This window comes from Lactuca saligna, chromosome 7, assembly GCF_052625555.1.
Source record: "Lactuca saligna cultivar CGN05327 chromosome 7, ASM5262555v1, whole genome shotgun sequence".
Classification (NCBI taxonomy): Eukaryota; Viridiplantae; Streptophyta; class Magnoliopsida; order Asterales; family Asteraceae; genus Lactuca; species Lactuca saligna.
Genome location: NC_136423.1, coordinates 174401413 through 174473501, shown reverse-complemented (window position 1 = coordinate 174473501; position 72089 = coordinate 174401413). Strand labels below are relative to the sequence as shown.

At 39.0% G+C, this 72089-nt stretch overlaps 1 long non-coding RNA gene across 1 annotated transcript; it reads left to right on the top strand.

Moving 5' to 3' along the window:
* The first annotated feature begins 70678 nt into the window (after positions 1-70678).
* On the top strand, positions 70679-71875 carry LOC145005756 (uncharacterized). The gene is made up of 2 exons (XR_013662671.1): positions 70679-71171; positions 71463-71875. It is a non-coding gene; the product is annotated as an uncharacterized LOC145005756 (long non-coding RNA).
* Positions 71876-72089: the final 214 nt, after the last annotated feature.

The following is a 72089-nucleotide window of genomic DNA, read 5'->3' as shown; positions in this document are numbered from 1 at the left end:
ATTTTTTGGCGAACGCCCTGAGCGGCAAGTCGGCTGGATCTTTTGCTCCAGCGGCATGTATGATCATATCAGTGGATTTTACACTTGTGAGTTTGATCAGGGAAGCTCAGGCCGACATTGTACGATAGGAGAACTAGAAGTTGGAGAGGATTAGGGGTGAGATCACCAGATTTGTGTATGATAGTCAGGGATTGTTGACCCGTTGTGGTCGGGTATGAGTTCCGATGTTTGGTGGGGTCAGGTAGATTGTACTGGAGGAGGCCCATAAGTCTTGCTTCTTGTGACATCCCCAATTTCACGGCCAGAAAAGACCGGTTTTGTTTATACTTTATTTCAAAATCAGAGTAACCTTTTAATAAATGAATTGCGGAATTTGTCCCAAAATAATAATATGATAAAGATTTATCAAAAGCGTTTCCTTAGAAATGTATTTCATTAAAAGACTTGGGATGTCATGTTCGATACAGTACATAAGTATAAACAGTACATTATAAGCCTTACTATAGTTATTTACAACTAATGGCCTATAATCCGAAAGTCCCTCATTATCATCATAATTATGCTCTGAGTCCACTACCTGTAAAACAGAAAGCTGAGTGGGTCAGGCTTGGGAGCCTGGTGAGCATATAGGGTTTTCAACCCACAAATAATAATAAATTTATTAATTTCATCGATCAACAATAAATTTATTAATTTCATCAACCAACAATAACCCTGATTACCCATTCTCGTTATCCTCACTTTACGTCCCTAAACACCTATACAAGGGACCTAGTCTAAGGATTTTATCATCAGGATGGACACTACTGCTAAGGGGGTTCCTCAACAATAAATGTCCTAAATGCAACCATGAGGGGGATGGAGTACACCGGTGAACACATCGTTCACAACACCTACAGGTTGCGAGCCTGCCAGCGTTCCACTGGACGGTCTAGAAGAGTCTGTGGTCGTCATCTATACTCCGCTAGATGACTGGAAGAACTACAACATCGAGGCCTCTCATCATTTTACCACACATCAACTATTTCGTCCACCCATGTTTTACCCAACATATTTATAGATAAAATACATATACAGTTTATAACTTGTATAAAGCATTGTATTCAATAATCATCTCAAATAAACAATCAATATCATTACACATAACACGTATTTTATAGAAAATACTTCATATCTATGTGTAAGATGAAAGTGACCATACACTCACTTGATTTGATGATAATCGAACAACAATTCGTTCCTTAAAATGATCGTTTCTGATAAAACCGGGAGTTTTATTGAGAAACTGGACTCAGCGAGATTGGAGCTTCAAAACCGAAAAGACAAAATTTTCCAGGTTTTAGGGCACTTCGAGACGTATTCCGGGCTTTAAAAATGATACCGGGGCTTCGGGGGAAGTCAAAATAGTCAAAATATAAGTTTAGGGGTGAAAAATGTCAAATTTCTAAAAGTAGTCGGGAGATCTCGCACCTCCCCTATTTATAGGGTGCGAGGCCGAGGGCTTCGTGGTTGAGAATGCTCCACGTAGTAGCTACGAGGTTCGGACACGGAAGGAAGATGTGGCAGCGAGGGAACGAGCTGCATGGCAGCAGCGAGGCGAGACACAGAGGCGGCTACGAGGCTCGGAAAGGCCACCGATGCGAGGCGCGTCTCTCTTCTATTGGACATCAGCTTCGGCCTGTCAGAAGCTGACATGAAGAAGGCACGCGTCGGTCTCGGATCTGGCCACGACTCGGTGACGCAGCAGCTTCGTGCGAGGTGACGTGGTCGACAACTGTTCATGCGAATTTTTTTGAATTTTGAGCCCCGAACTTCTAAAATCCATAACTTTCGCATACGAGCTCCGTTTTTGACGTTCTTTATATTCACGTGTAGCTAAAATCGTGGTCTACAACTTTCGTTTAGACTTCGTCAGCTAATTTTGAATTTAATTATAATATTATTATTTTTAACACACCAGGACAGGAAAATCCGTTAAAAATTCATAACTTCTTCATCCGACGTCCGTTTTCGTCAGTCTTTTTACCATTGTACTACTATTGACGAGACCTTCGATTCTCGTTTAGGTTGTGTCAGCTAAATATCGCTCGATCTTAAATTCGAGTATTTAGCTGTCTACTGTGTTAAATTCGGTTTAATAAATACTATGACTTTCGTTTAGATTGTTATGGCTAAAAAGCACTTTATCGCAATATTTACTTTTTACGCTTCCCGGTGCCATGCCGGTTTCATTGCGAAACTTCGATAGGTCATAACTTCTTCGTTATAACTCGGATTTCGGTGTTCTTTATATCTCCGGAATCCTTGTTTCGGCCACTACAACTTTCTTAAAAGATATCGGCTTTTTCTAATATTTATTTTAAATGCTTATTTTCATTATTAATTAATTAAATCATAATAATTAAGCAAATAAGCATATAATTTACATAATATTCACATAATTCCTCTTTATTACTTCAAAATGAGTTACAAAGGTTGACCTAGACTATTACAACATTATTAATGCTTTTAGCCCAGAAACACGGGCGTTACAATTCTCTCCCCCTTAGGATGATTCCGTTCCCGGAATCACACATCAACAAACAAATACGGGTAGCGACTCATCATGTCACTCTCCGTTTCCCAGGTGAGATTTGGCCCATTCGTATGTTTCCATTGCACAAGCACTAAATCGACCATCTTGCGTCGTAACTTTTTAGTCTTACGGTCAATGATTGCCTCTGGTTCTTTGATTAACCTCTTGCTTTCATCCAGCCTTAACTCAGATATTGGAATTATGTCGGGAACATCTCCCGTGAACTTCCTTAAATAACACACATGGAAAGTGTTATGAATACCATCTAGTTCTTCTGGTAGTTCTAGCTTGTATGCTTGATTCCCAATCCTCTGAAGAAATTTAAATGGTCCAATAAACCTTGGACTCAACTTTCCCCTTTTAACAAATCTTATAAGTCCCTTCCATGGCGAGACTTTAAGCAAAACCGAATCACCAACTTCAAATGTTATCGGTTTTCTTTTCTTGTCAGCATAGCTCTTTTGACGATCCTGAGCTGCTAACATCCTTTCTATAATTACTTTCAACTTTTCAGCAGTTGATGGACTATCTCAGGTCCCATAAACTGCTTTTCTCCAACTTCAAGCCAACAAGATGGCGTACGACACTTCTGTCCATACAAAGCATGATGAGGTGCCATCTTTATGCTCGAGTGGAAACTATTGTTGCAGGAAAATTCTACTAAAGGTAAATGTTCATCCCAGTTACCTTGGAATTCCAGGGTACATGCTCTCAGCATATCTTCAAGTGTTTGTATTGTTCTTTCGCTCTGACCATTAGTTTGTGGATGGTAAGTTGTACTTAAACACAACTTGGTACCTATTTCCTCTTGTAGACTTTTCCAAAATCGTGACGTGAAGCGACTATCATGATCTGATACAACTGTTAGAGGAACACCGTGAAGTCTCACAATTTCCTTCACGTAAGCATTCACAAGCTTATCCATAGACCATTTTTCATTGGCTGCTATGAAGTGTGCACTCTTGGTGAAACGATCCACGACCACCCAAATCATGTCGTGACCGCTCTTCGTTCTGGGTAGTTTAGTCAGAAAATCCGTTGTGATGTCTTCCCATTTACCCATGGGTACAGGTAAAGTATCTAAACTCCCATATGGTTTCTGATGCTGTGCCTTGACTCTTGCACATGTCACACACTCGGCCACATACTTAGCAACATCGAGCTTCATCGTTGGCCACCAGTAATAGGCTTTTAAATCCCTATACATTTCCGTACTGCCGGGATGAATCGAGTACATGGTCTTGTGAGCTTCTTCCATCAGAACATCTCTTACTCCTCCCGTCTTAGGTACCCAAATCCTATCTTGGAATACCTTCAACCCTTGGTTGTTTGTACCGAATACTAATGTTTTTCCCAAACATTCTTCTTTTTGGTCATTCTTCTCTAAAGGTTCTTCCTGAGCTTTCTTTATACTCTCCACAATTGTTGAGACAACCTCAATTCTCAACGCTCTTGGCCTTTTCTTTTCAAGGTTGAGTTTCCGACTGAGAGCATCAGCAACAACATTTGCTTTACCAGGGTGATAAAGTATCTCACAGTCGTAGTCCTTGAGTAATTCCATCCAACGTCGTTGCCTCATATTCAATTCCTTCTGATTAAAGAGATACTGGAGACTCTTATGATTAGTGATAATTTTTCACTTTGTGCCATAAAGGTAATGTCTCCATATTTTTAGAGCGAAAACTACCGCTGCCAACTCCAAATCATGAGTAGGGTAGTTATTTTCATGCTCCTTCAGTTGTCTTGATGCATATGCTATCACTTTATCTCGCTGGGTCAGAACACAACCTAACCCAACTCCAGATGCATCATTATAGACTACGAAGTCTTCAACTCCTTCAGTTAAAGAAAGAATTGGTTCTTCACATAATTTCTTCTTCAACTTCTTAAAGGCTTCCTTATGCTTTTCACTCCAAGTATAAGTAGCTCCTTTGTGGGTTAAGGCTGTTAATGGAGCGGCTATCGAAGAAAAGCCTTGGATAAACCTTTGGTAATATCCAGCTAATCCTAAAATGCTTCGGATTTCCGTAGGACTTTTTGGATGTTCGTGTTGGATTAATGTCTAAGTCCATAACTATAATTGGTAAGACTTGACCCGACCCGGCATGGTCCATTTGGGTTGCATGGCATCATGCACTTGGATAGACTATAATGAGAGAAATAAGACACTTACGGTTATTAATATATTATAAGTTCTAGTATATTAATAATAAGAATAATGAGATTATTTAATTAGTATTGATCAAGAATTAATCTAGAATTAATTAAGTGATCAAAAGAAGACTAATTAAATATATGGGTTGATTGTGTAAATCATTCATTCTTATATATGTGGGCTTGTGATCCAAGATTCCTTATGTTGGACTAAGTCCATGGGGTGACCCATGGATACTCCATGGAGGTTAAAATCCATGGAGCATAAGGAATGGGTAAAGTCATGAGTTACATGGTGTAACCCTAATAGCCACCATATAAAAGAAACCCATGGCTCAAGAAATCGTGACTAACACTATGTGTGTGTATGAGGGCTAGACGATTTCATGAAGTGTTCTAATTTCTCTCAAGTTATTCCAAGTGTATTTGGTGTTGTGTGAACCATTTGAGGTGTCACACTTGGGGCACTAAGCACTCAAGCTTCATGAAGACAAGCACCATTAAAGAGGTATGTATTCTATCTTGTTATATTGATATTTTGTATGCTAGATTAGGATAATACCTTGGATGTTCATATTTGCATGTATAATAGAGAAAACATAGATCCAAGGTATTTAGGGTTTCATGTACACTTAGGAGTGTTAGAATGCTCATAACCCAACAGTGCTATCAGAGCCTAGGCTGGTTTTCTTGTTATACCTGCAATAGAAGCTGAAAAATCGAGTTTTGATGCTGTCAGCCCAGCTGACTCGCCGAGTCCATGAAGGGACTCGACGAGTCCAAGGCAAAATGCATCCAACTCGCCGAGTTGAGTTCATGCACTCGACGAGTTGGACCCCAGACAACATATCTTCGAGGTTTTTGGCTAGAAATGGACTAGGAACATTACCCTTAGTTGTTTTGAACTTATAAACTTGTTTTTAAATGTGGTAATGTTCATGCTAATCCATTTTTAAGATAATTGTCAATAGATTCATGTTTTGTATTAGTTTAAAGGTTAGACTAATTACATGAAAAAGTTTGATTTGAATTATCTTGTTCTTATGAGTTGCTTAGATTAATAGAAAAGTTGAGTGAAAAAGTTGTTTTCAATCCAAATTAATCTAAGAGTTGAGTATAAAATGTGTTTGTGTAACTTATCCTTAAGTTACATGAAGAGTCACATTAAAGACTCATAAAACTCATAAAGTTGGCAAAGGTTACAAAAAAGATGAAGAGTCTTGTCCTTAAGTTATGGAGGTTCAAGAGTCACTTCATTAATAAATAAATAAATAAAATATGTAACCTTAATTAATTCCATAAGTTATAAAATAAAGAAAAGATTAATTCTTTATTAGTTTAAAGTCTTCCATAATTTGTCCACAAGTTATGGAACTTGAAGAGTTTTTGGATTAAAACTACTTTAAATACATAAGTTATGGAATTAATTAGTTTTGAATAGTTTCAAAACTTGCCCTCAAGTTTTGGAATTTGTAAAGTTTTCTCTTATGAATACTTTAATTCCAAGTTAGCCCTTAGAATTTTAAAAGTTAAAATTCAATCCTTATACTTTATAATATTATAAGTTAATAATATTTATATGTATAAGAGTAAAGTCGGTCTTACCGCTAGTACGCCTCATTCACGAAGCCGGTCTATAAGGTGGGTATAAGGTTGTTGCCTATAAAATGGCAACTTAATGGGTGTCTACTCTCACCCACCGCTTGCTTGACTGGTGGAGGGTCGTTAGCCGAACGGGTTTGACATGACTATAATTCTCCCTTCATTAAAAGTATTAATGATAAATACTAAGTAACTAAACTCTTAATAATTCCCAATCTTAGTTACTTAGGAAAATGTGAATAAGGTGCTAATCCATGAAATTACACTTTGCACTTTGTTTAAGTCGGTTAGTGGAGCGTGTGTGGTTAACCGGCACACTAACTCGTATTTAACAAGGTAGGCAAAGGGTAACTTAATGTTTATCATAGTATCGATGGAGCGTGTGTGGTTAACCGGCACATCGATTGAGGGGTAAAACACTTAAGGGTACCAAGTAATTTGCATGGTTACTTCACACCTTGTTTTGTGATCCTCGGCATCCCAGTCACAAAACCTGAAGGGCACACTCGAGATTGAAACATGCCATTGAACAGTTCAATGAATCTCAAAAGATCTAGGAGTTTCAAAACCAATTAAAACCTAATAATATATTTCGTTTATCTTGGTGGAAATTGGTGAATCGTCATTCACCTACCTTCAAATTGTTTTATAGCTTGGATTACGGCATACCTCTTCTAAGTTATAAAATAGTTTGTTGGGTCCTAGCCTTAATATTTCATATTGGGTGTCATATTAAGGACTTTAAGATCAACTATCTTGAATATCTCCCATAACATGTCTGGATTAGACATTTATGATCTTCCCAAATCTCTTGAAACAAGCTTTCCTAAATGAAGATGATGTCCCATGGATATCATACTTCTTTCACCTCCTCCAAATTATTCTCCCTACCCCACAAGTTCTTTAAAAGTTTAAAGTCACTCGAACCCTATTGGAAAGACAAGGTCTAGGTGTGATCACATCTTGGAGATGTAGTCACATATTGACAAGCCGGGAGAGTTGGGTGTCAATGTCTTGAGAAAGTTGGTGGTTCAATCACTTTCTAAGTTACATAGTGAGTTCCTTTGGGACACCTATGAAATAGACTATGACAAGACCCTTAATGATCTTATCTATTGTTAAGATCAACTTCCTGAAACTTTATGGACATTGACAATGGTGACACTGGAAATACAGAAAAAGCATTCTCTTCCCAACGGAAAGGGATCGGCCATAGTCAACTCGGTTGAACAAATGGTAAAGAGAAAAGCTAAGTCTGTGATAGTCCCGTGTACCATTATCAAAGGGTCCATATGTTTATATTGCCAAAGGAAGGGTCATTAGTTGCAAAGCTGCCAAGTTTACCTAAGGATGTTAAAGTCAATAAGATTGACTCTACTTCAGGTAAAGTCCACTATCTAACTCTGTTAAGTTTCTATTCTGAGATTCCTGATACATGATGTGACTGGGTCACATGGTAATGTTTTAAGAATCAAAGAAAAAGTAAAGGAACTTAAAGAAAGAATATGTTGAATCTGATCGCATAGATGGATTTCTATCGCGTAGTTTGAAAAATCGGATTCTTGAGCTAATTCTTAGGAGTTATGAGATATTGCTAAGGAATAGATAACAACAAGTTTTTCATATGGGTTGTAAGGATAAGTTTTTCCGCATAGTTTTAAAATAAAAGAAAAATTTTGATTTTATTTATTTTAAAAATATCCTTACAATTGCATTTGAGGAAAAATTGTTGCTTATATGATTCCATTAATAGCAAGAGTGGAAATATGAAATTGATTCCTTCATTTGTGGTAATGTCTAAATTTACCAAATAAGGAAAGATTCTCATCACCCAAGTCTCAATTGGACCGGAACTTGGAATCATGCGAGTTGTATAGCATGATGAATGAGAACTTTCAAGTATTGGAAAAATTAAGACTAATTACTTATTCACATGGATGTGTGAGTCAAGTAATGGACTAAGGGATCGAGTACATAGTCATGTGCACTGATTAAGTCCACCACAAAGGATATAAGGATATTCGTCATATTTTACTAGAGTTTAGTAAATATGATTATACTTACAAGCTTAAGTGTAACTCTGAGACATTGGAAAAGGTTCCAATGCATAACAGAGTGGATAAGAAGAATCAAATTAGGCAGAAGGATAAAAGTTTCTCAAATCTGAAAAGATGGGAGAGTACTTTAGTATCAGCTTTGTGATTATCTTAATGATTAAGAAACCATATCAAAATTTGTTCTCTAAGGAAGTCTTAGTTCATTTTTATGACTAAGAATAAGGGATCTTGAATTGTTGAAATGGTTAAATCAAGAAGACGAGTCATACTTCGTTTCAATACAAGTCTTAGAGTCATACTCCAAGATTGTAATATGAGTGACATGTCTTAAAGAAGGTTTAAAACACTTGACAAATGTAGGAGTAAAATTTTTCTACTCTTGTACATTTGAAATTGGTAAGTTGTGATGTTTTGGATAAAACAAAGACCAACTTAGGCCAATTGTGTGAAGTGTTTGTCTTGATTAGAATCCACACTATCTCTTGGATGTTTGACAAGGAAGTCTTATAGGTCAAGAGGACAGTGGGAGTCTTAAAGGTCTTGAAAGTCTCAAGAACTAATCAAGAGTAAAACCTAAAGTTCTTCACTAGCACACGACTTAAGGTTTATAACCTATCGTGTTGACATATTCTGTGCCCATTCCAGTTAGAGTTGGCTTTGCATATGAGTTCTTAGAGTTCTCAATGTGTTGCACAACAACTTGGAAGCAATGGTAGGCCCTTGAGCTACCAGGTGGCAAGAAATTAAGATTGAGTTCACTCCTTATGAGTTTGGATTTGTCATTATCCTTGTCTTGTGACTATGGTTTTGACAATTCACATGGATAAGAACTCATACACCATTAAATCTAAGTGTCATAGAGTTTCTCTCCGATTCATGAAAAAGATGGTGAGGAAACACTTTGACTAAGTAGATTTTAGCTAGATAGCAATTGTAATATTTGCATTCTCAAAGTCGTTAGTGGAGCGTGTGTGGTTTACCGGCACACTAACTTGGACTTGTGAGAAGTGGCAAAGGTCAAAACGATCAAGACTATGATTACGGCATCCCTTTTCATAGTTCTTAAAATTGTTTTGACACACCCATGAGCTATCTAAGGGAAGGTGTATGTTTTTGATAAATTCTTATCAAAACAATCTAGTATCAGAAATCTGAACTTTTGTAAGAAAGTCAATAAAGTATTGATTTCTAGAAGTCCAGCTGTTTTTTTGAGTACATGTCAAAGCTAGTGGGAGCATAAGTGTTATGCTAATAAATCATCATGTTAGTGGGAGCATGATAGGATCGATTACATGTGCTATATTCATCCTTTCTAAAAATTTCCAAATGCCTGGGGCATTAAGAATGGAAAAGGTTTAGAACTGGATATGACTAAAAGGATTAAACAATTGTCGAGGACAATCTAAGGTTTACCAAAGATTGGTTACTCAAGGACAGTTGGAAGTATAGTGATAATTCTGGAAGGACCATATTGACATAATCTGTAAGGAGGCAACTCTTGTTCAGAAGTGATAGTCGAAATGGAATCTGGAAATGTTTCAAAGTTAGAATTTTCAATCTGTGTAAGATTAAGGAAACTTAATGCAAGAAGGATGGTTCCAAGGAGTTGATCTCCTTTGGAATGCTCTGTAATGATTGTTGTTAAGTCTTTTTTGACTTTGTGCATAATCATTACAAGAGGATCGATGCATATAAGTTTAGAATCTAACAGATTTCAGTAAATGACATGAATTTGGAATTCTTGCATTTGCAATAAGGATTTGGGAGTGTGAAAAGAGAATCATTGAAGTTATGTTCATTTGATCTAGTTCACAAAATAAAGATCATAGTCAAACATATTATGCATACTTGGTGTATGGCATGACTATTGTTTAGAAAACATAGTGTGCATGCTTGGAGCATGGGACAACTATTGTTTTAAATTCAAGAATAATGTTGATAGCTGAAACAATATACAATGAATAATGTGTAATCATATGGTGATAAATAAAAGGAGTTTTATTTATATTCATAAGTTCTGAGACCATATTGGATTCAAATTATTATTGTGTTTCACTTTGCATGTTTTGACTTCCTGAATAAACTAGGTTATTCTTCCGGAATGACTAAGTTATTCAAACCATCCATAGTCGGCCATATGTTGGAAGTAGATATGAATTAAGACTGTCATGGGTTGGCTTGTAGAGGTCTAAGTTGTTGGACAAATGGCTACAACACTCATGAGTGCTCATAAGTTCTGAGTATTGGATTCAACCCGCGCTCATTGGAATTACTTCATGGATTTTATCACGAGTGATCATGAGACGATAATATCTTATATTCTTCAAACCTAGAGATATGAGTTGTTACTATGAGTTGGTTGTACATTGATTGCACGAAACTGCATTTGGTAACTCGGTGCTATAAAACATGTCTTTGTGTATGATTCAACAAGTAGTAGAACAAGCCATATGAGTCGAAGTTTATCCATTCCTTTTACCTTCGGGATAAAAGCGATATCTGTGGGCCCCTCGATGATTTGATGATGACAAATGGAAGTGCTCGGCCGGGCCAGGACTAATTTGATTTGTTCAATTAGTCAGTCGTCATAAATCGGAAATCGGGAAACAACTAATGGACAGAGAGAATGATTATAATCCATGTCTCAGTCCATATGATATCTAGAATGGAGGAATATATGATCCCTTATCTAATGGACAAGTCATTGACCAGATCAGAGTTCATCTACAAGGTCAGAGTTCGACAGAAGCTTTTGAGAGCTACGATTGCTAGTTGGTTCCTGAAGTCATACGCAATAATAGTTTTAGACTTATCCAAGTGGGAGACTGTTGGATTAATGTCTAAGTCAATAACTATAATTGGTAAGACTTGACCCGACCCGGCATGGTCCATTTGGGTTGCATGGCATCATGCACTTGGATAGACTATAATGAGAGAAATAAGACACTTACGGTTATTAATATATTATAAGTTCTAGTATATTAATAATAAGAATAATGAGATTATTTAATTAGTATTGATCAAGAATTAATCTAGAATTAATTAAGTGATCAAAAGAAGACTAATTAAATATATGGGTTGATTGTGTAAATCATTCATTCTTATATATGTGGGCTTGTGATCCAAGATTCCTTATGTTGGACTAAGTCCATGGGGTGACCCATGGATACTCCATGGAGGTTAAAATCCATGGAGCATAAGGAATGGGTAAAGTCATGAGTTACATGGTGTAACCCTAATAGCCACCATATAAAAGAAACCCATGGCTCAAGAAATCGTGACTAACACTATGTGTGTGTATGAGGGCTAGACGATTTCATGAAGTGTTCTAATTTCTCTCAAGTTATTCCAAGTGTATTTGGTGTTGTGTGAACCATTTGAGGTGTCACACTTGGGGCACTAAGCACTCAAGCTTCATGAAGACAAGCACCATTAAAGAGGTATGTATTCTATCTTGTTATATTGATATTTTGTATGCTAGATTAGGATAATACCTTGGATGTTCATATTTGCATGTATAATAGAGAAAACATAGATCCAAGGTATTTAGGGTTGCATGTACACTTAGGAGTGTTAGAATGCTCATAACCCAACAGTTCCCACTTCATTACAACTTCAATCTTTGCTGGATCAACCATTATTCCTTCTTGGTTAACCACATGACCCAAGAATTGGACTTCTTGAATCCAAAATTCACATTTGGAGAACTTTGCATACAACTTCTCCTTTTTCAGGACTTTTAGCACTTCACGTAGATGCTTTTCATGCTCCTGCTTGCTTTTCGAATAAATCAAGATGTCGTCTATGAATACTATCACAGATTTATCTAGAAATGGTTTACAAACCCTATTCATCAAATCCATGAAAGCTGCTGGGGAATTGGTTAGTCCGAACGAAATAACCAAAAATTCATAGTGGCCATATCTCATTCTGAATGCAATCTTCTCGATATCTTGATCTCTCACTTTCAGCTTATGATATCCTGACCTAAGATCATTTTTTGAGAAGTAGCTCGAACTTTGTAACTGGTCGAATAGGTCATCGATCCTTGGCAATGGGTACTTGTTCTTTATCGTTACTTTGTTCAGCTCTTTGTAATCAATACACATTCTCATACTTCCGTCCTTCTTCTTCACGAATAACACCGGAGCTCCCCAGAGCGATGAACGAGGTCGAATGAAACCTTTGTCCAATAATTCCTGAAGTTGTGTCATGAGCTCGTTCATCTCCGTCGGTGCTAATCAGTAAGGTGCCTTTGCTATCGGTGTTGTTCCTGGTAACAAGTCTATACGAAACTCCACTTGCCTATCAGGTGATAATCCCGGAAGATCTTCAGGAAAGACATCCGGATAATCACATACAACCGGTATATTCTGCACCTCTTTCTTCTCCTTCTTAGCATCGATTACGAATGCCAAGTAAGACACATATTCTTTGGACAAACATTTCCTAGCTTTCATCAGGGAGATGATTCCAGAATCCACTCTAAGTTTGTCCCCGTACACCATAAATGATTCTCTTCCGGGTGGGTTCACCCTTACTATCTTCTTCTTGCAAAGAATCTCAGCATCACTGGTGCTAAGCCAATCCATACCCAAAACGATGTCGAAACCGTTTAAATCTATGGGTAATCGCTCTTCGTGGAATTCGTTTCCGTTTAGGTCAATGACGATGTTCCTAATACGATTACTAACAGGTACGAATTTTCCACTAGCAACTTCTACAATCAGGGCATTATCAAGTTTTTCTACAGGTAATGCTAATTTCCCACCAAATTTGTGTGACACAAAGGAGTAGTTGGCTCCGAAATCAAATAGTATATTTGCAGGCAAACCATTTACAAGAAAGGTACCTGAAGCGATGTATGCTGCCTCCTTTGCAGCCTCAAGCATCATCTGGAAGGCTCTCGCCTTCGGCTTTAGTGGTATGTTGGGTCTTCCTGCCTCCTTCTTCTTTGGGCAATCCTTTGAAATATGCCCCTCCTCGTTACACTCATAACAGACCTTCTTAGTGAATGTACATTCGTTGGCATAGTGCCCAGGCTTTCCACATTTGAAACAAGTGACCCCTCCATCACACTTCCCAGAGTGCTTCTTCTTACACTTTTCACACCACTTCGCTTTTGATCCTCCTCCTATCGAACCAAACTTTGAGAATCTACTCTTCTTGTTGGACTTCGAGGATCCATCGAACTTCCGTTTCTCACCAACCTCAGCCCTTTCTAGACCTCTTTCCTTTTGTTGGGTCTCCACATTCTTAGCTGCTCGAATGGCTAATTTCAGAGTAGTTGCCATCTTGACTGTTGGGCCAAAGTCAACCGGCAGTCCATTTGCGAACTTCTTAATTTTGGAAAATTCGGTTGGCACTAGGTATGGAAACAACTTCATCTTTTCCGTGAATGCAACAACATAGTCATCGATGCTCATTTTCCCCCTTTTCAAATTTTGGAACTCATTGTTCAGATCAATCAGATCTATCTATGAACAGTACTATGCCTTCAGTTGTTCCAAGAACTCATCCCGCGACATTTTCAGAGCTTCTCCTCGCAGAATTGTATATGCCAATAGCTTCCACCAGCTCAAGACTCCAGTTTTCAATTGTCTCACAGCAAAGACAGTTTGTTGCTTCTCGCTGCAGTCGCAACTTTCAAACACCATTTCCATCTCGGAGATCCAGTCCATGATCTCAACAGGCTTTGGGCTTCCTGAGAGACTTAGTGGTTTTGCACCTAAGAAATTTTTTTACATCCATCCATCCTTATTGTTTCTCCCTTCTAGGCCATCCCTTTGCTCACCTTGAGTCCCTATTTGACTCACTTGGCGGTTGTAGTTCCCTTCCTCAGATTGCTCGGGAACTGGCTCCATCGGTTCAACATGTATGGTAGATTCGTCCCTATTCTCGTGGAGAATCTGTCTCATTTCTTCTCTTTGTTCAGCTAGCATAACCTTAATTATGGCTTGAACTCCATCCATGTGACTGGCTCAGGTGCGACTTCTTCAACAACAGGTATTTGCTGAACCACTGGGGGTTGGTTCCTATCCCCATTTGCGTTTACGTTTCTGCCACGGGTCCTTGCCATCTTGATCTATACACCGAATAAGGTGAATTTAGATCTTTATTCACTATAGACTCCAAACCGTTTACATGCTAGTTCTAATATCGTAATCATACGCTTAGAATCCTACACACATAAGGTTTTCCAGATCCGGTCGGCAACAGACCATAGATCCGAACCAAAATATCATGTATAGCAAACACATAACATTTAGCACATAAAAGCATTTTAGGCATCTTTCCTAAAATATACTAGTGCTCACACCTCACAATCATCGCTTAACATTCTAAGTTTAAGTCTAGAAATCCTACAAATTCGTAGTTCGCTTAAACTAATGCTCTGATACCAACTGTGACATCCCCAATTACACGGCCATAAAAGACCGGTTTTGTTTATACTTGATTTCCAAATCAGAGTAACCTTTTAATAAAAGAATTGCGGAATTTGTCCCAAAATAATAATATGATAAAGATTTATCAAAAACGTTTCCTTAGAAATGTATTTCATTAAAAGACTTGGGATGTCATGTTCGATACAGTACATAAGTATAAACAGTACATTATAAGCCTTACTACAGTGATATACAACTAATGGCCTATAATCCGAAAGTCCCTCATCATCATCATAATTATGCTCTGAGTCCACTACCTGTAAAATAGAAAGCTGAGTGGGCTAGGCTTGGGAGTCTGGTGAGCATATAGGGTTTTCAACCCACAAATAATAATAAATTTATTAATTTCATCGATCAACAATAAATTTATTAATTTCATCAACCAACAACAACCCTGATTACCCATTCCCGTTATCCTCACTTTACGTCCCTAAACACCTATACAAGGGACCTAGTCTAAGGATTTTATCATCAGGATGGATACTACTGCTAAGGGGGTTCCTCAACAATAAATGTCCTAAATGCAACCACGAGGGGGATGGAGTACACCGGTGAACACATCGTTCACAACACCTACAGGTTGCGAGCCTGCCAGCGTTCCACTGGACGGTCTAGAAGAGTCCGTGGTCGTCATCTATACTCCGCTAGATGACTGGAAGAACTACAACATCGAGGCCTCTCATCATTTTAACACACATCAACTATTTCGTCTACCCATGTTTTACCCAACATATTTGTAGATAAAATACATATACAATTTATAACTTGTATAAAACATTGTATTCAAAATCATCTCAAATAAACAATCAATATAATTACACATAACACGTATTTTATAGAAAATACTTCATATGTATGTGTAAGATGAAAGTGACTATACACTTACTTGATTTGATGATAATCGGACATCAATTCGTTCCTTAAAATGATCGTTTCTAATAAAACCGGGAGTTTTATTAAGAAACCGGGCTCAGCAAAAGTTGGAGCTTCAAAACCGAAAACATAAAATTTTCCGGGTTTTCGGGCTCTTCGGGACGTATTCTGGGCTTTAAAAATGATACCGAGGCTTCAGGGGGAGTCAAAATAGTCAAAATATAAGTTTAGGGGTGAAAAATGTCAAATTTCTAAAAGTAGTCGGGAGATCTCGCAGCTCCCCTATTTATAGGGCGCGAGGACGAGGGCTTCGTGGCTGAGAATGCTCCACGTAGCAGCTACGAGGTTCGGACACGGAAGGAAGATGTGGCAGCGAGGGAACGAGCTACGTGGCAGCATCGAGGCGAGACACGGAGGCGACTACGAGGCTCGGAAGGGCCACCGATGCGAGGCGCATCCCTCTTCTATTGTACACCGGCTTCGGCCTGTCAGAAGCTGACATGAAGAAGGCACGCGTCGGTCTCGGATCTGGCCACGACTCGGTGACGCAGCAGCTTCGTGCGAGGTGACGTGGTCGACAACTGTTCATGCGAATTTTTTTGAATTTTGAGCCCCGAACTTCTAAAATCCATAACTTTCGCATATGAGCTCCGTTTTTGACGTTCTTTATATTCACGCGTAGCTAAAATCATGGTCTACAACTTTCGTTTAGACTTTGTCAGCTAATTTTGAATTTAATTATAATATTATTATTTTTAACACACCAGGACAGGAAAATCCGTTAAAAATTCATAACTTCTTCATCCGACGTCCGTTTTCGTCAGTCTTTTTACCATTGTACTACTATTGACGAGACCTTCGATTCTTGTTTAGGTTGTGTCGGCTAAATATCGCTCAATCTTAAATTCGAGTATTTAGGTGTCTACTGCTAAACTAAAACTTAGAAAAATCATAACTTCGTCATATGAAGTAAGATTTGGACGTTCTTTTTATCAAAATTCTCGGTTTAACAAATACTATGACTTTTGTTTAGATTGTTAAGGCTAAAAATTACTTTATCGCAATATTTACTTTTTACGCTTCCCGGTGTCGTGCCGGTTTCGTCGCAAAACTTCGATAGGTCATAACTTCTTCATTATAACTCGGATTTCGACGTTCTTTATATCTCCGGAATCCTTGTTTCGGCCACTACAACTTTCTTAAAAGATATCGGCTTTTTCTAATATTTATTTTAAATGCTTATTTTCATTATTAAATAATTAAATCATAATAATTAAGCAAATAAGCATATAATTCACATAATTTTCACATAATTCCTCTTTATTACTTCAAAATGAGTTACAAAGATTGACCTAGACTATTACAACATTATTAATGCTTTTAGCCCAGAAACTCGAGCGTTACACTTCTCTATTCACCCGAGGGCACCAAGATGTACCGGGATCTTAGCTTGAGTTACTAGTGGCTGTGCATGAAGAGAGAGAAAGAGAGAGAGAGAGAGAGAGAGAGAGACAGAGAGAGGGAGATAGAGAGAGATTGCTTGGTACATCAAGAGATGTTTGACCTATAGGATGGTCAAGGCCGAGCGCTAGAGGCCGCATGACAAGCTGCAACCTCTGGAGGTTTCCATGTGGAAATTGGAGTAGATCATGATGGACTTTATTACCAATATGCCGAGGACGGAGAAGGGATAAGACTTTATATGGGTCATCGTGGATAGATTGACCAAGAGCCCCCATTTCCCGGCCATTTAGGAGCATTCACCGGCCGAGAAGTTGACCGATGCATATACTCGCTAGATCGTTTCTCGCCATTAGGTTCTGGTCTTTATTGTCTCAGACCGTAATGTTCGATTCACCTCCCGCTTGTAGCATAAGTTCCATGAGAAACTGGGCACGAGACTGCATTTCAGCACCGCGTATTATCCGCAAACTGATAGCCAGAGTGAGCAGACCATCCAAACCCTCTAGGTATGTTGTGGGCCTACGTTATTGACTTCGGTAGGAGCTGGGACTCATACCTACCCCTTGTAGAGTTCTCCTACAACAACAACTTTCACTCTAGAATTGGTGCTCCACCTTATGAGCTACTGTATGGACGGAGATGTCGTACCCCCAGTCTGTTGAGCTGAGGTTTGACACTGGGTATAGGACATACCAAGGTGGTTCTGTAAACTACAGAGATGATCTAGCAAATCCGGGAGCAATTACATACCGCTCAGAGTCGATAGAAGAGTTATACCAACCGACGCTAATCCGAGTTGGAGTTTCAGGTCGGTGATATGGTGTTCCTAAAGATCTCACCCTGGAAGGGTGTTACTTGCTTGAGGAAGAGGGTAAAGTTGGGTCCTCAATACATTGGGTCGTTTCAAATCATTTCTAGAGTTATCAAGGTGGTGTATAGACTAAATCTCTCGGAGGAGCTTGTTCATATTCATAACACTTATCATGTCTCGCAATTACAAAAGTGCAAATTGGATGAGGATGCAGTGATGTCATTGGATGATATTCAGGTCGATGAGCGTCTGAATTACATGGAGAGGCCAGTGGCCGTTCTGGAGAGGAAGGTGAAGATTCTACATAACAAGGAGATACCTTTGGTAAAGGTATAATGGGTGCATCGGAGGGGATTAGAGTAGACTTGGGAGCCTGAGGCCGAGATACGGGAGAATTATCCAGAGTTGTTCACCGCAACAGACTTCGAGGATGAAGTCCAGTTCAAGTGGGGGAGAATTGTAACATCCCGACTCCCAACTATGAAATTGTCACACCCCAAAACCGGAACGGCGGAAACGTTCGGGGGCAGAGGACGTCATGGACATTATCACAACAATTGTATAATAGTAATCAAAGCAACAACAACCATTTCATTGATAACATGTATTTACATTGTAATTGATTTACATAGGTTTAACATCCAAAAGTAAACAACAAAACTAAGACTTGGTACTATGATACTCCGTCTTCTCGAAACCTGTATGCCTACTTGACTTACTAATTTCCTAAGAATACAAGTAGTTTGAAAGATTATCATCATTAAAGCTGGTGAGTTCATAAGCATTTTTGTTGTAAAATGGGTGCGTACTTTTGTTCTTTGGAAAAATGGAATGTTGCCTTTGAGTCTTAAGAACGAAGTATATTTGTGTTTCTCATGTTTTTAAAAAATGTATCAAAATTCAAAAGACTAGTGAACAAAATATGTTCATTGTGCGATTTATTTTGTGTACATGTTAGTAAAGTTTTTAGATTGCACAGATCCACTATGTATTTACTAAGACACTATTTTCGTAAGTAAATCTCCATACTTGTACTTTTGTATGTGCATAGAACCACTTTTTGTGTGGTTCTTAAGTCTCTAATATTTCTAGAAAATCTATATTTTCTGTAAAGTGTGTTATAGCCTTAATTGAACGAAGGCCAAAATATGTAAGTATAAATACCATTCTTAGTTTACAAATGTGTAGTTTTACTATTATGAAAAACTAGATTGAAGGTGTCCTCACTTTGCCAATGATGACGTTTAACCTGGTGGATTCTGTCTTTTCAAAAATATGGATTGTAGCCTTTAATGTATTAAGACTCCATTTTTGCAAGTAAATTCCCATACATAAAATAGTATACATAGTTTTATATGCGCAAAAAGTCCTTTTTGGTGTGTGTGTATGTGGCTCTTATCTCTCCGTAAACTTTATGTTTTGTTAATACCCCGTGTGAGTTGTTATAACCATGCTAAAAAACCGAGGACCTTGTACTTGACATTCTTTAGGGGTCGGAATGTTATGAAACTTGTCACCCCTGACCTGCCGGTCTAGCTGTTGCAAGCAGCTTAGGTGCGGGTTTGTCAGACCCAATATAGATCTATACACAACTATCACATTCTCCCTACAAGAGATTCAGATTATAACTACAGGACTTTTCTGTGGTACTTAAGTGTACCCTGAAGGAGATGCCTCACAAATTTATTTATTAACAAGTTTACATACTAAGCAACCAAAATCCCTTTTTGTTTGTAAAAGTATGTGTTTTCCTTTTGGTGTAGTTGAATGTGACTAACAAACTATACCTACTATAGTTTAACATGAATGTTTTGTAATGATGTAAAACCTTTATAAATATGGTTTTTATTCCTTAGAGAAATAAAATGGCATAAAAATACTAAGTATACTTGACCCTAGTATTACGTACTTTGCTCGACATGTTACAAAGTGTGAATAACTGTTAAGCTTGTTTTTGATAATTTTACTCTCTATTGTCTCTGTTTTAGAATATTTATAAAAAAATCATCGTAAGTCGAAAACTAAATCCGTAAACTATGAGAGTTTTGAAAAAGATTCTACTATGTTCATAAATTTTCTTATAATTTTTGGAGGTTTCAAACCAGTGTCAAAACGTTCATTTTCACAGACTGGTCTGAATTCGTTGCTGCAGTGATGGGCAGATTTGTAAAAATCGCCATAAATTGTAGAAAAATCTTATGGAGATGTAAAACCTTTATAAATATGGTTTTTATTACTTAGAGAAATAAAATGGCATAAAAATACCAAGTATACTTGACCCTAGTATTACGTACTTTGCTCGACATGTTACAAAGTGTGAATAGCTGTTAAGCTTGTTTTTGACAATTTTACTCTCTATTGTCCCTGTTTTAGAATATTTATAGAAAAATCATCGTAAGTCGAAAACTAAATCCGTAAACTCTGAGAGTTTGGAAAAAGATTCTACTATGTTCATAAATTTTCTTATAATTTTTGGTTGTTTCAAACCAGTGTCAAAACGTTCATTTTCACAGACTGGTCTGAATTCGTTGCTGCAGTGATGGGCAGATTTGTAAAAATCGTAATAAATTGTAGAAAAATCTTATGGAGATATGAAAGTATTCATTTTAAATATATAAACCTGAAATAGTTTTATGTTAAAAATATTTGAAAAATATTAAGTTTAAGTTGGGTAAGACAGTTTGTGAACAGGTCACAACTTTTTTGTTGTAATCTGTCAAGTTAAGTTTTAAATATGCTTTGGCATTTTAACTTGTATCCCCCCTTGAAAAATAAAGAAAATCGGAAAATGTAGGGGTATGAACTCACTTTATGTGATTTCTTGAAGGATGGAAGGTTGAAGATGATGAGTTTCGAGTGCCTGATATTTTCTTATGTTGTATTTTAGAGACATCATGGTCAGGACACACCTAACGCAAGAGAGCAGCGGTGCTAGTGATGAGGAGATTTGTAGGATCATTCACGAGGAGGTGGCTGCGGCCATCAGGGAAGATATACCAGAGATGTTTGGATCTATCAAGACCACGCTGATAGAGACTTTTGATGAGAGATATGCTGCTCTTTCTGATGCTGCAGCCACTGCAGCTGTAGCTGCAGCTAGACCACAAGGTGGTGATGCATTGCTGTTCCGGGAGTTCAGCAACACAAAACCACCAGATTTTGATGGGACACAGGATCCGATTGCGACGATGAGGTGGATTTCGGATATTGATGGGTGTTTCTTCACATGCTCATGTCCAGAGCATTTGAGGGTTCGGTTCACGCTGAACCAGCTTCGCGTGGGTGCGAAGGACTGGTGGAAGTTTATGACGGCGCACTATTCGCCTGCTGAGCTTGCTACAATGACCTGGGAGAGGTTCACCACTATGTTCCGAGAGGAATATGTTCCCCAGGTGGAGAGGGAGCGTTTGGCCCAGGAGTTTTTGAACCTCAAGCAGGGTACTGAGTCTGTTAAAGTGATTGCCCGAATGTTCCAGGAGAGGGTGATGTTCTGCCCAGAGCACGTGTCTTCTGAGCAGGCACGTATGAGCCGATATCTGAGCATTTTAAGGAGGGATATTCGAGAGTTCGCATCATTCTCGTCATACTGGACATTTTCCGAGCTTCAGGAAAATGCTCGGAAGAGGGAGATAGAGTTGGAGACTCAGGCTAGGGAGGAGGCGGAGTCTCAGGGGAAGGACAGGTGACCGACATAGTCTCTGCGGGCAGCTAAGCGGCCAAGCCCTCCAATTTGAGGACAGGGAACCAGAGGGGTCACACTTGCGGCAGGTGTGGAAAGATTCATGATGGGGTGTGCAGAGCAGGGTCTTGCTACAAATGTGGAAAGGAGGGGCATATGGCCAAGGATTTCCCCAAGGGGTTTTCAGTCTGTTTCCACTACAACTAGACTGGACACTGGAAGGCAGAGTGTCCGCAGTTGCGAGGGTCAGCACAGGGAGCATCTCAAGGATCTACCCCTGATACTATCATAGCTACAGAGAGCCGGCCGGTGAAGGTCGAGGCACCGAAGGCACGAGGGAGAGCCTTCCAGTTGACCGCGGAGGAGGTCCGCGCTGCGCCCGATGTTGTGGCTGGTATGTATTCATTTCTCGTGTTTATTTTGATTTTATGGTGATATGCTTATATTATGATATGTGTAGCTATAATTCTTGTATGTTCTGTGCCTGCTTTGGTGTTATTTAACTCGGGTGCGAGTCGGTCATTTGTGTTGTTAGCCTTTAGTCAGCACATCAGTATTTGTCGTGAGGCGTTGAGTCGACCTTTGCAAGTATCCATAGCTGACAAGAGAGAGGTGTGTGCCACTGATGTGATTCCAGGATGTGTACTTGATATTTTCGGAGTAGGGTCTCCAATTGATTTGGTCCCGATTGCTATGGGGGACGTATGTGTTATCGTGGGCATGGATTGGCTGAGCAGGTTCGAAGTGGTTATTGACCGTGAGTGACAACTGGTGACCATACGAGACCCTAGTGGGGGAGTTCCTATGGTGTATGATGAGGGTACGCGTACTGGTTTAGCGTTTTATTCAGCTGCTAGAGCGAGGCAGAGTCTACATCAGGGCTGTAGTGGGCTTGTGGCTTACGTGATGGATACGAGAGTTGATTCAAAGAGACCGAGGTCAATCGATGAGGTACCGATAGTCTACGAGTGCACGGATGTTTTCCCCGAGGATTAACCGGGTGTGCCTCCCGAGAGGCAGGTAGTGTTCCGCATTGATTTGATTCCGGGGGCAGCACCTATCGCTAAGGCGCCCTATCGCCTTGCGTCTCCAGAGATGCAGGAGTTATTCTCGCAGCTTCAGGTGCTGGTGGGGAAGGGGTTTATTCGGCCGAGTAGCTCGCCGTGGGGAGCACCGATCCTTTTTTGTCAAGAAAAAGGATGGTTCACACCGGATGTGCATTAATTACCGGGAGTTGAACAAGCTGACGGTCAAGAACCGTTACCATTTGCCGAGGATCGATGATTTGTTCGATTAGTTGCAGGGAGCGTCTTGGTTCTCCAAGACTGATTTAAGGTCTGCATACCATCAGATGAGGGTGCGTGATGAGGATATTCAGAAGATGGCATTCATGACTCGTTATGGGCATTACGAATTCGTGGTGACGCCTTTCGGGCTCACCAATGCACCAGCAGCATTCATGGATCTCATGAACAGGGTGTGCAGACCGATGTTGGATCATTCGGTGATCGTGTTCATTGATGATATTTTTTGTATATTCAAGGTCCATAGAGCAGCACGAGGAGCATTTGAGGGAGATTCTCGGAGTTCTGATATCGGAAAGGCTGTACGCCAAATTCTCCAAGCATGATTTCTAGTTACGGGAGGTCCAGTTTCTGGGGCACCTCGTCAACCAGAATGGGATATTGATCAATCCGGCCAAGATCGAGGCAGTGATGAACCGGGAAGTACCGAGATCCCCTTTAGAGATTAGTAGTTTCCTAGGGTTGGTCGGATATTATTGGAGATTCATTCGGGATTTCTTCAGGATTGCAGTTCCACTCACCAGGCTGACCCGAAAGGGCGTGATATTCAGTTGGGGCTCGGAGCAGCAGGCCTCATTTGAGACACTTCGCCAGAAGTTGTGCGAAGCCCCAGTGTTGTCCCTTCCGGAAGGAATGGAGGACTTTGTGGTATATTGTGACGCGTCGATATCAGGTCTGGGCGTGGTACTGATGCAGAGAGTACATGTCATAGCTTATGCATCGAGGCAGCTGAAGCCTCATGAGACAAGATATCCTACGCACGATCTAGAGTTGGGGGATGTTGTGTTCACCCTCAAGATCTGGCGTCACTATTTGTATGGGGTTCGGTGTACCATATGCACGGACCACAAGAGCTTGACATATTTGATGGATCAGCCCAACCTGAACATGCGGTAAAGGATTACGTTTGTGAGATTCTGTATCACTCGGGTAAGGCTAACGTTGTAGCCGATGCCCTAAGTCGTAGGGCAGCGAGCGCCTTGATACGAGATGCTTGTTTGAGATTGACAGTGATGACTCCGGTGCTAGACACCATTCGAGGGGCCCATGCTGAGTTCGTGAGACTGGAGAACTGTAAGAGGGAGCGGGTTATCGGACATGTATCGGAGTTCGTCACCCATTGTCAGGGGCTTATGACCTTCTAGGGTCGGTTTTGGATGTCATTTGTGGGCGGGGCATGTACCATTCTGATGGAGGATGCACATCGATCGAGGTTTTCGATCCATCCCGAGGCCACTAAGATGTATTTAGACTTGAAGAGAGAGTATTGGTAGCCCTGTATGAAGAGGGATGTCACATGGTTTGTAGAGAGGTGTTTGACCTGTCGCAGGGTTAAGGCCGAGCACCAACGTCCGCATGGTAAATTGCAGCCTTTGGAGATTCCCGAGTGGAAGTGGGAATAAATTACCATGGACTTTATTACCAAATTTGCAAGGACTGCAAGAGGTGTCGATGCAATTTGGGTGATTGTGGACAGATAGACGAAGAGTGCTCACTTTCTTGCTATCAGTGAGAGCTCTTCTGCTGAGAGGCTCACAGAGTTGTATGTGAGGGAGGTGGTATCACGACATGGAGTACCGATCTCGATCGTCTCAGATCGAGATGTACGTTTCACTTCCAGGTGCTGGAAGAAATTTTATGAGGAGTTGGGGACTAGGCTGCATTTTAGTATTGCATACCACCCACAAACTGACGGACAGAGCGAGCGGACGATTCAGACGCTCGCGGACAGGGTTCAGGCATGTGTATTGGACTTCGGAGGGAGCTGGGACACGTATCTACCCTTGGCTGAGTTTTCCTATAACAACAACCATCATTCGAGCATAGGTATGCCACCTTTTGAGCTGTTGTATGGGAGGAGTTGTCGGACTCCCATCTGCTTGGGAGAAGTAGGGCAGTGAGTGATGGGCAGTATAGAGATAGTGCTCCGGACGACAGAGTGGATACATCAGGTTAGGTAGAGATTGTTGACAGCTCAGAGGCGTTAGAAGAGCTACGCGAATAGGCATCGCTCGGAACTCGAGTTTCAAGTTGGTGACTTCGTTCTCCTGAAGGTATCTCCTTGGAAAGGAGTGATTTGATTTAGGAAGAGGGGAAATTTAGGGCCCTAATATATTGTTCCATTCAGGGTGATCGCAAGAATAGGTAGGGTATCTTACCGGTTGGAGTTACCCGCAAAGTTAGGTCAGATTCATGACACCTTCCATGTATCGAAGTTGAGGAAGTGTGTGGCCGATGAGTCGGTGGTGGTACCGTTAGAGGATATCCAGGTGGATGCGAGTCTGAACTAGGTTGAGATACCGGTTGCAATTATGGATCGGAAAATCAAGGTTTTGAGGAACAAGGAAGTGCCCCTGGTGCAGGTCTAGTGGCAACATCGGAGCGAGAGATGCGTGAGCAGCATCCAGAGTTGTTTGCAGAATGAGACCTCGAGGAAGAAGTATGATTCTAGTGGGGGAGAATTATAACATCCAGATTCCCAGGTATCTTATTTTGTGCATTTATATTGAGTTTTGGAGAGGGACTCGGCGAGTAGGCGCTCAGACTCGCCGAGTAGGATCGCGCATGGTCAAATTGATTTAATGGCGGACTCGGCGAGTCCATGCGTGGACTCGGCGAGTCCACGCTGTTTAATGAAACACTAATTATTCGGGGCCTGAGCCCTATTTAAGGACCTTTTAGCCACAATTTGCGGCTATCAAACCCTTGAGAACCCTAGAGAGAGAGAGAAAGAAAGAGAGAGAGAGAGAGAGAGAGAGAGAGAGAGAGAGAGAGAGAGAGAGAGAGAGAGAAGGCTTGTAGTGCAAGAGGAGGGCTATTTCATCATTCATCCGAGAGAGAGAAGGATTGTAGTGCAAGAGGAGGGCTAGTGAAAGAAGGAACGAGGACAAACAAGGAAGGTTGAGGAGCTCAGATCTATCATCCATTCATCAGAGGAGGCTACTAGAGGTACTAATCTGTGCTCAAACTCATGTATTTGGTGTTCTAGTTGAATCTAGGGTTTCCTTGTGCATTCTTTGGATTGGATTCGATGTATGTGAGGTCCTAAGGTGGAGTTCTTCTTAGATCTGGACCTTAAGAGGTCCAGAGAGTCCCATTTACATAGCTTTTTGCTACTCCATTAGAGATACGGTGCTAGGTTGCCATTTTAGGGGTTATTTCACTCAAAGAAGCTTTTTGGTCATTGCATGAGTGTAAAGGTAAAACCTTTACGTGATTATAGTGGTTGGTCAGGCCAGATCTTTGGACTGGAGGAACAGATCTAATCTCAGGAGGTCATTTGAGTTTGAGCATGGCATGAACTCGCCGAGTCCAAGAACAGACTCGGCGAGTGTAACATACACGTTCTGAAATTTTTGTATTGTTATTATTAAAAGTGAATAAAATTGAGTGTTGAGTTCTAACAGCTAGTTTTTACTAGAAATGAAGAAAAACTATGTTTAGAATCACTCATAAAATATTGGAAGTCTTATGAGATTCCAATTAATAGCCAAATAGTGAAATTTAGCAAAAATATAAAATTTTAAATAAATAAGATTTTATTATTTGATGTTGTAAAGAATCACGTTAAAAACTTGTGGGCGAAAACCTCGTCAAAATCCGAGTTATAACGAAGAAGTTATGACCAACCGAAGATCCGCGACAAAACCGGCACGGCGCCGAATGACATAAAGAGTGAGTTTTTAATAAACTACTTTTTAGCCGTAGTAATCTAAATGAAATTTTTAGTATTCGTTAAACCGAGAAATTCGATAAAAAGAACGCCAAAATCTGACTTCGTATGAGGAAGTCATGATTTTTCGAAGTTTCAACTTAGCAGTAAACAACTAAAAACTCGAATTTTAGATCGAGCGATATTTTACCGATACATCCTAAACGAGAATCGAAGGTCTCGTCAAATGTAGTACAACGGTAAAAAGTTTGACGAAAATGGATGTCGGATGAAGAAGTTATGAATTTTTAACGGATTTTCCTGTCCCAGTCTGTTAAAAATAATAATATTAAAATTAAATTAAAAATTAGCCAACGAAGTCTAAACAAAAGTTGTAGAGCGTAATTTTAGCTACGTGTGCATATAAGGAACGTCAAAAACGCAGCTCGTATGCGAAAGTTATGGATTTTAGAAGTTCGGGGCCCGAAAACCGAGAAAACTCGCATGAACAGTACCGGCCACGTCACCTTCGCACGAAGCAACAGCGTCACCGGAGACGTGGCCAAATCTGAAGTCAGAAAGTGTCACAAGAAAATTCGCCGAGGCCGAGGTCCAGCAGGAAGGGGACACGTCTCGCATCGGTGGCTAGTCCGACGCTAGACACGTCTCGCCTACCCGCCTCGCACTCGGTGCCACGTCCGAGCCTCGCAGCGGCCTCGTGACCTTCGCTCCTCCTGCCAGATGTCCAAAGCTCGCAGATGCACGTCTTCTCCCCTCCTCTCGCTTCATGGCCTTCGCTCCAGCAGCCACATGCTCGCTTCTCAACCACAGGATCCGAGCCTCTCGCCTATAAATAGGAGGCCTGCGAGCCTTCTCGGGTAATTTTGAGAATTTTCCATTTTTGGCCCCTTTTTCCATATTTTCACTATTTTGACTTTTCCAGAAGCCCCGGTATCAATTTTAGCACCTGAAACACGTCCCGAGACCCCCGAGAAGCCCAGAAATTTTATCTTTTCGGTTTTGAAGCCCTACCTTCGCAGAGCCCATTTTTCAATTAAGCTCCCAGTTTTCAACATAGAAAGACATATTTAAAGCCGAAATGCTGTCCAAATTACTATTTTAACCCCCGGTTAACTTAAGGTGAGTTCAATATATAGGAACAATTGTATATTATGTGTTATATGTGCTATGTGCTTCTCAGTGTTGTTATTCTGAGTTATTCTCCCGTGTTATTTTATTCGCTATGTTTATAGCAAATATAATACCTTTGACCATGTGATCAGTGAAAGGACTTAGATTCACATTGGTACTAGTACGTAGCCTCTGGCCATATAGAGCATGTATCCGTAAAAGAATGACTTCTATTCTATGGCATTGGCATAAGGTTTGATATGAATGGTATGTAGCCTCTAACCATGTAGAGCATGACTCCGTAAGAGAATGAACTCTATTCTATGGTATTGACAAATGGTTAGACAGGGCTATAAGCCTGAAATCTACCAAAATGTTAATCAGAAATTATGTCTTCTGTGCCAATTGGGCCAAAGCTTTATTGATGCATATCAAGTATTGAAATCGTTATGTCTCATTGAAAAGTATATCTTTGAATAAAGTCTTTGATTGATATGAACGCTTGTCACATGATTTCACATATGTCTTCTTGTTCCATTCTGCTTCTGTCATATTGGTATATGTAAGGCATAAGATTATATTGTATCTATCTATTGAATTCACTAAGCGTTATCGCTTATTCCTCTTAATATTTAACAATTGCAGGTGATGAGTATTCCAATATAGCTTTATACTGCTGAAAGATTTAGAATAGTTAATAGTATTTCTCTGTATTTTTAATGTTCATGTATGTATATGAATAGTAGACTCCTAGGTGGACATGAAATTGTAATAAAACTTAGTCGGTTTGTATCCAATCCTTTGTAATCACTTTATCAATATAAAATATTGTTTTATAAATATGCATGTAGCATGTTTTGAGGAAGTAACTTAAGAAATCTTTTGAAATAGTATGAAAGTTTGGGTCTTTCATAAATACGAAAGTTGGGGTCTTTCAGCGAGTAGAATACTTTTCCCCCATGAATCACACAGTTGGTGACTCGCTGAGTTGGGGAAGTCACTCGATGAGTGATTAAGGATTTTGAGGACTCGAGTTCATGACTGAACTCGTCGAGTCACAATTGTGCACTCGACGAGTCTGGTCAAAGGGTGGACTGTTGACTTTTGTTGACTTTTAGGGTTTGGTCAACAATTGGACTTGTGAATTGTTTGAAGGGTAAAATGGCCTTTTAGCCTTCATAGAGGACGTGTGAGGATTGAGTCTAGCCTGGAGAGCCGTTATTAATTGAGATGATCGTTTATGTGTTTAGGCAAATGCTAGATCAGTGTTACGCGAGCGAGATATTAACGAGACATCCGAGGTGAGTCTTCTCACTATACTTTACCTTGCGTAGGTAACCAGAGTTATGTGATAGAGTACCTTGTATGCTATCTATGTGATGTGTTGCACTGCATTATTTCTATGTGATTTATGCTGTGAGTATACCAGAGTTAGGACCGAAAGGTCCACAGAGCTGGGACCAGGGGGTCCATAGAGTTAGGGCCGAAGGGTCCACCAGAGCTATAGCCTTAAGTGGGTAATATGTGTTATATGTTTTATTTTGGGGAACTCACTAAGCTTCCTGCTTACATTGTTTGTGTTATGTGTTGAAAGTACTAGTGAGGATCGCGGGAAGGTGCCGACATGATCAGCACACACACACACGGAGCTTATTTATATGTTATGATCTTGGTATTTTGATTATGTGGAATATAAGGAACAATGTGTCTTATAATATTGTGAATTAAATTGTTTTTAAAATGTGATTTTTTTTTGAAATTTTACAGTGTTACAGTTAGTACAATAGTAGTTACTATAATACAACACTACAATACTTTATTATTTTCCCCATTACATTTACATTGTGATCTCCTCACATAAATGGTAATGTAAAAACTATATTTTGTTAATGATAGTGACACTTGGGAAAAATACACTTTTACAAGAAACAAACATACAAAACATTTGATGCCTTGGTAGAAGGCTACTTTTAGTAGAAAATATAGCATTTTCTAGGAGATACAAACATTTATTACAAACTTTCACAAACTCATACATCATACACTTACAAACATTTTAATACAAACAATGATACTAAAATGCTTATGAACTCACTAGCTTTAAAGTTGATAAACTCTTTCAAAATAACTTGTATTCTCAGGTCATCAGCAGACATGTACCGATGCCAGGTTTTTAGAAGATGGAGTACATTCACGACTCATCTCTTATTTTGATTTATGTTTTTGGTGTCTTATAACTATACAGAACACACTTGTATTAGATTATATTATTAATGTAATGGATGATGTTGTTGGTTGTTTACTATTAAGCTTTGTTGTGAAACTGTACATGATGTCCTCGGCCCGGAACATTTCCGTCGTTCAGGTTTTGGGGTGTGATAGAAATACTTACCAATAAGTGAATAAATAACTCAAGAACACATCAAAAGTGTGGCTGGTAGTTGAGAGAAAAAGTGGCTCTCTTGATGGTTAAGAAGTGTGTAAGAGTTTGTTGGTGAAGAAAATGATCAAGGAAATCCCCATGTATTTCTTTATATGCAGGATTGCTGGAGCAAGCGGCGAAGTGAAGGGATGTTTACATTGATATGTGTGATGTGGATAAGGTTGGACCAATGAGAAGGTGACACATAGGTTCAAGTGGACACACTTGACCCACTTGTAGCATAAAATATCCTAAGCTATTTTCTTTAATGGAAAACAATGATTTATAATTAATAAATCCTTGAGATATGAATAAAATATGAGTTTAGGGAGTTTAAATTACTAAAACTATGAATTTGGTAAAAAAATCCTTGTAAAAAACGGGCTTAGCAGGTGAAAGTAGTCGAAAACCGGACAAGAAGGGGAGAACCTGCGAAGGTTCGGGTCTTGGAGTTAAGGATCGAGGGTAGGGGGAAGAAGGAACCAAATGTGGGTCTTGGGTCATTTCAGTTTGAATGAGATTTTGGTCCTACTGACTTCGGTCCTCCAGGAGGTTCGGTTCGAGGAGGCTAAGTTCGGTTCTGGAAGGGACCTTCGGTTTTTAAGCAGTTCGGCGATAAGAAGCTTTGGTCCAAATAAGGTGTTTCGCTTCTTAGGGTTTCGCTTCCAAGAGGCTCGGTTCAATTGAGGTTTCGGTCCTATAAGGTTGTTTTTCAAGTAAACTTCCCATTTTGAGTATTCTTGGCAATGTTAAGGGTCGGGATGACCCGGATGACTATAAAAAGTTGAGAGAGATTTGGAGGAGATTTATTTTTAGTCAACATTATTGTATAGCCTTGCAATGTAAGGTCTGTGAACCCCGTTGACTTTGACTTTAACTTTGACTTGAATTTGACGGTTATCACATTATCCCCCCGTTAGAAGCAATTCCATCCCGAAATTTTCATTTTGAGTGGGAGATCAAGGGTTGGGGAATAGATGTGAAAACTTTTGTTTCATTTGGTCCTCACGTTCCCAAGTAAATTCGGGTCCTCGCTTGGCGTTCTAGCGGACCTTTACAATGGGAATGCAGCTTTGCTTTGTCATTTGACCTCTTGATCCTTGATTTCAATAGGTTCTTCTACGAAGTGGAGGTTCTCATTGATCTCAATTTCGACAAGTGGAATGAGAAGGGTTTCATCGGGCAAGAATTTCTTCAAATTAGACACATGAAAGGTAGGATGAACGTTGTTAAGCTCCTGCGGTAATTGAAGCTTGTATGCTACCGGGCCAATCTTGTCGAGGATTTCAAATGGCCTGATATACCTTGGGTTTAGTTTCTCTCTTTTTCCAAAACATATAAATCCCTTCCAATGTGATACTTTCAGTGGTACCCGATCCCCAACTTCGAATTCCAAGAGCTTCCGTCTCTTATCCACGTAGCTCTTTTGTCGGTCTTGCGAAGCCTTCATTCGTTCTTGAATTTAGAAAATCTTTTCTGTTGTTTCCCTTATGATCTCCGGGTCAGTGAGTACGCTGTTAGGAACTTGCCCTTTTTCTAGTTGAATATCGCCCACCTCAGCCCAACACATGGGTGATCTACACTTATAGCCATAGAGGATTTCGAATGGAGCAACTTTGATGCTAGTGTGATAATGATTATTGTATGAGAATTCGATAAGGGGGGTAAATGAGCATCCCAAGCTTTACCAAATTCTATCACACAAGCTATTAACATGTCCTCTAACGTTTGAATGGTTCTTTCACTCCGCCCGTCAGTCTGTGGGTGGTAGGCTATACTCATGTACAATCTAGTTCCCATAGATTTCTGTAGTAACTGCTAGAACCGTGACGTGAACCGCCTATCATTATCGGAGATAATGGATATCGGTACTCCGCGTAGTCGTACAATTTTCCTTAATGTAAGTCCTTGTCAGTTTCTCCATTTCGTTTGTCTCTTTTACTTGTAGGAGGTGTGCGGTTTCGGTTAATCTATCAATGATTACCTTAATGGTGTCGAGTCCATCCGTACTCCCTCCAGCTACGTCCTAAAGTTGTAGCAGGTTCCTATACTTGGTTCCTATATCATCACTTAGTGTATTCTAGTCGTGTATAGTTAAGATTGGTTAGATTGTTAGTTTTGTGCTTCTTCCCCAAGTCCACAACCAAACGAGGAACATGAGATAAGGTAGAATCACACATCTAAAAATCTGTAGGATCTTAATAATATACCACCCCGATGCATGCCCCAAGTGGTGATAGTTTAACCGTATATCCCACCTTTCACTACCCTCGAGGTTGACTTGCTATACATGTGGTATTCTTGAAAGGTTTGTTGAGGAAAACTACAAAAAGTGTGGTATTCCTCACACGAGTACTCGAAGATTTAAGGCAGGCGATGATTATGGGGTTCGCGTTGGGTTCACAGCTATGAGTGACGATGGCTTTGTTAGTCGGCTAGTTAAGTCGAATATTAAATCCGTAGAACACACAATTGGTATGGTGAGGACCAAGCCAATTGGATTTGAATGATGACGTTGGGATCTTTTATATATTAACTTGATATGGAAAGAGTTCTTGTTAGACGGTAATGCCTCCCTTGTATATGTTCTCGGTGTTTTCAGTTTTTCCTTTTGTTATTAGTACTGTGAACATTTATGTATTGCTTCTTAGTGAGTATTAATAGTACGTGAGTTTTGAGAAGTCGATAATGATGCCCTTTTTAGAATAGAATCCCTATTGGGTGTATTTATTATTACTTAGGGTACACCAGTCATGCATAATTAAGATTTGAAATACCATTGACTGAGCGATGCTGCCCTAATTCCACAACCAGACAAGGAATAGGAAATAAGGCGGAATCACTCACTCTAAGTCTATAAATCTTACTTATAGATGACCTTGAGGTATACGCTATGTCGTACTAGCTCACATGCGAGGCTCCTTATCTTTCATATAGATGATTGGGTTTATTTGGGTGAGGGAATAATTTATGAGTATTTGCCTTAAATTCCGGATTTTTAGAGTAAAATTTGATGTAAAATTATCGTTGTTAGGATACGTACCAAAAAATTTTAGTAGGGTTCCTTGTTGTTTCCCCAGGTCCCGTTGCTAACCATTCCGACACCACCGAGCCATCCCCAATCGACAATCGGAGCTATCTCAAATTCTCTGTTGTACAACCATCCGAACCGATTTTCATATGTAGTCAATAATGGTTGGGGCATGTTTTGTCGAAACCGATATAAAGGATGAATACTCGCCACATCAATTGGATTTTTCTCCTGTGGAACAACCCTTCGATGTTCCATTTCTGCAAACAAAATTAAACCAAAGCAGCAAACACCCCAAGCATTAAAAAATATAATCTATTTGCCCAGAAGTCACGATGTGCCAAAAAATTGATGTGCACGAAATTACCTACTAATTTTAAAATTTATAACTTAACAAACTTCAACTAACTATGCACTTATAGGCAGTGTACCTAGTCAGATTATAGTATAGCTTGGGTAAGTCGGGTGTCGATCACAGGGAACGGTGTTACTAATTAATCTACTTGCTATCAAATTAACCTAATTATTAACAAGTTTAGAAAGGGTTTTATCTGATTTTACAAGATCAGACAAACTTAACTCAAATTCAATCAATTAAGTAAAAACACTCTTGTCTAGTTCGAATCCACTTTGTCCTTATGGCTAGCTAATAATTATGGATTATCAAGTTGGATGTAATTGTACTAGTAATTTAAGTCTAACTTTACCAATAAGTAACTAATTCATGTCAAATTATGTATGGTCACACACAATTAAACACATATCTAATTATGAATATGAACATGCTATGTAAGATTTATTATGCAAATGCAATTATAGTCACAATCCACGTTCTCTAACACAGCTAAGTTTATTTACTCTAATTACTAACTAAGATTGGTCAATCCTAGCTCTAACAATTTAATGTTCACTAAATCATTAGGTAAACAAGTTCATGCAGTTAATGGTCACTAACCTACACAGAACATGAAATCAAGCAACTAGAGAAACAAACACAAGTATGCTAGGTAACTATAAATCCAACACAAGCAATTCTGCAACTAAATAAATCCATAAAAATTAAGCTATTCATAATTTGGAAGTTTCATCTGGCTAAACAAGAGTAGCTAGATTCAGCTGCTCGTAATAGCAACTAACACGCTAACACAAATCAAAGTATAATGAAACATGTTCCTAAGTAACAAATAAGTAAACTAAATTATGGACCTTCACTCTTTTGGTGTTGAAACCTTTTTTCCATAACATTTCTTCTGGTTAAAATTGAAGGGTTTTGAGCATTCTAACACTTCCTAAGTGTACATGCAACCCTAATAACCTTGGATCTATGTTTTTCTAATTATCATGGAAAGTTTAATTCCAAGGTTATATTCCTATCTAGCATACATGGGGAACAATTTTTAACTTGAATGAAAGATAGAATAACTTACCTTGTTGTTGCTTATGTTCCTTGAAACCTTGTGAGCCTAGCACCCCAAGTGGGATGCCTCAAATGCTTCACACAACACCAAATGCTCTTGGAAAGAATTTTGAGAGAATACACACTTCTTGAAATTGGCCTAGCCCTCTTGTTTCATATGTGTAGCCCATTTTGGTGGAGAATAGGATTCTTATATAGTGTTGACACATCTAGGGTTACACCATGTAAACCTTAATGTGTCATGACTCTTCATTTCCATGACCCATGGGTTTGTAACTCCTATGGAGCATCCATGGAGCATCCTATGGGTGGAACCCAACTTGATAATCCATGGAGCCTCTTAGCCCACTATACAAGATATGGATGATTTACATAATCAACCCATATATTTAATTAGTTATCTTTTGATCACTTAATTAATTCTAAATTAATTCTTGATCAAACTAATCAGATAATATTATTAATATATTAGAACTTATAATAATATTAATAATCTCCAAGTGTTATTTCTCTCATTTAGTCTATCCAATTGCATGGTGCCATGCAACCCAAATGGACCATGCCGGGTCGGGTCAAGTACATACCAGAAATAGTTATGGACTTAGACACCTTATCCAACAGTCTCCCACTTGGATAAGTCTAATAACTATTACTGCAAGTATGACTTCAGGAACCGATCGGCAATCGTAGCTCTTTTCAAGGTTTCTCGGAACTGAGAAGATGATGGTACGCCATTTAAGATAAGTGATCATATAATCCTCTGTTCTAGATATTAGTCGGACAAATACATGGAACAATGTCTTACTTATTGTCCAACAGTTTGTTTCCCGATTTCCGATTTGTTTGACAAAGAACTTAATTGAACACATCAACTTAGTTCTGACTGGGCCCGGTACATAGGTCAAAACAAAATCATCGAGGGGCCCAGATATCAGCTTCTAATCCAAGAAGGAACAGATAAACTTTGACTCATATGTTTGTTCTACCGCTCATTGAATTATACACAAAAGCATGTTTTATAACATTGAGTTACCAATGCACTTTCGTACAATCAATGCATAACCAACTTGTAAGTAACAAATCATATCTCTAGGTTTGAAGACTTATATGATATTACCGTCTCATGATCACTCGAGATAGAATTCCATGAAGTGATTCCAGTGAGCGTGGGTTGAGTCCAATGCTCAGAACTTATGAGCACTCATGATTGTTGTAGCCTTGTCCGACACCGTAGACCTCTGCAACCAATCATGACAGTCTTGATTCATACCTACTTCCGACATATGACCGACTGTGGAGGTTTGAATAATATGTTATACCAAACAACATTATTCTGGAAGTCAAAACATGCAAAAGAAATATAGTAAACGATCGACAAGAGATAGCAACACTTTACTCATAAATAAAACACCTTTTATTTATCATCTAATGTCAATTACACTTTACAAATTTCAAGGTTGTCTAACTACTAAATCTAATATCATCTCTTCAGCCCTATGCTCCGAGCATGCTGGAGATGCTTAACCTGAGTCAGTCCCTTCGAGAGGGGATCTGCTGGGTTCTCATCCAATGATACCCTCTTTGCCACGAGGAGTCCTTCTTCTATTCGATGTCTAATAAAATGGTATTTTCTATCGATGTGTCTGGATCTCCCGTGATCCCTTGGTTCCTTGGCTAAGGCAACAGCGCTTTCACTATCACAGAAAATTTCCATTGGCTCTTTAATAGCTGGTACAACTCCAAGGTCTCCGATGAAGTTCTTTAGCCATATAGCCTCCTTTTCCGCCTCGCTTGCTGCAATATACTCTGATTGACAAGTTGAATCAGCTATTGTCTCTTGCTTGGAACTCTTCCAAGAAATTGCTCCTCCGTTTAGGGTAAAGACCTAGCCCGACTGAGAGCGGAAATTTTCCCTATCAGTCTAGAATCTAGCATCACTATACCCTACAACTCTCAAGTCATCACTCCCACCGAGGGTAAGGACCCAGTTCTTAGTCCTCCATAGGTACTTGAGGATATTCTTTACCGCATTCCAGTGTTAGGGATGTCAAAAAGTCTCGTGGGACCCCGATCCTGCGGGAGCCCCGTCCCGTATGGGGGCATTTGTTGAAAAAAATCGGGGACGGGGGCGGGGGCGGGGGCAAGGTTAACCCCCGTTTTAATTTCGGGGGTAGGGGCGGGGGTTGGTAGTCCCGTCCCGAAACTCCCGTGGGGGCCCCGTTAATAAATTATATAAATTGACATATGTTAACTATAAAGTATAATAAATAACAAAATGATTTTCACGTACAAAAATTCAACAAAAAACATGTTTTTAAGTTGTTTGTAATATGTAAAATTATGTTATAAATATCTAGTTGTTATCCAAAAAATAGTTTCTTTTAGCCCAAACAAGAACTTATTTTAGCCCAAATAAGTTAGCCCAATATCAATCGGGGGCGGGGGCGGGGGTGGAAAGGATGGAGATTCCGGGGGCGGGGGCGGGGGTGGGAGAACGAGAAAATTTTGGGGGCGGAGGCGGGGGATGCAATCCCCGTCCTGTTTGCCCTCATTGACATCCCTATCGAGTATGCCTTGCCAGGATTCCCCTGATACATGCTAACCATGCTCAAGGCAAAGGCTACATCAAGTCAAGTACACGTCATAGCATACATGATCGATCCTACAGCCGAAGCATAAGGTATTCGACTCATTTCTGCTATCTCGGCCTTAGTGCTAGGGCTTTGTGTCTTACTCAATCTGGCGTTACTCTGGATGGGTAACTCTCCTTTCTTGGAATCCTGCATGCTGAATCTCTTCAACACCTTATCCAAGTAGGTACTCTGACTAAGTCCAATTAGTCTTTTACTCCGATCTCTCAAGATCCTTATCCCTAGAATATAGGCAGCTTCACCAAGGTCCTTCATAGCGAAACACTTCCCAAGCCAGGAATTGAGTTCCTGCAGGGTTGGGATGTCGTTTCCTATGAGTAGTATGTCATCCACATACAATACCAAAAAGCTAACTATACTCCCACTAGCCTTGACATAAACACAAGATTCATCTTCACTCCTGGAAAAGCCAAATTCCTTGACCTTTTCATCAAAGCAAAGATTCCATCTGCAAGGTGCTTGCTTTAATCCATAAATGGATTTCTCAAGCTTACACACTCTATTAGGGTACTCGTTGCTGACAAAACCTTCTGGCAGACTCATGTAAACATCTTCAGCCAACTTTACATTAAGGAAGGCGGTTTTGAAATCCATTTGCCAAATTTCATAGTCATGAAATGCAGCTATGGCTAATATAACCCTAATAGACTTAATCTTGGCTACTGGAGAAAAAGTCTCATCATAATCCACTCTAGGAATTTGAGAGAAGCCCTTTGCGACCAGTCGAGCCTTATACGTGTGTACATTACCATCCATGTTGGTCTTCTTATTGAAGATACATTTGCACCCTACTGTCTTACGACCTGGTACATTCTCAACCAAGTTCCAAACTTGATTGTCATACATGGATTGTATCTTGCTATCCATAGCCTCTTTCTATTTAGCAGACTCGGGGCCTGCCATGGCTTCCTCGTAGTTGTTAGGGTGATCCAGACCTACTAGTGTCCCATCACTAATAAGTGTCTCACCTTCTGCAGTAATATGGAAACCATAGTAATGCTCAGGTGCACTCCTAACTCTCGTGGAACGCCTCAGAGGTACAGATTCATCAATTTCCTTAACAGGAGTTTCCTCCTCAAGTTGAGGGCTAGTGTTTGAAGTTCCTTCACCACTTGACTCTTGAATTTCTTCAAGATCAATTTGCCTCCCACTGTCTCCTTGGCTTATAAACTCTCATTCTCGAAAGACTCCTCTTCTTGCTACAAAGACCACATTATCACTAGGTCTGTAGAAGAGGTAACCAAAGGATTGCTGTGGGTAGCCGATGAAAATACACCTCTCGCTTCGAGGTTCAAGCTTATCATGAGTCTCACATCTCAAGAAAGCCTCGCAACCCCAAATCTTGATGTGGTCTAGTTTGGGTACTTTACCAGTCCACATCTCGTGAGGAGTTTTGGCACCTTTCTTTGTAGGGACTAGATTAAGGATATGGGTGGCAGTCTCTAAGGCATACCCCAAGAATGAGATTGGTAGCGAAGATCAACTCATCATGGAACGAACCATGTCTAACAAGGTTCAATTACATCTCTCAGCCACACCATTTAACTGTGGTGTCCTGGGAGGTGTCAATTGTGAGACAATCCCACATTCCCTTAGATAGTCAAGGAACTCTCAACTAAGATACTCACCACCATGATCGGATCGAAGCATCTTAATGTTCCTGCCCAAATTGATTCTCGACTTCCTGTTTAAATTCCTTAAACCTTTCAAAAGTCTCTGACTTATGCTTGATTAAGTAGACATATCCATATCTACTGCAATCATCAGTAAAAGTCAAATAATAACAATTAGCATCCCTTGTGGCATGTTTGAATGGTCCACACACATCCGTGTATACAAGGTCCAACAAACCTTCACCCCTCTCACACGAGCCTGTGAAGGGTGACTTTGTCATTTTTCCAAGTAAGCATGATTTGCAACTATCATCTGACTTTAGGTCAAACGACTCCAAGACTCCATCCTTTTGGAGTTGGCCTATGCGTTTCTTGCTTATATGTCCAAGACGACAATGCCATAATGATGCTTTATCCAAGTTATTATTATTAGGATAATCAATACACAAAACATTATTTCCTAAGTTATCTACAACAGATACAGCTTCATACACACCATCACAAGGTAATGCTTTAAAATAAAGAATATTATTAAAGAAAGCATTAATCGAACCAACTTCATTATCAAATGAAAAGGTGAAACCTTGTTTATACAATGCATGAAAGGAAATAATATTTCTTGTCATTTCTAGCAAATAACAACATTTATTCAAATCTAAATTTAACCCACTACTTAGAGACAAAGTATAAACTCCAATCTTGGTGACATGTGTAACTTTCCTATTCCCCATGATTAAGTTTATTCTTCCTTGCTCCACATTTTCACTTCTTCTTAGTCCCTGCAAGTCACAACAAATGTGAATACCACAACCGGTATCAAGGACCCAAGGTTTAGAATGGGGTGAGTTATTAGAAATGATAGTCTAAATACCTGCATGGTTGGGTTTAACTTTCCCATCCTTCACATCTTGCTGGTATTTTGGGCAGTTCCGCTTCCAATGTGATTTTTCATGGCAATAGAAGCATTCGGCTTCTTTTGGGTCAGAAGAAGGAGTGACGAAACCTTTCTTGGTTCCACTTGAAGAAGAGCCATCAAGGGTCCTAACCTTGGTACCCTTCAAAGAACTCTTTCTCTTCTTCCCTCGACTTTTCCCGATTGCCAAAACCGGAGTGGAGTGTTAACAACCAACTTCCCCTTAAGACCTGATTCAGCGGTCTTGAGAAGTCCCTGAAGTTTGCTAAGTGTGACCTCTTCCTTATTCATGTGATATGTCATGCAGAATTGATCGTAGCACGATGGTAATGTTGGATTAATGTCTAAGTCCATAACTATAATTGGTAAGACTTGACCCGACCCAGCATGGTCCATTTGGGTTGCATGGCATCATGCACTTGGATAGACTATAATGAGAGAAATAAGACACTTACGGTTATTAATATATTATAAGTTCTAGTATATTAATAATAAGAATAATGAGATTATTTAATTAGTATTGATCAAGAATTAATCTAGAATTAATTATGTGATCAAAAGAAGACTAATTAAATATATGGGTTGATTGTGTAAATCATTCATTCTTATATATGTGGGCTTGTGATCCAAGATTCCTTATGTTGGACTAAGTCCATGGGGTGACCCATGGATACTCCATGGAGGTTAAAACCCATGGAGCATAAGGAATGGGTAAAGTCATGAGTTACATGGTGTAACCCTAATAGCCACCATATAAAAGAAACCCATGGCTCAAGAAATCGTGACAATAACTAACACTATGTGCATGTATGAGGGCTACACGATTTTATGAAGTGTAGAATCCTCTCAAGTTATTCCAAGTGTATTTGGTGTTGTGTGAACCATTTGAGGTGTCACACTTGAGGCACTAAGCACTCAAGCTTCATGAAGACAAGCACTATCAAAGAGGTATGTATTCTATCTTGTTATATTCATTATTTTGTATGCTAGATTAGGATAATACCTTGGATGTTCATATTTGCATGTATAATAGAGAAAACATAGATCCAAGGTATTTAGGGTTGCATGTACACTTAGGAGTGTTAGAATGCTCATAACCCAACAGTGGTATCAGAGCCTAGGCTTGTTTTCTTGTTATACCTGCAATAGAAGCTGAAAAATCGAGTTTTGGTGCTGTCAGCCCAGCTGACTCGCCGAGTCCATGAAGGGACTCGACGATTCCAAGGCAAAATGCATCCAACTCGCCGAGTTGAGTTCATGCACTCGACGAGTTGGACCCCAGACAGCATATCTTCGAGGTTTTTGGCTAGAAATGGACTAGGAACATTACCCTAAGTTGTTTTGAACTTATAAACTTGTTTTTTAATGTGGTAATGTTCATGCTAATCCATTTTCAAAGATAAATGTCAATAGATTCATGTTTTGTATTAGTTTAAAGGTTAGACTAATTGCATGAAAAAGTTTGATTTGAATTATCTTGTTCTTATGAGTTGCTTAGATTAATTGAAATAGTTGTTTTCAATCCATTTTTAATCTAAGAGTTGAATATAAAATGCGTTTGTGTAACTTATCCTCAAGTTACATGAAAAGTCACATTTAAGTTTCATAAAAACTCATAAAGTTGGCAAAGGTTACAAAAAGATGAAGAGTCTTGTCCTTAAGATATGGAGGTTCAAGAGTCACTTCATTAATAAATAAATAAATAAAATATGTAACCTTAATTAATTCCATAAGTTATAAAAATAAAGAAAAGATTAATTCTTTATTAGTTTAAAGTCTTCCATAATTTGTCCACAAGTTATGGAACTTGAAGAGTTTTTGGATTAAAACTACTTTAAATACATAAGTTATGGAATTAATTAGTTTTGAATAGTTTCAAAACTTGCCCTCAAGTTTTGGAATTTGTAAAGTTTTCTCTTATGAATACTTTAATTCCAAGTTAGCCCTTAGAATTTTAAAAGTTAAAATTCAACCCTTATATTTTATAATATTATAAGTTAATAATATTTATATGTATAAGAGTAAAGTCGGTCTTACCGCTAGTACGCCTCATTCACGAAGCCGGTCTATAAGGTGGGTATAAGGTTGTTGCCTATAAAATGGCAACTTAATGGGTGTTCACTCTCACCCACCGCTCGCTTGACTGGTGGAGGGTCGTTAGCCGAACGGGTTTGACATGACTATAATTCTCCCTTCATTAAAAGTATTAATGATAAATACTAAGTAACTAAACTTTTAATAATACCCAATCTTAGTTACTTAGAAAAATGTGAATAAGGTGCTAATCCACGAAATTACACTTTGCACTTTGTTTGAGTCGGTTAGTGGAGCGCGTGTGGTTAACCGGCACACTAACTCGTATTTAACAAGGTAGGCAAAGGGTAACTTAATGTTTATCATAGTATCGATGGAGCGTGTGTGGTTAACCGGCACATCGATTGAGGGATAAACACTTAAGGGTACCCAGTAATTTGCATGGTTACTTCACACCTTGTTTTGTGATCCTCGGCATCCCAGTCACAAAACCTGAAGGGCACACTCGAGATTGAAACATGCCATTGAACAGTTCAATGAATCTCAAAAGATCTAGGAGTTTCAAAACCAATTAAAACCTAATAATACATTTCGTTTATCTTGGTGGAAATTGGTGAATCGTCATTCACCTACCTTCAAATTGTTTTATAGCTTGGATTACGGCATACCTCTTCTAAGTTATAAAATAGTTTGTTGGGTCCTAGCCTTAATATTTTCATATTGGGTGTCATATTAAGGACTCAAAGATCAACTATCTTGAATATCTCCCATAACATGTCTGGATTAGACATTTATGATCTTCCCAAATCTCTTGAAACAAGCTTTCCTAAATGAAGATGATGTCCCATGGATATCATACTTCTCTCTCCTCTTCCAATTATTCTCCCTAACCCACAAGTTCTTGAAAAATTTAAGGTCACTCGAACCCTATTGGCAAGACAAGGTCTAGGTGTGGTCACATCTTGGAGATGTAGTCACATGTTGACAAGCCGGGAGAGTTGGGTGTCAAAGTCTTGAGAAAGTTGGTGGTTCAATCACCTTCTAAGTCACATAGTGAGTTCTTTTGGAACACCTATCAAATAGACTATGACAAGACCCTTAATGATCTTATCTATTGTTAAGATCAACTTCCTGAAACTTTATGGACATTGACAATGGTGACATTGGAAATACAGAAAAAGCATTCTCTTCCCAATGGAAAGGGATCGGCCATAGTCAACTCGGTTGAACAAATGGTAAAGAGAAAAGTCTAAGTCTGTGATAGTCTCGTGTACCATTATCAAAGGGTCCATAAGTTTATATTGCCAAAGGAAGGGGCATTGGTTGCGAAGCTGCCTGATTTACCTAAGGATGTTAAAGTCAATAAGATTGACTCTACTTCAGGTAAAAGTCCACAAATCTAACTCTGTTAAGTTTCTATTCTGAGATTCCTGATACATGTTGTGACTGGGTCACATGGTAATGTTTTAAGAATCAAAGAAAAGTAAAGGAACTTAAAGAAAGAATATGCTGAATCTGATCGCATAGATGGATTTCTATCGCGTAGTTTGAAGATCGGATTCTTGAGCTACTTCTTAGGAGTTATGAGATATTGCTAAGGAATAGACAACAACAAATTTTCGTATGGATTGTAAGGATAAGTTTTTCCGCATAGTTTTAAAATAAAAAGAAAATTTTGATTTTATTTATTTTAAAATATCCTTACAATGGCATTTGAGGAAAAATTGTTGCTTATACGATTCCATTAATAGCAAGAGTGGAAATATGAAATTGATTCTTTCATTTGTGGTAATGTCTAAATTTACCAAACAAGGAAAGATTCTCATCACCCAAGTTACAATTGGACCGGGACTTGGAATCATGCAAGTTGTATGGCATGATGAATGAGAACTTTCAAGTATTGGAAAAAAAATTAAGACTAATTACTTATTCACATGGATGTGTGAGTTAAGTAATGGACTAAGGGATCGAGTACATAGTCATGTGCATTGATTAAGTCCACCACAAAAGATATAAGGCTATTCGTCATAGTTTACTAAATCTTAGTAAATATGATTATACTTACAAGCATAAGTGTAACTCTGAGACATTGGAAAAGGTTCCAACGTATGGCAGAGCGAATAAGAAGAATCAAATTAGGCAGAAGGATAAAAGTTTCTCAAATCTGAAAAGATGGGAGAGTACTTTAGTATCAGTTTTGTGATCATCTTAATGATTAAGAAACCATATCAAAATTAGTTCTCTAAGGAAGTCTTAGTGCATTCTTATGACTAAGAAGAAGGGATCTTGAAATTGTTGAAATGGTTAAATCAAGAAGATGAGTCATACTTCGTTCCAATACAAGTCTTAGAGTCATACTCCAAGATTGTAATTTGAGTGACATGTCTTAAAGAAGGTTTAAAACACTTGACAAATGTAAGAGTAAAAGTTTTCTACTTTTGTACATTTGAAATTGGTAAGTTGTGATGTTTTGGATAAAACAAAGACCAACTTAGGCCAATTGTGTGAAGTGTTTGTCTTGATTAGAATCCACACTATCTCTTGAATATCTGACAAGAGAGTCTTATATGTCAAGAGGACAGTGGGAGTCTTAAAGGTCTTGAAAGTCTCAAGAACTAATCAAGAATGAAACCTAAAGTTCTTCACTAGCACACGACTTAAGGTTTATAACCTATCGTGTTGACATATTCTGTGCCCATTCCAGTTAAAGTTGACTTTGCATATGAGTTCTTAGAGTTCTCAATGTGTTGCACAACAACTTGGAAGCAATGGTAGGCCCTTGAGCTACCAGGTGGCAAGAAATTAAGATTGAGTTCAATCCATATGGTTTTGGATTTGTCATTATCCTTGTCTTGTGATTATGGTTTTGACAAATTCATATGGGTAGGAACTCATACACCATTAAATCTAAGTGTCATAAGGTTTCTCTCCGATTCATGAAAATGATGGTGAGGAAACACTTCCACTAAGTAGATTTTAGCTAGATAGCAATTGTGATCTCAAAGTCGTTAGTGGAGCGTGTGTGGTTTACCGGCACACTAACTTGGACTTGTGAGAAATGGAAAAGGTCAAAACGATCAAGACTATGATTACGGCATCCCTTTTCATAGTTCTTAAAATTGTTTTGACACACCCATGAGCTATCTAAGGGAAGGTGTATGTTTTTGATAAAGTCTTATCAAAACAATCTAGTATCAGAAATCTGAACTTTGGTAAGAAAGTCAATAAAGTATTGATTTCTAGAAGTCGAGCTTTCTGAGTATATGTCAAAGCTAGTGGGAGCATAAGTGTTATGCTAATAATCATCATGTTAGTGGGAGCATGATAATTACGATAAGTATTGCAAGCTAGCAATGTTAATTATAGAAAACAAAGGTTTCAATTGGGAAAAAGTTGTTTTGCTATAATTAAGGGAGAGGAAATTATACTTCATCTCAAATCTATAAGCTTAGATCGTGAGGTTTTAATCATTTAGTCAAGGATATATATGAATTTCATGTTGGAATGGCTCAACATAAGGAAATTCTATATATGGGTCCATTATTTGCGTTCTTAAATTCGATTATGATTACGGCATCCCTTTTCATAATCTGAATTATGAGAACTTGGCAAATTGAAATAGAAATGTTATAGCAAAAGACTGGTTTAGTCTTTATGTGAGACATCATGAATCGTGTCCCATATGCTTCGGATATAGGATCGATTACATGTGCTATATTTATCCTTTCTAAAATTTTCCAAATGTCTAGGGCATTAAGAAGGGAAAAGGTTTAGAACTGGATATGACTAAAAGGATTAAACAATTGTCGAGGACAATCTAAGGTTTACCAAAGATTGGTTGCTCAAGGACAGTTGGAAGTATAGTGATAATTCTGGAAGGACCATATTGACATAATCTGTAAGGAGGCAACTCTTGTTCAGAAGTGATAGTCGAAATGGAATCTGGAAATGTTTCAAAGTTAGAATTTTCAATCTGTGTAAGATTAAGGAAACTTAATGCAAGAAGGACGGTTCCAAGGACTTGATCTTCTTTGGAATGCTCTGTAATGATTGTTGTTAAGTCTTTCTGACTTTGTGCATAATCATTACAATAGGATCGATGCATATAAGTTTAGAATCTAACAGATTTCAGTAAATGACATGAATTTGGAATTCTTGCATTTGCAGTAAGGATTTGGGAGTGTGAAAAGAGAATCATTGAAGTTATGTTCAATTGATCTAGTTCACAAGGTAAAGATCATAGACAAACATAGTATGCATACTTGGTGTATGGCATGACTATTGTTTAGAAAACATAGTGTGCATGCTTGGAGCATGGGACAACTATTGTTTTTAAATTCAAGAATAATGTTGATAGCTGAAACAATATACAATGAATAATGTGTAATCATATGGTGATACATAAAAGGAGTTTTATTTATATTCATAAGTTCTGAGACCATATTGGATTCAATTATTATTGTGTTTCACTTTGCATGTTTTGACTTCCCGAATAAACTAGGTTATTCTTCTGGAATGACTAAGTCATTCAAACCATCCACAGTCGGTCATATGTTGGAAGTAGATATGAATTAAGACTGTCATGGGTTGGCTTGTAGAGGTCTAAGTTGTTGGACAAAGGGCTACAACACTCATGAGTGCTCATAAGTTCTGAGTATTGGATTCAACCCGCGCTCATTGGAATCACTTCATGGATTTTATCACGAGTGATCATGAGACGATAATATCTTATATTCTTCAAACCTAGAGATATGAGTTGTTACTATGAGTTGGTTGTACATTGATTGCATGAAACTGCATTTGGTAACTCGGTGCTATAAAACGTGCCTTTGTGTATGATTCAACAAGTAGTAGAACAAGCCATATGAGTTGAAGTTTATCCATTCCTTTTACCTTCGGGATAAAAGCGATATCTGTGGGCCCCTCGATGATTTGATGATGACAAATGGAAGTGCTCGGCCGGGCCAGGACTGATTTGATTTGTTCAATTAGTCAGTCGTCATAAATCGGAAATCGGGAAACAACTAATGGACAGAGAGAATGATTATAATCCATGTCTCAGTCCATATGATATCTAGAATGGAGGAATATATGATCCCTTATCTAATGGACAAGTCGTTGACAAAGATCAGAGTTCATCTACAAGGTCAGAGTTCGACAGAAGCTTTTGAGAGCTACGATTGCTAGTTGGTTCCTGAAGTCATACGCAATAATAGTTTTAGACTTATCCAAGTGGGAGACTGTTGGATTAATGTCTAAGTCCATAACTATAATTGGTAAGACTTGACCCGACCCGGCATGGTCCATTTGGGTTGCATGGCATCATGCACTTGGATAGACTATAATGAGAGAAATAAGACACTTACGGTTATTAATATATTATAAGTTCTAGTATATTAATAATAAGAATAATGAGATTATTTAATTAGTATTGATCAAGAATTAATCTAGAATTAATTAAGTGATCAAAAGAAGACTAATTAAATATATGGGTTGATTGTGTAAATCATTCATTCTTATATATGTGGGCTTGTGATCCAAGATTCCTTATGTTGGACTAAGTCCATGGGGTGACCCATGGATACTCCATGGAGGTTAAAACCCATGGAGCATAAGGAATGGGTAAAGTCATGAGTTACATGGTGTAACCCTAATAGCCACCATATAAAAGAAACCCATGGCTCAAGAAATCGTGACAATGACTAACACTATGTGTATGTATGAGGGCTACACGATTTTATGAAGTGTAGAATCCTCTCAAGTTATTCCAAGTGTATTTGGTGTTGTGTGAACCATTTGAGGTGTCACACTTGAGGCACTAAGCACTCAAGCTTCATGAAGACAAGCACTATCAAAGAGGTATGTATTCTATCTTGTTATATTCATTATTTTGTATGCTAGATTAGGATAATACCTTGGATGTTCATATTTGCATGTATAATAGAGAAAACATAGATCCAAGGTATTTAGGGTTGCATGTACACTTAGGAGTGTTAGAATGCTCATAACCCAACAGGTAAGGAGCGCAAAATTATATCTATTGCAAGCTCCTCAGGGAAGTTCACATTAAGCTTCAGCAATCGATCCACATACCTTTGCATTTTCTGCATGTGGCTCATAACGGAATCCCCGTCCTTCATCATGGTTGTTATCATGGAGCAGATGATTTCATACCTCTCTTGTCGTGCACTTTGATGGTATCTTTCCATCAAATCTTGGAGCATTTCATAAGCGTAGAAATCCTCATAGTACTTTTGGAGTTCCGCTGTCATCGTGGCCATCATGATGCATGCCACTTTCGTAGCATCCCTTTCATGTGCCTGAAAGTCAGTGATCTCCTGAGGAGTTGCAGTGGTCTCATCAATCTCCTTAAACTCCTTGTCAAGGACATATTCTTTGTCCTTGTAGCGGGTAATCATCCTGATGTTTATGATCCACTCATTGAATTTGGATCCATCCAAAGTGACTTTTCCAAACAAGTTCATAAGGGTAAAGGAGACATTTGGATTAGAGCTAGAAGCAACATTGTTTGAAGACATCTGAAGGAAGAGGACAAGATTAGTTTAGATATTAAGAACTTGAAGTTCTATGACTTCAGCTTGGGAGTCAGCTAGTTGTTGCTGCAGAGTCTCATTAGTCCTTCTGGTCCTTTCCATCGCCTCTTCGAGATGGTGAATATGGACCGTGTTGACACCAGTGTTGGCATCAATCTCCACTATTCAACCGTTGGCTGCTCGACCTTGTTCCACATTCTGAGCAATTCTACGGACCATGATGGGTAGGGCTCGATCAGCCGAGTAATTCTATGGACCTTGTTCATCGCTCCAGCGATTCAAGTTTGTTGCCCAAAAGGGTGTGGGACCCTGAAACACTGGTTGGGGGTTGTTAATTGAGGCTTGACCTACTTGGGGTAGGTTGTTGACTTCTGGCTCGGAGTCAGATCCATCCGAGAAGCCTTCTGTGTGATGATCATCCAAAGGGATTTGATGCTCATCATCGGACTCTACTTCAAGCCATCCAACATTTCCGTGGGGTGGAAAGTACGGGTCGCCATGATGAAATCCAACATGATATCTATGCGAGAAAAGGGGTATAAGAATCTTATAAAAATAGACCTACTATTTAAGATATTTATAAAAGGATCTTTATCAGTTATGTCAATACTTGTGTAGTGTATACCAGTTATATGAAATCTAAGTTATGATATACCTTCAAATAAGTGGTCCTAACTCCAAATCCACAACCAAACAAGGACAAGAAGTAAAGCAAAGATCGCGGATTCTGAGTCTATAACACCTAAATTTCATATAATCTTAGCGTATGCACTTAATGACTGTTGACCTACTTGATAGAGACCTTTTTAGTTCCTAGATAAGTGATTATAGTAACACAAAATACTCCTATAGTATTTTAAACTTATGTTATGTTCTAGTGCTTTCATTGTGGTAGTCTTGGTAAGTTTTTAGACTTGTTGCCATATCACAACCATTCTAGGGCATATGCTAATCACTCCTCGGACCAGCATAATTGATAAGGTTATGCTACTCCCAAGACTGACCATACATCCCCGAGCTTACTTGTGATATTCAACAATCGTAATACTTTTGTATTTGTCATTGTGACACTGATTTTAGTATGAATGCAGACTTGTATACTTAATTAAATATTTTATTATTTAAATGTATAGACACTTGGTCAACGTGTTTTAATCCCATTGGGTTTATAGTTAGTATATCTTTTATGGGTTTATATACTCAATTCACTATAAACAATGCTCTGATACCAATCTGTCACACCCCAAAAACCATGAATGGCGGAAACGTTCTGGAGCGGAGGACATCATGTACAGTATCACAAGACAATATAGTAGTAAACAACTAAACAACATCATCCATTGCATTAAATATATAATTTTAATACAAGTGTGTTCTGTAGTATATAAGACACCAAAACATGAATCAAAATATGAGACGAGTCTTGAATGCGCTCCATCTTCTCAAAAGCTGGCATCGGTACCTGACTACTGATGACCTGAGAATACAAGTTATTTTGAAAGAGTTTATCAGCAGTAAAGCTGGTGAGTTCATAAGTAGTTAGTGTCTATGATTGTATCAAAATGTTTGAACCCTTGTTTTAAGTACGAGTTTGTAAATGTTTGTAGTAAAAGTATGTGAATGTTTGTAAGTATTTGTAAAAGTTTGTAACTCCTAGAAAATCCTATATTTTTTACTAAAAGTAGCCTTCTACCAAGGCACAACTATTTTGTAAGTTTGTTTCTTGTAAAAGTGTGTAATTTTCACAAGTGTAACTATCATTATCAAAATATAGTTTGTACATTAATGTTTAAGTGAAGTAGTCACCAAATAAATGTAAAGGGTAAATTTATGTAGTATTGTAGTGTTGTATTATAGGAACTACTGTTGTACTAACTACCTTAAACCGTATTTATATCAAGGTATTATGTGATTAATTGTACCATATTATCAACTATGAACACGATGATGTAAGACGTCGAAAGAAATGACATTTGGCACCCGCAGACTTGCAAGTCCGGTTGTAGCTAGCAGCAGGGTGTAGGATAGTCTATCCAGTATAGATCTATACGCAAACTCATGCTCTCCCTCCAGGAGATTATGGCTACAACTCGGGCCATGAAAATGAATGCATGCTCCGATACAGTGGATCACATTTATGTTAAAGTGTACTTGTATATGTAATGTATTGTTTCTCATCATAGTATCGTTGTATATGTTCTCATCATAGTATCGTTGTAAATGTTCTCCTCATTGTATAGTTGTATATGTTCTCATCCTAGTATAGTTGTATATGTTCTCATCCTAGTATAGTTGTATGTGTTCTCATAGTAATAAGTAATGACTCATGAATGAACTAACTCTTGTATGCTTCATTGGACTAGAAGTAGTAAGTAGTATAACCCTAAATTATACCTATTATAGTTTATTAGTAGATTTGTTTGTATGACTGAATGTACTGAACTGAGATAAAAGTCTTTATATCTATACATTTATACATAATATATAACTAAGGATTCAACGACACTCGAAAAAACAATCGGGTACTTTAAGACCACAACCAAATGAGGACATGAAGTAAAGTGGGTTATCTATCATAAGTCCTTCAACCCTTATTTATATAACTATATATGTAGTAGACATGGTTTCAACAATATATAAGTTTGAAAACAGTACAAGAAAGGTTTAGTATTCAAAAGTGAATTTGATAAAGAGCTTGACATGCAAAATAGTTTGATAAACAGTTTGAAGTCATTTGTTTGGTAAAACAGTTTAAAGTATGGAAAATCCATTAGCATGCTATTTATTAATCACATGTAATTGATCTAATAACAAACATGATTCAACTTGTATCGCCCCCCCCCCCCCCCCCCCCCCGTAAAGCATTTAAAAACATTTCAAAGCATTTCAAAGGTTAATTATGATGGGTTTTAAACATATGAACATTCCTATGTGCACATACAAAACCCTAATGCTTGGATCTAGGTTTCTCTAATTGAACATGCATGAATCCAAGACTCATAATGGTTATAGCATAATAACATTGAGAATTCAGAGTTATAAGTTTACATTGAATCACTTGTTTGATCATCTTGTTCTTGGAGCTTTAGAGTCACAATTGTCACTCCTCTAATGGCTTACAAACACCAACTAGCAAGAGGATGATTTGAGAGAGTTGGGAGGGATTTAGAAATCGGTCAGGGTTTCCTTACACACAAGGATGCCGATTTCCATGACCCCTAGGGTCTATTTATACTTGTAAGGCTCTAGGGTTTTACCTTTAAACCCTAATTGGATAACTTAAGCCCTAAGTAATCCTAATCCCTTCATGATAACCCTTTGGATGATTTTAGGTCTATCCTAAGCCATAAAATCGTCCACCATATTATCCATAAGGAATTATGGCCTAAAGTATAACTATCACACATTTGACAGTTTAAGTCATTTTATTTAATTAATCTATTTAAGTCACCAAATTAATTCCTAATTAATTTATGACTTATATTAATCAAATAATAATATTATTATTCCCTATAATATTTCAACTCTCATTGTAAATCATCCTATCAAGTTGCTATGGTGAAGGCAACCCAAAAGGAGTATGCTCAATCAGGTCAAATACTTGCTTAATATAGTTGCAGCCTTAGACACTATTCCAACAATCTCCCACTTGGATAAGTCTAGTAACTATATATACATATTAGCAATCGTAGCTCTCAAAGACGCTGTCAAACTCTGATCTAATCAATCGTGTCCTTTAGATAAGGGATCGTACAGTCCTCTGTATAGATATCATGCTGACATTTATATGGAACCAATTGTCTAGCATTTGGTTTCTCGATCTCATATTTATTTGACATAGAACTTAATCGAACACATCAATTTAGTTCTGACCGGGCCCAGCACATAAGTCAAATCAAATCATCGAGCGGCCGAGATATCGCTTTTACCTTCTTAGGATAAAGGATAAAAGTAACATATAAACTTCGACTTATATGCATTTACTTATTCATTAACCAACTATACACAACAATGCGTTTTATAACATCAAGTTACCGATGCGGTTTCGAACCATCAATGTACAACCAATTAACAAATAACAAACCATATATCTAGGTTTTAAGACCATATGATATTATCGTCTTGCGATCACCCTTTTTGTCATATTCCATAAGGTGATTCCGGCAAGTGCGGGTTTGTTGCAATGCTCAAAACTAGTTCATAAGCACTCATGAACGTTGTAGCAACCTTTTGCTATGTCTAATACCATTTATACAATCTACACACCAATTCATGACAATCTTCATTGATACCTACTTCCAATATATAAACGATTGTGGACAATTTGAATAATTCGATTATTCTTAATAAACTCAATTATTCTAGAAGTCAAAACATGCAAAATGAAACAATAGTTAAATAATTAGGATAAGACAATAACATTACTCATAAATAATACTCTTTTATTTAATCATCAAATGTCAATTACATTTACCTATTATGGGTTTCTAACACTATCTAATCTATACTAATATCATCCTTCAGCCCAATGCTCCTAGCATGTTGCAAGTGCTTAACCCTGCTCAGTCCCTTCGTAAGCAGATCTGCTGGGTTATCTTCTGATGATATCCTCTTCACCACGAGTTGTCCGTCTTCTACACGATGTCTTATAAAATGATATTTTCTGTCGATATGTCGAGATCTACCATGATCCCTTGGTTCTATGGTCAAGGAAACCGCTCCTTTATTATCACAGAAAATCTTCATGGGCTCCTTTATGGTAGGTACAACTCCAAGATCACCAATGAAGTTCTTTAACCATATTGCCTCTTTCGACGCTTCAATCGGTGTGATGTACTCCAATTCGCACATTGAATCAGCTACGGTTTCTTGCTTGGAACTTTTCCAAGTTACTGCTCCTCCATTCAGGGTAAAGACCCAGCCTGACTATGAACGGTAGTTGTCCCTGTCGGTCTGAAACCTGGCATCACTATACCCTCGCACCTTGAAGTCATCACTCCCTCCGAGGACTAAAAACCATTCCTTGGTCCTCCGAAGGTACTTAAGGATATTCTTCACCCCAATCTAATGGGATCTGCCAGGATTCCCTTGATATCTACTAACCATGCTCAAAACAAAGGCCACATCAGCGCGAGTACAAGTCATAGCATACATGATTGAGCCAACTGCGGAAGCGTATGGTACTCGGCTCATTTATGCTATTTCGGCTTCGGTACTCGGACTTTGAGTCTTACTCAACTTGGCATTATATTGTATCGGTAGTTCTCCCTTATTTGAGTTTTCCATACTAAAACTTTTTAGTACCTTATCTAAGTAAGTGTTCTGACTAAGACCTATTAGTCTTTTACTTCGTTCTCTCACTATCCTTATTCCCAAAATATAGGAAGCCTCTCCGAGGTCCTTCATAGCGAAGCATTTCCCGAGCTAGGACTTAATCTCCTGCAGTGTCGGGACGTTGTTTCCTATGAGCAATATGTCATAGACATACAAAACGAGAAAGCTAACTATACTCCCACTAGCTTTGACATATACACATGATTCATCTTCACTTTGTACAAATCCAAACTCTTTGACTTTCTCATCGAAGCAAAGATTCCATCTGCGACACGCTTGCTTAAGTCCATAAATGGACTTCTCAAGCTTACACACTCTATTTGGATGCTTCGGATCAACAAAACCCTCTGGCTGAGCCATGTAAACATCCTCAGCCAACTTCCCATTAAGGAAAGCGGTTTTGACATCCATTTGCCAAATCTCATAATCATGAAATGCCGCAATCTCTAGCATCACTCTAATAGATTTTATCTTCGCAACTGGTGAGAAGGTTTCATCATAGTCAACTCTGGGAGTTTGAGTAAAACCCTTCGCAACCAATCATGCTTTATATGTGTGTACGTTTCCATCCACGTCGGTCTTCTTCTTTAAGATCCATTTGCACCCAACGGTCTTACGTCCGGGCACATAATCAACCAAATTCCAAACTTGGATGTCATACATGGATGGGATCTCGCTATCCATTGCCTCTTTCCACTTCGCAGACTCCGGGCCTGCCATGGCTTCCTTATAGCTATTAGGTTCATCTAGATTTATTAGTGTACTATCACTAATATACGTGTCCCCTTCGGTAGTAATATGAAAACCATATAACTGGGGTTGAACTCTAACTCTTTCGGAATGTATAAGAGGTAAGGACTCGTCAATTGGTTCAACCGGAGGTTCCTCCTCAGGTTGAGGGCCAGCGGTAGAGGTTTCTTCATCTATCGACTCTTAAATCTCTTCAAGCTCGATTTGCCTCCCACTGTCTCCTTGGCTTATGAGTTCTCGCTCTAGGAAAACTCCTCTCCTCGCAACAAAGACAACATTGTCCTTCGGTCTATAGAAGAGATATTCAAAGGATTTATGCGGGTAGCCGATGAAAATACATCACTCACTACGAGGTTCGAGTTTGTCGTGAGTATCTTGTCTTACGAAAGCCTCGCAACCCCAAACCTTGATATGTGCTAACGAGGGAGCTTTCCCTGTCCACATCTCATGAGGTGTTTTGGCAACCTTCTTAGTAGGGACTCGGTTAAGGATATGGGCAGCAGTCTCTAAGGCATACCCCCAGAATGAGATAGATAGCGAAGCACAACTCATTATAGAGCGAACCATATCCAACAAGGTTCGATTACGCCTTTCTGTCACACCATTCAATTGTGGTGTCCTAGGTGGCGTCAATTGTGAAACTATTCCACACTCTTTTAGATAGTCGTGGAATTCAAGACTTAGGTACTCTCCCCCTCGATCGGATCGAAGCATCTTGATTTTCCTGCCCAATTGATTCTCCACTTCATTCTTAACCTCTTTGAACTTTTCAAATGTTTCTAACTTTTGCTTGATAAAACAGATATACCCATATCTACTATAATCATCAGTAAAAGTCACATAGAAGCGGTTTCCATTCTTTGTGGTTGATCTAAACGGTCCACATACATCGGTATGTATTAGATCCAATAAACCCTCACCCATTTCAGATGTACTAGTGAAGGGTGAATTAGTCATCTTTCCAAGTAAACAAGATTCACACGTGTCCTCTTCCCTAAGGTCGAATGACTCCAACACTCCATCCTTTTGGAGTTGGGCTATGCACTTCTTGTTGACATGTCCAAGACGACAATGCCACAAGGATGGTCTATCCATACTATTGGAAGACTCCATGCATAAAACATCATTTCCTAGGTTATCTACAATCATAACAGTTTCATAAATTCCATTACATGGTATTGCTTCAAAATATAAGACACCATTTAGATAAGCACAAATAGAACCATTCTCATTATTAAAAGAAAATCTAAATCCTTGTCTAAACAAACCATGAAATGAAATGATGTTTCTTGCCATTTCTGGCGAATAGCAACAATTGTTCAAATCTAAAGATAAACCGTTCCTAAGCACTAGAGAATACACTCCAATCTTGGTCACAGGCGACGATCTTCTGTTCCCCATGATTAGATTTATTCTTCCATGGTCCACATCCTTATTTCTTCTTAGTCCCTATAATTTAGAACAAATGTGGTAACCACAACCGGTATCGAGGACCCAAGAAATAGCATGAGATGAATCATTAGATTTAATTGTGTATATACCTGCGAAAGACATCTTAATCTTTCCTTCCTTGATGGCTTGTAGGTACTCTAGGCAGCTTCTCTTCTAATGCCCTATTTTGTGGCAATGGTGGCACTCTGCCTCCTTTGGGTTAGAAGTAGGCTTGGTGGGATCAACTTTTGTCCCACTAGAGGAGGAACCATCTCGGGACTTTCCCTTGCGGTGGCTCTTAGACGGAGCCTTCCTTTTCTTGCCTCTTCCTCGCCCAATGGCCAAAACAGGAGCAACGGGTGGATTGGGAGTGGGTGCAACGGACTTGTCCTTGAGATTGCTCTCAGCAACCCTAAGGAGACCCTAAGGAGACCTTGTAGCTTACTTAGGGTGACCTCTTCTTTGTTCATGTGGTAGGTCATCCTAAATTGGTTGTAACACGGCGGCAAAGAGTGAAGCACCATGTCGATCGCCAAGTCTTCCCCAAAGTCAACATTTAACTTGTGAAGTCGATCAACATACCTTTGCATCTTTTGCAGGTGCACGATAAGAGATTCTCCATGACCCATTTTGGCGGAAATCATGTTATTGAAAATCTCGTAACGCTCTTGCCTCGCATTTTGATGGTATCTCTCCAACAAGTCTTGGTGCATTTCATACGGATACATGTCCTCATAGGACTTTTGGAATTCGGAGTTCATAGTGGCTATCATGATGCAATGAACCTTCGTTGCATCACGCTCATGAGTTTCAAAAGCGGTGATTTCATCCAGAGTAGCGATTTCAGGATTGATCTTCTCGAGCTTCTCATCGAGGACATACTCCTTGTCCTCGTAGCGAGAGATTGTGCGAATGTATCTTATCCATTCGCTAAAGTTCGTTCCATCGAAAGTCACCTTTTGGTAAAGGCTCATCAATGTGAACGAGCTAGCAACAGCGTTGTTCGCGTTCGACATCTACAAATAGAAAGGACAAAGATAGATTAGAATTTGGATCCCTAATTGTCACCCAATAAGAAAATTAGGGCTAGGATCCAACAACAATATTTATATATTAGAAAAGGGATGTCGTAATCTAACATGCAAACAATTTAAAGGTAAGTGAATGACGATTCGCTAATTCTCCACCAAGAAAACATAACTTTAAGTTCTAAATGTATTGAGAATTCCTAGGTTTGGATGAGATTCATTGAAACTTTTCAATGGCATGTTTAAATCTCGATATGCCACTCTCGTTTGTGACTGGGATACTTAGGATCGCAAATTGGGTGTGAATTACCATGCAAATTCATATGGTGCCTTCATTGTAACGATCACCTATTCGATGTGCCGATAAACCACACACGCTCCATCAAATTATGATAAACAATGAATCACCCTTTTCCACCTTTGCTTAGAACTAATTAGTGTGCCGGTAAACCACACACGCTCCACTAACTTCTTAGCAAGGGTGCAAAGTGTAATTTCATGGGATTGCATCAATTCACTTTTCCTAAAGTAACTAGGATTGGGAATTTTGAAAAACATGTAGTTACTTTGTATTTCTTATTATACTTTTAATGAGAAGATGAGGTTGCCCTATCCTACCCGTTCGGCTAACGACCCTCCACCGATCAAGCAAGCGGTGGGTGTGAGTGTACACCCATTAAGCGCCATTTTATAGGCAACAACCTTATACCCACCTTATAGACTGGCTTCGTGATTGAGGCCTACTAACGGTAAGACTAGCATTTTAATTATATATATATATATATATATATATATATATATATATATATATATATATATTAATCTTGTAATATTATATTAGTATAGGGTTGAATTTTAAACTTGTAAAATTCTAGGGTTTGAAATTTAAATTGTCCAAATTAAACTTTTAATCACAAAACATAAATTTCAAAACTTGAGGGCAAGTTTTAAACTTTTCAAAACATAGAGGATCAAACAACAAATAATTTAAATTAACATTTAATCACATAATTATCCATATTTGATTTATTTAATTATTTCTTGCAAAACAATTTACCAATTTAATTAAAATAACTAGTTAATTATCACATAAGGAAACTAATATTTAATTAATTGATAAATATCTTTAATTAGGTCAAGGATATACTCAAATATATCAAAAAATTGGATTTATATTGACCTAATATGATTAAGGTAAGTTTCAAAAGGATAAACAGCTAGAAATCCCGAAATTAGCTCTTTCTGACGCTCGAACTCGCCGAGTACCACAACGGACTCGCCGAGTTGAGGCCTACTCGCCGAGTCCACTATGGGACTCGTCGAGTTCATCAGGCAGGAACACAAAATTCGAATTTTGCAAGCATCAAACAAGTAACCAATGCATCAATTCAATAGAAACCAATCTAGGCTCTGATACCACTGATGGGTTTTAAACATATGAACATTCCTATGTGCACATACAAAACCCTAATGCTTGGATCTAGGTTTCTCTAATTGAACATGCATGAATCCAAGACTCATAATGGTTATTCTAGCATAATAACATTGAGAATTCAGAGTTATAAGTTTACCTTGAATCACTTGTTTGATATTCTTGTTCTTGGAGCTTTAGAGTCACAATTGTCACTCCTCTAATGGCTTACAAACACCAACTAGCAAGAGGATGATTTGAGAGAGTAGGGAGGGACTTAGAAATCGGCCAGGGTTTCCTTACACACAAGGATGCCGATTTCCATGACCCCTAGGGTCTATTTACACTTGTAAGGCTCCTAGGGTTTTACCTTTAAACCCTAATTGGATAACTTAAGCCCTAAGTAATCCTAATCCCTTCATGATAACCCTTTGGACGATTTTAGGTCTATCCTAAGCCATAAAATCGTCCACCATATTATCCATAAGGAATTATGGCCTAAAGTATAACTATCACACATTTGACAGTTTAAGTCCTTCTATTTAATTAATCTCTTTAAGTCACCGAATTAATTCCTAATTAATTTATGACTTATATTAATCAAATAATAATATTATTATTCCTTATAATATTTCAACTCTCATTGTAAATCATCCTATCAAGTTGCTATGGTGAAGGCAACCCAAAAGAATCATGCTCAATCGGGTCAAATACTTGCTTAATATAGTTGCAGCCTTAGACACTATTCCAACAAATTAAGGGGTATGAACTCACCTGTAGTGAGTGGTTTGGATGAACGGATGATACTTGAGAGGATCAACTAGATAGGGTAAGAAACACTTACATTTTAAAGATCTAGAAGGAAAAATCGGATGATACTTGAGAGGATTTTGGTCCTTGTTCTTGAAAGAGTGAAAAGGTGACAAATATGGCTAAGTGTCATATATATATACTCAAGAGGGTTTTTGGCCCAAATAGTGTTTGGACTGAAAACTCCTAACTCTTGGAGTTTTTGTTAAAATAATGCAAAAATGAACCTAGGTCATCTTCTCTCCTATTATTTATTGAAGTACTACGCTTTAAAACACTTAATCTAATTCCCAAAATGATTAACAAATAGCAGAAATAGTTCTAAATTCTATTGAAGTGAATAACTATTCAGGATAGAAATTTCGGGTTGTCACAAAAAACGCCATGAAATGATAAGAAGGAGATATAACGAGTTACTAAGCAAGGTTGAGGCTTGCTTACCAAAAAAATGAAGAGGATGAGATTGTAACGCCCGGGTTTTCAGGGCTAAGCATTTTTGTCAATGTAATAGTCTAGGTCAACTATTGTAACTCTTTTTGAAGTAATAAATATAAAATATTTGAGTATTATGTGAATTATGTGTGTTTATGTGTTTATTATTTAATTATAAATGTATAATTACTAAAGAATAAAAATGAGCTTCAAAATTAAAGTGTGAGATAATCCCGATATCTCTACATAAAGTTGTAGAATACGTCTCAAGGTTTCCGTACATATAAAGAATGCCGAAATCCGAGCTATAACGAAGAAGTTATGGCCCGCCGAAGTTTTACGGCAAAACCGGCACGGCACCGGGAGACGTAAATAGTGAATTTACGATAGAAGACTTTTTAGCCTTATCAATCTAAACAAAAGTCGTAGAATATGTTAAACTAAGAACATCGATAAAAAGAACGCCCAAATCTGACTTCGTATGAAGAAGTTATGATTTTTCTAAGATTCGGCTTAGCAGTGCACGGCCTGAAACTCGAATTTTAGTTCGAGCGGTTTTTGGCTTACGCAACGTAAATGAGAGTTGAAGATATCATTAATAGGAAATCAACGGTAAAAATACAGACAAAAACAGAGTCCGTATGTAGAAGTTATTAATTTTACGCAGACGTTTAACAGTATAATCTCCTTGTACTGTTAAATTTAAGATCGGTCGAGAATTAGCTGACGGTGTCAAAATGAAAGTTGTAGATCTTATTATTACCTACGCGTGGATATAAAGAACGTCAAAAATGGAGGTCGTATGTGAAAGTTACGGATTTTAGAAGTCGGAAGTGTGCTGTGCGAAAATGGGTGATGTGGCACAATCTTGGCCATTGCTTTCTCCCCAAGGCTTGCCACCAGATGGTGACATGTGGCACCAAGTTCAGCCACATTTCACCCTATAAATACCACCTCTCCCACCCTCATTTTCTTCACACCTTTCCCATTCTTTCTTCTCTTTACTCTCTCTTTCTCTCTCTAGAACCTCTCTTTAGCCCCGAAATCCCCCGAAAAGCCTAGGGAACCTCCCTAGCACGAGGCGGAAGCCCCGGAGTGCTCGAAGTCTCCGAGAAGAAGAGCTTTTCGGCTCGGGAACGCTGCTCCAAGCAAAGCCCGGTTTTCTATAAAACCCGCTGTAAGTGAGCTACGCCTACGCTATTTTTAATATAACTTTTATTTAATTATAGTAACGTTATTAGGAACTTATAATAAATACTTGGGCTATTATTATGGGTTATATAAGTATTTTTTTGACGCTTATATAATAATAATAATAATAGCTAGACTATTAATTAGTCTCGACGAATAATAAACTAAACTCTAGTGGTAATAATACTAGGTTTCGTCGAAGAAAATTCTTTTTAAGAAGCGAAGCGCTGTCTGAGTTCGGAATCACCACCTTTTCAGGTGAGTGCATATTTACTTTCAACTTACACATAGATATGAAGTATTTAATATAAATTACGTGCTATTTGTGCATATTATCTGAATACTTGCTATCTATGCTGGATGAACGTTTTATACATGTTTTCAAAGATTTAAACTGTATATGTATTTTATATCTACAAAATGTGTTGGGTAAAACATGGGTAGATGTAATAGTTGCTGTGTGACAAAATAAAATAATGAGAGGCCTCGTTATAGATGTTATTGATGATCCAGTCATCTAGCGGAGTATAGATGACGACCACGGACTATTCTAGACAGTCCAGTGGAACACTAGCAGGCTCGCAACCTGTAGGTGTTTATTTGAACTGTGTGTTTATTTGAACTGTGTGCTCACCAGATGTACTCCATCCCCCACATGGTTGCCTATTAGGACATTTATTGCTGAGGAATCCCCTTAGTAGCAGTGTCCGTCCCGATGATGATCCTTAGGCTAGGTCCCTTATGATAGGTGTTTAGGGACGTAAAGTGAGGATAACGGGAACGGGTAATCGGGTTATTGTTGATTGATGAAATTAAGAAACTATTTATTGTGGGTTGAAAACCCTATGTGCTCACCAGGCTCCCAAGCCTGACCCACTCAGTTTTATGTATTACAGGTAGTGGCGCTTGAGCATATATATGATGTTTGGACGAGGGATTACGGATATAGGCCTGTAGATATGAAATAATGTAGTAAGGCTTGTATTATACTGTTTATGCTTTTGATCTGTACGAACATGACATCCCGAGTCTTTTAATGAAATACATTTCTATGGAAATGCTTTTGATAAATCTTTATCATATTATTGTTTTGGGACAAATTCCGCAACACTTTTATTTAAAATGTTACTCTGATTTTTAAACAAAGCATAAACAAACCGGTCTTTTCTGGCCGTGATTTTGGGGATGTCACAGTTGGTATCAGAGCATTAGTTTAAGCGAACTAGGAATTTATAGGATTTCTAGACTTAAACTTAGAATGATAAGTGATGATTGTGAGGTGTGAGCACTAGCTTATTTTAGGAATTGTGCCTAAAATGCTTTTATGTGCTAAATGCTTTATGCATGTTATGCTGTTATTTTGTTCGGATCTATGGTCTGTTGCCGACCGGATCTGGAAACCTTATGTGTTTAGGATTCTAAACGTACGACTACGCTATTAGAACTAGCATGTAAACGTTTCGGAGTGATAAGGACGATTTAAAACGTCTCTCCTAAATAAAGATCTGAATTCTCCTTATTCGGTGTATAGATCAAGATGGTAAGGACCCGTAGCGAAAACGTGAATGCAAATGGGAACCGATACCAACCCCCCGTGATCGAGCAAATACCAGTTGTGGAAGCCGCTGCCGGACCAATAACGATGGCCGGAGTGCAAGCGATGATCCAGGCAATGTTGGATCGTCAAATGGAGGAAACCAGGCGTTTGCTCCAGCAAAATCGAGAGGAAGCAACTATTCAAATCGAACAGCCCGAGTTGAACGAAGGGCAGACTGAGGAAGGAGACTACAGTGGAACCGTTGGTCAAGCCAACCCACCAATAGTTCAACAAAACAACCAAGGTGACGAAGTCGAGAGGAATGGATGCAAGTACAAGGATTTTCTGACTTGCAAGCCATCAACTTTCACGGGAAAAGAGGATCCAATCGGGGTCATGGATTGGATCTCGGAGATGGAGTTAGCTTTCATGACGTGCGGTTGCAGAGGAAAGCTACAAACCACATTTGCAGTACGTCAGTTTCGAGGAGGCGCTGTACGTTGGTGGAATACCTTGGGGAAGACTTTAAGCCCCAACAAGCCCCTGCAACTGACATGGGCAGAATTTCTGGTGCAATTCAAAAGAAAATACTGCTCGGCTCAAAACCTGCTAGAGTTAGAGAACTAATTTCTAACCCTGAAGAAGGGAAGCATGTCAATCGATGAATACACGAACAACTTCACAGAAAAGATGGAGTTTGCCTTGCGTCTTGTTCCGGATGAGCTGACGAAAATTGATAAGTACGCGAAGGGACTTCCATGGGAATACGCGGTGCCAGTACGTCAGGCACCTACTTTGGAGGCAGCTATCTGGGCTGCCAAGTCTGTGGAGGACATGATTAAGGGAAGAGCTGCCAGCAAAATCGAGGTTGGCGAGAAGAGGAAATTTGAAGGGTCTGCTAAACCCAACAAAAAGAAGAGCAAGTTCGGTTCAAAAAATTCGGGGGAGGAAACGAATTTAAATGGTGCGAGAAGTGCAAGAAGAAGCACTCGGGAAAATGTGGCGATGAAGTAACCTGCTACAAGTGTGGGAAAACAGGGCACTATGCCAATGAGTGCACCACCAACAAGAAGGTATGCTACGAGTGTCGTGAAGAAGGGCATATTGCTAAGGATTGCCCAAGGAAGAAAGATGCGGGAAGGCCCAACATACCACCAAAGCCAAAGGCGAGAGCCTTTCAGATGACGCTCAAGGCTGCGAAGGAGGCAGCAGACGTCGCTTCAGGTACCTTTCTTGTAAATGGTTTGCCTGCAAATATACTATTTGATTCCGGAGCCAATTACTCCTTTGTGTCGCATAAATTTAGTGCGAAATTAGCATTACCTGTAGAAAAACTAGATAATGCCCTGATTGTAGAAGTTGCCAGTGGCAAATTCGTACCTGTTAGTAATCGTATTAGGAACATTGTCATTGACCTAAACGGAAACGAATTCCATGAGGAACTATTACCCATAGAGTTAAACGGTTTCGACATCGTTTTGGGTATGGATTGGCTTAGCGCCAACGATGCCGAGATATTATGCCGAAAGAAGATAGTTAGGATAAACCCACCCGGAAAGGAATCATTTATGGTGTACGGGGACAAATGCAGAGTAAATTCTGGAATCATCTCCCTGATGAAAGCCAGGAAATGTTTGTCCAAAGGATGTGCATCATACTTGGCATTCGTAATCGATGCTAAGAAGGAAAAGAAAGAGGTGCAGAATATACCGGTTGTGTGCGATTATCCGGAAGTCTTTCCCGAAGATCTTCCCGGATTACCACCTGATAGGCAAGTAGAGTTTCGTATAGACTTATTACCAGGAACAACACCGATAGCAAAGGCACCTTACCGATTAGCACCGACGGAGATGAAGGAGCTCATGACGCAACTTCAGGAGCTGTTGGACAGCGGTTTCATTCGACCTAGTTCATCATCCTGGGGAGCTCCGGTGTTATTCGTGAAGAAGAAGGACGGAAGCATGAGGATGTGCATAGACTACCGAGAGCTGAATAAGGCAACGGTGAAGAACAAGTATCCATTGCCAAGGATTGATGATCTATTCGATCAACTGCAAGGTTCGAGCTACTTCTCAAAGATCGATCTTAGGTCAGGATATCATCAGTTGAAGGTGAGAGAGCAGGATATTGAGAAGACTGCATTCAGAACAAGATATGGACACTACGAGTTCTTGGTTATGTCATTCGGACTAACCAATGCTCCCGCAGCATTCATGGATTTGATGAATAGGGTTTGTAAACCATTCCTCGATAAATCTGTGATAGTGTTCATCGACGACATTCTCATTTACTCGAAAAGCCAGGAGGAGCATGGCAAGCATCTACGAGAAGTGTTGGAGGTGTTAAAGAAGGAGAAGCTTTTTGCGAAGTTCTCCAAATGCGACTTCTGGATACGGGAAGTCCAATTCTTGGGTCATGTTGTTAACCAAGAAGGAATAATGGTTGACCCCGCCAAGATCGAGGCTGTAATGAAGTGGGAACGTCCGAAGAATCCCACGGAGATTCGAAGCTTTCTAGGATTAGCCGGATATTACCGACGATTTATCCAAGGCTTTTCTTCGATAGCTGCTCCATTAACAGCTTTGACCCATAAAGGAGCTACGCATACATGGAGTGAGAAACACGATGAGGCGTTCGAGAAGCTAAAGAAGAAGTTATGTGAAGCACCGATACTTTCTCTACCCGATGGAGTCGAAGATTTCGCAGTTTATAGTGATGCATCTGGAGTCGGGTTAGGTTGTGTTCTGACCCAAAGAGAAAAGGTGATAGCATACGCATCTCGACAATTGAAAGAGCACGAAAAGAACTACCCCACTCATGATCTGGAGTTGGCAGCAGTAGTATTCGCCTTAAAGATATGGAGGCATTACCTCTACGGCACGAAGTGCAAGCTCTTCACTGATCATAAGAGTCTCCAGTATCTCTTTAATCAGAAGGAGTTGAACATGAGGCAACGACGCTGGCTAGAACTTCTCAAGGACTACGACTGTGAGATACTTTACCACCCAGGTAAAGCAAATATTGTTGTTGATGCTCTCAGTCGGAAAGTCAATCTTGAAAGAAAAAGGCCAAGAGCGTTAAGAATTGAAGTCGTCTCGACGATTGTGGAAAGTATCAGGAAAGCTCAAGAAGAAGCCTTAGAAAAGAATGACCGAAAGGAAGAACGTTTGGGAAAAACGTTAGTGTTCGGTACGAACAGTCGAGAACTGAAGGTATTCCAAGATCGAATTTGGGTACCTAAGACGGGAGGAATAAGAGATCTTCTAATGGAAGAAGCACACAAGACCATGTACTCGATTCATCCCGGTAGCACTAAAATGTATAGGGACCTAAAGCCCTACTACTGGTGGCCGACGATGAAGCTCGATGTTGCGAAGTATGTGGCTGAGTGTGTAACATGCGCGAGGGTTAAGGCACAACATCAGAAACCGTATGGGAGTTTAGAACCTTTACCTGTACCCATGGGTAAATGGGAAGACATCACCATGGATTTTGTGACTAAACTGCCCAGAACGAAGAACGGACACGACATGATTTGGGTAGTCGTGGATCGTTTCACCAAGAGTGCACACTTCATAGCAGCCAACGAGAAGTGGTCTATGGATAAGCTCGCAAATGCTTACATGAAGGAAATTGTAAGACTTCACGGTGTCCCTCTTACGATTGTATCAGATCGTGATAGTCGTTTCACGTCGAGGTTTTGGAGGAGTCTACAAGAGGAGTTGGGTACAAAGTTGTGTTTGAGTACTGCTTACCATCCGCAAACTGATGGTCAGAGCGAAAGAACGATTCAAACGTTGGAAGATATGCTGAGAGCATGTACCCTCGAATTCCAAGGGAATTGGGACGAACACTTACCTCTAGTAGAATTTTCCTACAACAATAGTTTTCACTCGAGCATCAAGATGGCACCTTATCAAGCCTTGTATGGACAGAAGTGTCGTACGCCGTCTTGTTGGCTTGAAGCCGGAGAGAAGCAGTTTATGGGCCCCGAGATAGTCCATGAGACTGCTGAGAAATTGAAGGTGATTCGGGAAAGAATGTTAGCAGCTCAGGATCGTCAGAAGAGCTATGCTGACAAGAAAAGACGACCGATAACCTTCGAAGTTGGGGATTCCGTTTTACTTAAAGTCTCACCGTGGAAGGGACTTATACAATTTGGGAAACGAGGAAAGTTGAGTCCAAGGTTTATTGGACCGTTCAAAGTTCTTCAGAAGATTGGGAACCAAGCTTACAAGCTGGAATTGCCCGAAGAACTCAATGGTATTCATAACACCTTCCATGTGTGTTATTTGAGGAAATTCATGGGAGATGTTCCCGACATAATTCCAATCTCGGAATTAAGGATGGATGAGAATAAAAGGCTGATCGAAGAGCCTGAGGCAATTATTGACCGTAAGACTAAGAAGTTACGACGCAAGATGGTCAACTTGGTGCTAGTCCGATGGAAACATTCGAATGGGCCGAATCTCACTTGGGAAACAGAGGATGACATGATGAGTCGCTATCCGCATCTGTTTGCTGATGCATGATTCCGGGACGGAATCATCCTAAGGGGGAGAGAATTGTAACGCCCGGGTTTTCAGGGCTAAGCATTTTTGTCAATGTAATAGTCTAGGTCAACTATTGTAACTCTTTTTGAAGTAATAAATATAAAATATTTGAGTATTATGTGAATTATGTGTGTTTATGTGTTTATTATTTAATTATAAATGTATAATTAATAAAGAATAAAAATGAGCTTCAAAATTAAAGTGTGAGATAATCCCGATATCTCTACATAAAGTTGTAGAATACGTCTCAAGGTTTCCGTACATATAAAGAATGCCGAAATCCGAGCTATAACGAAGAAGTTATGGCCCGCCGAAGTTTTACGGCAAAACCGGCACGGCACCGGGAGACGTAAATAGTGAATTTACGATAGAAGACTTTTTAGCCTTATCAATCTAAACAAAAGTCGTAGAATATGTTAAACTAAGAACATCGATAAAAAGAACGCCCAAATCTGACTTCGTATGAAGAAGTTATGATTTTTCTAAGATTCGGCTTAGCAGTGCACGGCCTGAAACTCGAATTTTAGTTCGAGCGGTTTTTGGCTTACGCAACGTAAATGAGAGTTGAAGATATCATTAATAGGAAATCAACGGTAAAAAGACAGACAAAAACAGAGTCCGTATGTAGAAGTTATTAATTTTACGCAGACGTTTAACAGTATAATCTCCTTGTACTGTTAAATTTAAGATCGGTCGAGAATTAGCTGATGGTGTCAAAATGAAAGTTGTAGATCTTATTATTACCTACGCGTGGATATAAAGAACGTCAAAAATGGAGGTCGTATGTGAAAGTTACGGATTTTAGAAGTCGGAAGTGTGCTGTGCGAAAATGGGTGATGTGGCACAATCTTGGCCATTGCTTTCTCCCCAAGGCTTGCCACCAGATGGTGACATGTGGCACCAAGTTCAGCCACATTTCATCCTATAAATACCACCTCTCCCACCCTCATTTTCTTCACACCTTTCCCATTCTTTCTTCTCTTTACTCTCTCTTTCTCTCTCTAGAACCTCTCTTTAGCCCCGAAATCCCCCGAAAAGCCTAGGGAACCTCCCTAGCACGAGGCGGAAGCCCCGGAGTGCTCGAAGGCTCCGAGAAGAAGAGCTTTTCGGCTTGGGAACGCTGCTCCAAGCAAAGCCCGGTTTTCTATAAAACCCGCTGTAAGTGAGCTACGCCTACGCTATTTTTAATATAGCTTTTATTTAATTATAGTAACGTTATTAGGAACTTATAATAAATACTTTGGCTATTATTATGGGTTATATAAGTATTTTTTTTTGACGCTTATATAATAATAATAATAATAGCTAGACTATTAATTAGTCTCGACGAATAATAAACTAAACTCTAGTGGTAATAATACTAGGTTTCGTCGAAGAAAATTCATTTTAAGAAGCGAAGCGCTGTCTGAGTTCGGAATCACCACCTTTTCAGGTGAGTGCATATTTACTTTCAACTTACACATAGATATGAAGTATTTAATATAAATTACGTGCTATTTGTGCATATTATCTGAATACTTGCTATCTATGCTGGATGAACGTTTTATACATGTTTTCAAAGATTTAAACTGTATATGTATTTTATATCTACAAAATGTGTTGGGTAAAACATGGGTAGATGTAATAGTTGCTGTGTGACAAAATAAAATAATGAGAGGCCTCGTTATAGATGTTATTGATGATCCAGTCATCTAGCGGAGTATAGATGACGACCACGGACTATTCTAGACAGTCCAGTGGAACACTAGCAGGCTCGCAACCTGTAGATGTTTATTTGAACTGTGTGTTTATTTGAACTGTGTGCTCACCAGATGTACTCCATCCCCCACATGGTTGCCTATTAGGACATTTATTGCTGAGGAATCCCCTTAGTAGTAGTGTCCGTCCCGATGATGATCCTTAGGCTAGGTCCCTTATGATAGGTGTTTAGGGACGTAAAGTGAGGATAACGGGAACGGGTAATCGGGTTATTGTTGATTGATGAAATTAAGAAACTATTTCTTGTGGGTTGAAAACCCTATGTGCTCACCAGGCTCCCAAGCCTGACCCACTCAGTTTTATGTATTACAGGTAGTGGCGCTTGAGCATATATATGATGTTTGGACGAGGGATTACGGATATAGGCCTGTAGATATGAAATAATGTAGTAAGGCTTGTATTGTACTGTTTATGCTTTTGATCTGTACGAACATGACATCCCGAGTCTTTTAATGAAATACATTTCTATGGAAATGCTTTTGATAAATCTTTATCATATTATTGTTTTGGGACAAATTCCGCAACACTTTTATTTAAAATGTTACTCTGATTTTTAAACAAAGCATAAACAAACCGGTCTTTTCTGGCCGTGATTTTGGGGATGTCACAGAGATGCTACTTCTGGATCTATAATGTTTTCCTGGAATCCTCTAGCTTCTTTTTCTTCTACAAGCTTCAAATCACACAAAGTTCACTCAAAATGGATCACAAGCTCACACAAGGCTCTAGGGTTTCGTGGATTAGGGTTTGGGATTTGGAGGCTGGAAATGAGGTCATAAAGTGGGGATTAAAATGCTTAAATAGGGTGCAAACCCCCGAAATTAGGGTTTCATCCTGACAGCTCTACTCGTCGAGTATGCAACTTAAATCCCGCTTCCAATCTCGTTTCTACTCAACGAGTCTAGGGCTCCCAACTCGTCGAGTAGCTCTTCAAAATTCATTAAATTATAATTAAATTTGTACCAGGAATCAGGCGTTATAACCGACATATATGACTTAAGTGTACCTGACTACAATGCTTCATTGGACGTTGCAGTAAAAATTATAGACACCTATCACCCGCTTCGATTGATTAGTCGAGGATGTAGCTAAAAACCGCAGGTAGGGATGTCAACCCCGTAAAGATCTATACATAAGCATCTCGCTCCGAAGATTAACGGTTACGGTAGTGTGGGTATGCTAAGTCGTTAGACTTAGCTAATGAATAAGGTTGAGTCTCACCAAAAAGCCCTAAACTAAAAAGTTTATGAATAACTCTCAACCCTAACTTAATTTTCATTAACTTACTAGGCATGATGAATATCGTTGTATGACGTTTATAAAAGTCGAGTATGTTCGACATGTATCCAAAAGTGTAATGTGCTCGCTTTTGTAAAAATGAATTTTTCAAATTAATGAACATATGTACATGTATAAACGTTGTGTACTTAAACATATAAATAAACATACGTAGTAATAGCTCAAGTTCTTGAAATACTACAGAGTTTCATAACGTGCTTGTTATAATATGTAATGTAGCATAAAAATCATATAATTTTGTATCATGTAGTATTTGTTGCGTGAATTGATTTGTATAAACAAAATATATAGTCACATGTATTCTCCACCGAAATAATTAAAATATTAAAAATGGGTCGTAAACACTCACCCTTGAAGCGTCAGTTCTAATCGTTCTAATTCGGTTTCTTTGAGAAGTTTGACGTGAGAAACGACAAATCCACAAATTCTTGAACTTTAAAATACTTCTGGGTCCATTTTGTAACGAATTTAAACTAATGGGAGCTAAGTTGTAAGTTCACTAAACTATCGGGATTTTTTTGGTAATTTAAGTAACCAAAGTGGGACTGATTTGGTTAAAATAATTTCAAAGGAGGGGTTGTTTGGAATAAATGGATTCAATGATTGAGGATTGGACTAATCTTGTAAGGTATTTTTCAAATGAGGGTCAGCTTTGAGAAATTTAAATGTAAGTTTGAGTTATCTTTGACTTTTGACCGAGTCAAAATCGATCTCGTTATCAGTTTGAGGACTCGGTGAAATTGATAAAATGACTCAGCACATAAAAGGGGCGTCGTCTTCCTCTGATTAGGTCTTCTTTGTCTGATCGGGCAAGAGCACGAAGGAAACACGTAGCGGCTAGAGGTCCGATGATTTCGAATCGATTGTAGGCCAAGGGAAGTCTCGTCGGTGGTCGATGACGCCGAAGAGGAGGGAGGGAAGGCCCGATCCTCGTCTGATTCGAGAAAGTGGAAAATCACGAAGGAAATATAAGGAGGTGGCGCGACGGTGGTTGTTCGTCACCGATAGCCGAGAATCGAGGGAAAGCGGATCCTCAATCATTGACTGATCGAGATGAGAAAAGAAAGAAACGGGATGCGGTAGGGCAGCAGCGAGGGTCGATGGGGTCCGAAGGAATGGAGGGCGTGGAGAAGTAGCGAAGTCTTCCACGTCTCTTCCGGCTGCGAGGTGTGACGTCCGGATACTGCAAGCAGCGGTAGCAGTGCAGACAAGCCCAGTTGACACTAAAGCAATCCAATGAAATGCAATCCTTTGGTAAGCCATCCTGTAATTAGCTATATGCATCACTTATATCTCCTTGAATAATCTTGATTTTAATCCCAAAGAGAGTGTAAATCAGATGCAAAAAAAAGTATTTTCCAGAATAAAGAAACACATCTATATAAACAGATGCATAGGATTTGAGAAAAAATATGTTTCTAATTAACCATATAGAATCTAATTGATTAGCATAATCATGTCGATCTTACCTTGAAGAGGCATCGACATTGATTTTAGTTTATTTTGATAGAAATCATTCGATTGTTTGGTTTTGGTTCTTGACAGGAAAGAAGGAGGTGGAATGGTGGTAGGGTGGTGACGGTGTAAGGTGGTGGAGCCAGGTGATAGGAGGAAGTAGGAAGAAGATGAAGAACGGTGGTGTTTGGCTTGCTTATTTGACAAAAGAATGGGAAAGGAGGGAGGCTTGAATTCCCATTGGTTTGATTGATTTATCAAGAACAACACCTCCATTGGAGGTGTTCTTGAACGAGATGAAAAAGAAGATAGTTTGTTATGTATCTAAAATTAATGTTTCTAATTGTTATATTGTAACTGAGAATTAATTGTGTGTAGCTTTGTATAAAAATATTTGTGTGTACTTTGAAAGGATTTTAGAAGCAACTTGGGAAGATCCCATTTTGCGGGGTTGGAAGCCTCAAAGAATTGGAAATAACAGAAAGATTTTATTGAGTTAGAAATGTTAACCAAACCATTTTAATGCCCAAATGCCAACAATCAGAACTTTTAGCAAAATACTTATGCTCCCTTCATCTTAAGATCTATTGACAACTCCTACCAATGGATGTTGAAGACGATAAGTTGTCCTTCTTGTACCTTGAAGGACATGTACAATAATAGCATTATACCAAATTGGATGAAGAAAATGTGTTAAGCAACCAATAATGGGGGTAT